The sequence below is a fragment of the Dioscorea cayenensis genome, chromosome 5 (assembly GCF_009730915.1).
Source record: "Dioscorea cayenensis subsp. rotundata cultivar TDr96_F1 chromosome 5, TDr96_F1_v2_PseudoChromosome.rev07_lg8_w22 25.fasta, whole genome shotgun sequence".
NCBI lineage: Eukaryota > Viridiplantae > Streptophyta > Magnoliopsida > Dioscoreales > Dioscoreaceae > Dioscorea > Dioscorea cayenensis.
This window is the reverse complement of record NC_052475.1, coordinates 14307142-14366491: the sequence shown is the minus strand read 5'-3', so window position 1 is coordinate 14366491 and position 59350 is coordinate 14307142. Positions and strand designations below refer to the sequence as shown.

Here is a 59350-nt window from a genome sequence, read left to right as displayed (position 1 = left end):
GTGACGAGTTGCACTGGGTGTGGGGGAGGACATGCTCCATCTGATTACCCGATTTCTATTTGTGGTACATCCTCAGTGGAATAGGTTGATTTTGTAGATAATGCAATGAGAGGGCAAGGAAATCCGTATAGCAATACCTACAATCCTGGGTGGAGGAGCCACCCAAACCTTTCTTGGAGTAATCAAGGGCAACAGAAGACTATGGCACCACCGGGTTTCCAACAATAACAACAAGCCCCGAACATGAAAAATAGAGTTTCAGGGTTGGAGAACCGAATGACTTATCTAGAGAAGGCTTTGACCAAGTTCATTTCATCATCGAATACAAGATTTCAATTGGTTGAAGCCACACTTTGCAACCACACCGCATCATTGCACAACTTGGAGAATCAAGTGGGCCAAATTGTGAAGTCACTTTCGAAAAAACGTCAAGGGAGTTTGCCTAGCAACATGGAGACAAATCCAAGGGAGCATGTGAAGGCGATCATTTTGAGAAGTGGTCGTGAAGTTGAGAGTAAGCTCCTTAGTGAGAAAACAATGTTGAGTCACCCGTGGTCGAGGAAGTTGAGGAGATAGCCAACAAGGAGAAGGAGGTGGCACCCCAACCTTACAAGCCAAGAATCCCTTACCCTTCAAGGTTGAAGAACTACCAAAATGATGATCAATACCTCGTTATGCAAAGTTTCTCAAATACCTCGTTATGCAAAGTTTCTCAAGGACCTCTTGACCAACAAGAGGAAGTTGGAATAGAGTGCATCTATGATCTTAGATGCCTCTTGTTTGGCAGTATTGTAAAAGAATATGCCGAAGAAGAAGAAAGGCCCCGGAAGCTTTATTATTCCATGCAACATTGGTAATTTGGGTGAAGAGAAGGCATTGGTGGATTCAGGGGCTAGCATCAACGTATTGCCGTATACTTTCTTCCAGAAGCTAGGCTTGGGGGAGCCTAGGCCCACTCCGATGGCACTTTAATTGGCGGACCGAACGGTTAAATATCCAAGGGGCATCATTGAAGACATACTTGTAAAAGTTGACAAGTACATATTTCCTGTGGACCTTATAGTGTTGGATGTTGATGAGGATGTCGTGGTTCCATTGATACTTGGTTGGCCATTCTTGCACACTTCTAAGACTCTTATTGATATGGACGATGGGGAGTTGACATTACGAGTTGGTGATGACAAGTTGACATACCGCCTCTCCGAAGCCATGCAATATTCTGTCGACTTTGATGATACATTGTATTTCTATGACACTACTAATGAGTTAATTGATGAATACATGTAGGAAATGATGTGTCCGAACCCATATGAGGGGTTGCTAGATCAAGAGGTGGAGAATGAACAAGTTTTGACACTTGGTCTAGAGGACAAGTTCCAACCTACCCAGGGGATCATGAAGAGAATGACCCAAAAGATTAAGCAAGCAAGGAGACGTCACAAGAAGCGCCCCAAGGCTAATGGGGATTTGCAGGTACGGAGTAAGGGTGACGAACCCTTGTGTGGTAACAAGCTAGATAACTCTCCCTTTACCTTGAAACAATTATGTGCATCATGCTTTCAGTTTGTAGGTAAGAGGGAAACCTACATCTATGAGCCCCCGTGAGGTAAGGTCAGGTAAGTTGAGCTTAGTGACATTAAACAAGCGTTTCTTGGGAGGCAACCCAAGTCTTTACTGATTTTCTAGGTTTTAGTTTAGTACTTGCATGAATAAGAACTTGAGTGTTGGTGTCTTGATTTTTTACATGCTATTGCTGTGTTTTTCTTTTGGATTATTAGTGTTTTAGTGTGCTTAATTGTGATTGGAATAGTTTCTTGGTCTTTTGAGCATGTTTTCCATGATTCTCTGGTCAGTTTTTCATAGTATAGGCAGGCTCTATGTGTGTATAAGTGTGCAAAAATTCTTTGCAGAGTCTAAAATTTTTTCTAAGTCATCCAAAGAAGACACACGGCCATGTAGAATTTCCACACGGGCGTGTGTTTCCGTTCAGAGCTCATCCGAAGAGGACACAGGGGCGTATGAATGGCCCTGTGAATGGCCTTGTGACGGTCACATGCCCGTGGGTGATTTCCACATGAGTGTGTGTTTCTCTGCAGAGTTCTCAAACTCTATCCTAAGAAGACACAGGGGCGTGTGTCTGCACCTGTGTATGACACTGTGAACTACACATGGGCGTGGCTAATTTCCACACTCCCATGTGAATCTCTGCAGAGTGTTCTCCTCTATCCCGAGAAGACACAGGGGCGTGTGAGTACCCCTGTGAGTATTCACATGCCCATGTGGAATTTTCACAGGGGCGTGTGGGATATTTAGTTAAATTTTCGGGTGGACAGAGAAGCCACAGGGGCGTGTAGGTGGCCTTGTGGGTCGGGTACAGGGCGTGGGGAATTTCTACATGCCCATCTAGATGTGTTCAGAGTCACTCAAAGGCTATCCTAAGAGCATATAGGGGTGTGTGTCTGCCACTGTGAGCTCTCATGTGAAGTCACACGAGTGTGGGTAATTTCCACATGCTCGTTTGAATGTATAGAACGCCAAGAGGCATGACTTTTCTTTAAAATCTACTTGCGCCTCCTCATTCTATAACTCCAAAACACTCAACCGATTGTTTCTCTTCACTTTCCCGACCGTTCACTATCAATATATAGAGGATTTAGGGTGCTTTCCGGCCGTATTCAAGGTTTTTCATCTCCATCTCGTCGGTACGCCCTCTTTCTCTTTCTCTTCACAAATCTTGATTTATTTTGCTTAAAACTGGTGAATGTTGCTATATTTCATGATTAGATGGTTGGTGCATGCTTTTAGAGTAATTTTAGAGTGAATTTGTGATGTATTTTTGGAATTTTGTAACTTGGTCGTGCGGCTTTCATGCCCTGTATATCCACACGTGCATGTGGAATTTAGATACGACCGTTTGGATTTTTCCAGCATTGAATTCTTGAGTTTATTTGATCGATTCTTTTTCAATTCTTGCAGATATAGCTCCCAGAACAAAGAAAGTAGCAGGCAAGCGTCCCCGAGAGTCTTCTCCCGAGGCGGAGCAGTTGGAATTTGCGATCCCCAAACACCAGGTTCGGTTTGAGTGTCTATCGAAACTCAAGTTTGGACAGTCACGTTTCTCAGACTTAAGTGCACTCAGAGAGATCCAGAAAGGAGATGAGGTGGCTGAGGAGGTTGATGAGCTCCTCTCAGTCGGTATCTGGAGCAGGTTACTGTCGATTCGAGAGCCAGTTATTCGGATGCTAACATTAGAGGTGCTCTCGTCATTAGAGTTTGATCGGTCATACAATTGTTTCTCAAGCATCGATACTATATAGTTCAGAGCATTTGGACAGTACTACAGCATAAGCGTCTCCCAGTTTTTGGTCCAGCTTGGATTGTATGATGATGCTTTCACTAATGCAGAGTAGTACGCATAGTTACTAGCGGACTATCCCGGTAGTTTGACTCCGCAGAGAGCTTATAGAACATTATGCAGACATGGGCAGTATGAGTCGGGAGTTTCCAAGGCAACATGCATGTCCCGGCCATGGTGGCAACATCGGAGTCCTGAAAAGACAAGAGTTATTGTATCTATACTCAATGGTGCAAAGAGAGCCGATTCACTTGGAACATATAGTGGCAGAGTATCTGAGACACCAGGGCCAGCACGCGAGAATAAGGGTGATCTTCTCAGGCCCATACATCACCTGACTCATCATGGGTATGGGACTTTTAGATGTGATCAAGGGGGCTGAGAAGATCATAGCACCATCTCCCATCGGCCTAGAGACTATGAGACTGATGGCCATGATCAGGAGATATAGAGATGGAGTATATGTAATGATCATACCCCCCCAGAGAGAGCCGAGGGTGAGGGAGATGCTGCAGAGGGGTCTCAGCCTGTGCTCGAGCCATAGCCTGAGCAGATGGAGACCGAGGCACCACCTGCAGCATAGGAGCCACCTCTAGTGCGTATGTTTTCTCCATCTCAAGCCCATGATCACTTTGAGAGGCTCGAGAGTGCTATAGGGGTGTTATGAACTGAGATTTCTAAGGTTCGCGTGACACAAGCCACGAACCACAATGAGGTGATGGCACGTCTTGATATCCTACTGCAGTTACTTGAGAGAGAAGTAACCTTGCCATTCATTATGAGATCCATAGCTCCACTGACTCCTCCTGCATCACCAGTACCACCATCACCAGTTCCAGCAGCGCTAGTTGATCCACCAGCGTCATCTTCTTCAGCAGCAGCAGTAGTAGCAAAGGTAGCAGAGCCTGACACCAACGCTTGATGCATCTTTCTTTTTACTTGTCTTTATGTTTTCCGTATTTTATTTTTGCATCTTATTTGGACTTGTACCACTCATAAAGCATTTTCCTTCTGAGTTTATCTTTTATTTTCAGTTGCTTCGAGTTGTATTTCATTTCTATATCTTTATAGACTCGATTTTATTTTTGTTGAGCTTCACTAAACTCCCTTGTGTATATGTGCAGATGGTCTTGTGAGTCTGGAAATTGAGGATTAGTCATTGTCATGATCAATGTGATATTCACATGGCCGTGTGTGCTCCATAACCCATTGGAACTCAACTCTCAATTAATATAGCTCCATCAAATGTACCATTAGCAGTTCAAGGGAGTATTGTTTCAATTGAACATCTTCACACATGTTTTTGATTATTATACTTTTCATTATGCTTGCATGCGTAGATTGAGGACAATGTACATCTTAAGTGTGTGTGTGTGTGTGTGTGTGTGTTTGTTGGGAGGGGGTTCAAATTACACATGTTTTATACTTATACTTTCATTTTTCATGCTCTTGCAGCCAATGGTGGTTCACCTTAGTTGCAATGCTTGTATTCTTAAGTTTAGGAAAAAGTTTAACATTGAATGTTCTCATGCTCTAGTTTTTAATTGAATTTTCAAGAATTTTTGCGCAATTGACACTTGTTGCACTACTCACTCATTAAACCTTGTGGAAACTCAAGTTCGACATTTAAGAGACTAGTTTAGTTGTTTCTTGTTATAATTTCTTTGAAAAAAATGGTTGAATGAAAAGAAAAAGAAAAAAATTATAGTTAGTTATGTTTGTTTTATTTGTGCATTGGGGGTGGAAAGAGCTACCACCTATGAAGTATGAAGATACTCTCATAAGTCGGATACTAGTTATGCCCTAATGAGAGAAAGAGCTATTTCGTGGGATCAATGAAAGCTACTACCCCAGTAGAAAGAGCTACCACCTCGAAAGTGTGAAAGCCACCTTAGCGGCCGCTTAGGAAAGGGTTACCTTAGAGGATGTGTGAACCTACTACCTTCTCTTTTCTTTTTGTACATAAATAAGTCCCTCTTACATAGAGCTTTAAGGAGTATATGTTGGGTTAACTTGAGTGAGTTTACACACACTTACACAATATCGGGTTGTTGTCCTTTTTTATTCAAGTTTCTAGCTAGAACATTGATTTTTCTTATTTGGTATTGAAATTTTTCCATACTTATAGAATGATTCCCTTGCATGCTTATGGTGAACCTAAGGCCAAGCACTTTCAATTTTCCTTCTTATATGCCTTAATGTTTTACTTTTGCTTTAGGACAAGCAAAAGCTTAAGTGTGGGGGACTTTGATAAGTGCTTGTATATTAGTAAAACGAATTATTCTTTTCTTACATTGAGCATTACTTTTCTCAGATTTTATCAGTTATGCATATGCATTTGTATTCTTTTATGCATGTAGGGTTGTGGAGACAATAGTGGAAGAAAGGAACAAAAGTAGATCGTGGATGCAAATTTTGATGAAGTCTTGGATTGAACAAACATGAAGACACAAGTTGTGCTCAAATACATATGAGTGTGTGGCAACCTCCATTGTGCTCGAGCGAACATACAAATTAGAGGGACACAAAGACAGTCACACTCATGTGTTCTGGCTTGTGTGATACTAGCAAAATCTTTGTCAAATGTGATTTTATTGAAGACGCAACGTGATCTACTGCATGGATGTGTGCCCATTCATGTAGCCTCGATGAAAAGTGCATAATCAGGAGATTTTGTCAAAGCACTGTAGCAGGTTACTATAGCAAAATTACAGTAGTAGTTACTGTTTATAGCTCATAGAAATTCAATTCTTGGAAATTCACACGGGCGTGTGGAAATTCCACACGCCCATGTGAATGCCTGATTCCAGCTTATTTAAGACACGACTTAAGTCGTTTTGAAATATCTTTTTTCCATCTTTTCCCCATCTTTGAGGTGCTCGCAGCTAGGGTTTGGAGAGCCTTTGGCTAGGTTTTTAGAGTGGTTCTACGGCTTTCAACACCGCGTTATTTTGGAAGATAGTTATTGGGGGAGCTTTCGTCGGCATCGATTCGGCGGGGTGTGCCCCAGGCTTGACGAGGGAACCTTTGGAGAAGATGTTCCACTTAGCACTTTACTCTATTATGGCCACAAAGAACTCTTAGAACACAGAGGTAGGATAAATCACATCGCAAGGGAAACGAGACATTCTGCTACCTCTCGACTCACCCTCTTAACCCTCTCAAATCTAGCTTTGTCTAACCCTCATGGCGTATCACTCATCCACAAAGATTACCAAAATGGATTCTCAACCCTAGTGTCACTCTAAGGGAAAATCACTTCAACAAGCATTTAAGATTGGAATTCAATTAGAACATCAATTAAAGAAAACATAATGAAAGGTCAATCAAACAAAATCATCATAGGGTTTACAAGTCCAAGCACCCACTACGGGTTTAGCTCTCCATGGAGAAAGATACAATCAATAATGAAATCCAAAGAAAATACATGCAATCCATAAGTAAAACCCCCTTGTAGTCTGTATCGATGGTCTTGTAGAGTAGTCTCATCTTCTCCAAAGGTTCTCTTGTCAAGCCTAGGGCACACCTCGCCGTATCGATACCCAACGAAAGCTCTCCTAATAACTATCTTTCTAAGGAAGACGGTGTTGAACGCCGGAGAGCCACTCCAAAAACTTTATCAAAGCCTCTCCAAACCCTAGCCGTGAGCGCCTCCAATGTTGGGGAAAAGATGGGAAAAAGATTGCCAAAAAGATTACAAGTCGCAGTTTAAATAGGGCTGAAATCGGGCATCCACACGGACGTGTGAAAATTCCACACGACCATGTGAATCTCCAGGAATCGAATTTTCAGCTCACTGTAAACAGTAATTTGCTGCAGTAATGTGCTACAATAAACTGCAACAGTACTTTACCAAAATGCTCCCGAATCCACACTTTTCATTGAGGCCACATGAATGGGCACACATCCATGCGGTAGATCACATTGCGTCTTTAATAAAATCACATTTGACGAAGATCTTGCTACTATTGTATAAGTCGGAATATATGAGCTTGACTGCCTTTGTGTCCCTCCAATTTGCATGTTCACTCGAGCACAATGGAGGTTGGCACACACTCATATGTCTTTGAGCACAACTTGTGTCTTCATATTTGTTCACTCCAAGATTTCATCAACAAATTACATCAACGATCTACTTTTGGTTTCTTTCTTTTACACTTGTCACCACAACCCTACATGCGCAAAAGGACACAAATACACATGCATAAGCGATAAAACTTGAGAAAAGCAATGCTCAATGTAAGAAAAAATTACTTCATATTACTATTACACAAGCACTTATCAAGGCTACTCCACAAAACCATCGATACGGACTACAAGAGAGTTTTACTTATGGATTGCATGCTTTTACATTCGATTTCACTATTGATTGTATCTTGTTTTATGGAGAGCTAAACCCTAGTGGGTGCTTGGACTTGTAAACCTTAGGATGATTTTGTTTCATTAACTTTTCATTATATTTTCTTAATTGATGTTTTTAATTGAGTTCCAACCTTGAATGCTTATTGAATTGATTTTCCCTTAGAGTGATACTAGGTTTGAGAATCTATCCTGGCAATCCTTGTGGATGAGTGACACACCATGCGGATTGGACAAAGCTAGGTTGGAGAGGGTCAAGAGGTAGCGGAACATCCCCTTTCCGTTCTGATGTGATTTATCCTACATTTATGTTCCAAGAGTTATTTGCGATCATGATAGAGTGAAGTGCTAAGAGACAAACTCCGCTAGGGCTTAGTTGTGCAAGCAACAGAGTGAAGCGTTGAAGTAATCCTTAGTGATGGGGCTTAATTGTGACTAGGGGTTTTTCACCTAGACCAAAGGGTTAGATCTATATTAGGGAATAAGGTTTATCACTTGGAGTCTATAGAGCTTCTTGCAACCCCACACAGTGTGAGGCGTCGAGAGTACTCCTTTCCCTAGGGCATAGTGTAGAGGTAGTCATGGTTGACCTTAGGTTTGGGACCATGTGTTATAGGATTTCCATGACTCATTAAACATCAGTTAGGAGACATAATGATTGGTCTTGCACTTGAAATAATAGTCCTAGGGAGAGCAATGTCTGGGTGCCCCACTTTATATCGATTGTCTCTCCTATTATTCTCTTGCATCTCTTTCTTATTTTCTTTTATTTCTATTTGCATTGATATTGTTCACACCACTCTTGAATCATCATCATCATAGTTAAATAACAATTCTTGTGTTTGTGATCACTATTCCCTGTGGATACGACTACCCACTCACCAGGGTACTTTATTACTTCGACAACCCATGTACTTATGGTACGCACACGCAAAGGGGTATGTTAGAATCCCTCTAGGGTTATGACTAAGTACTAAACATAGGATGATATGTTGTGATGGAGTTTAGGCCAAGAGACTCCTAAAGTAGGTAATCCCGAATCCCTCAGTAATTACCCGTAATCTCATATAAGTATTGGTTCAGAATCTCTTCTGACCTAATCTTCCTATGATTGCGTTAAGTATCGGGAAATCTCTAATTAGGATCAATGCTCAATACCTAGGTTTAACCCTAATAGTTGGAGGGGTGCAAAATACTTGAATCCCTCGGTGTATTGGTACATGTGTCCCTTTCAAGCTATGTGAGTCTAATATAAGGGTGCATCCAGCGCATCTAACTACAACCTAGAATTTGAACCATAGAGTTCTCATACAATCCAAAACATTAAAGAACACATAGCAAGAACCACAAACTACAAGATTCCATAAAAGAAATACAACATCTAACAATGCATCAACAAAGATGATCATCCAAATTACAACAAAGCAACCCTAGAGTTCATTATGTCCAAACCACAAATAAGTTAGTTCCTCATGAAAGAGGAACACTCATACAACTCCAAGGAACAAATAAACAAGAAAAGAAGCAAGAAATACTCTGTCTAGCTCTAGATCCCCTTGGATGGATGAAGATCTTGAAGGTTTGAAGAGATCTCCCCTCAAATGATGCTTTAATGCCTTGGATCTTCTCCCTATCTTCTCCTCCAATGTTTTCCTCCCTCGTGGTGAAGCTTTGAGTAGTAGATCGCCAAAAATCATCGCCAAGAAAGGTGGGGCGGTGGTCTAAGAAGAAGATAATTATAAAAAACATGCCCTAACCCCTCTTTAAAGGTCATATGGTTTCCTGTGAGAGCCTCGGGATTTTTGCCAAAATCTTGGTAAAGTGTTACAGTAAAATATTATAGTAAACTGGGTTATAGACATCTTCATAGCCATCAAGTTGCCTGTCAATAAAACCTGAGATTTTGTCGTTTCTCCAATTCCTCGTGCTACAGTACTTACTACAGTGACATGGCTCTAAAATGTTGTTTTTAGTGCCGGTTTCTTCCTGAATTGCGTTGTCGAGCTCACCTAGGCTTTTTTTATGCCTGTAACACAAATTAAACCAATTAAACCATATAAGGGCATTAATTTATGGAAATATGCATGAATAGTGCACAACATATATATATATATACATATATATATATATGTATATAATATACATTTTGGCATTTATTATAAACTCTAGGGTTTATGTTTTAAGATTGGTTGTTGGATTCATGTTATTTACTTATTTTCTTGGTTGTAATCTATTTTATTTGAATCCAATTGCGTATTTGAATGCTTGATTTCTATCTTGGCAAGACCCCTAGTTTTCATACTCGATATGCTTTGTGATGAGAAAAAATTCTCACCTAGCATAGATATGCACCAATTTGTGGGAATTATGAGTAAGCCTAGACATAGGGTACTTTGGAGACCCCATCTCCCTTAATTCTTTCAAGTGAATTAATGAGTTTCTCCATGCTCTTTGCAATCATGTGGAGTAGATTTTTAAGAGAAATTGCATTTGTATTCTATATTCAGATTAGGGGTAATTTCTCCTCATAACAGAGATTACCCGCTTAAGAGATTCACATTAGCTCACAGTAAGGTTTCATAGAGTGTTAATGCGATTGTGTGGATGACTGTATCAACTTTGCATCGATTCAGTTACTCTTCACCCTCTACCGAGGGGTTTAGTATAATCCAAAAAACCTCTCTGTTCAAATAGAATTGCATATTTAAACAACCTTTGTCTTGCTTTTTATCAAACCCTAGAAGGAAGCTATGCAAGGACATCGTCTCTTCCCTTGATTTCTCTCCTGTTTTATTTTCATATTTCTTGGTTTATTCTCTTTTATTCACACAAACATCACTCGATCAATTAGGCTAATTTTTAAAATTAGAGTTACTACTAGTATTCTCATTCTTTCCTATGGACCGACATCTTGTTTAACGCACACTATTATTATGCGATCATGTGTACACTTGTGTCCCTATCAATGTGTCTGAAAATCTCAATAGGATTTCATAATTTATAAATAAACATGCCACATTTGGAGAGTGAGTAATTTAGAAACATCAACTCATGTAAACACAAGTTTCAACATGAAACAATATTCTTTGTAAAGGATCAAAATCACTTGTATTCAACATTTAAATGCACATTTCAAGAAACATGGTTTTGCAAACACATGTAACGTACACTTACAAGCTATTAAACGAAATCATCTACGATCAAAATAACAGTTTCAAGAATCATAAATAATTTTGAAGGAAACCTTCAACAAGATAAAATATCATTTGAAGTAGATGAAAATCAAATATAGCAAAGTCATGCATGCCATTATAATCCATGTAACCAATAATCCCACTCACAAAATTGGCAAGCTACACTACTCCGGTGTTAATCCTCCACCTGTCCTTTACCCTTAGCTAATGCCTCGCCTCCTAAAACAAGCCAAGCAAATAATGGATCAAGACCAAAGAAATCTCAAAACAAGAATGAGTAAAAACTCCTCAAGATGAAATACATGCACCTAGGGTTTACTAAGCATTTGATGGGGACGCAAGTGTAGGTGTCAATCGCATAATAAAATGGTAGAAAGAGGGATGTCTGTCCATAGGGAAGATAGAGAATACTAGTCCTAATTCGAATTTTGAAAACTTACCTAACTAAAATAGTGAGTGTGTGAAAGTAAATAAAAGTAAAAGTAAAGAAATACGGAAGTAAAGGATTTGAGAAATCAAGATAAGAAGCGATGTTCGGGCATACCATCCATCTAGGGTTGTTAAGTGTTAGACATGGTTGCTTTGATATGCAATTCTAATAGAATTGAGAGATTTCCTAAATTATACAAAATTAATAAACAAATATCTATATATTGTCATAAGTCTTTGATGGGAACAATTTGGTGATACCTTCAAAATCCAATATTTGTTTATTCCTATTGAAATACAAAATTAATTATAAAATGATAATAAATTCCATATTTAATTAAAAAAATCAGCGTTTTAATTTACCCTGAAATCAACCTCTATTAAAATGTCTAAATTCAAATAAACCTTAAATCAAACAAAATATATAAGCTGTCACTTGGAATTAAATATTTATTGGCTATAGTATTTATATATATAGGGCCACTAACAAATTAAATCCCAGCTAACCTCTTGCAATCACCACTGATTGCCAACATGCATTTCAAGACTGGAAAAATAAATAAATAAATAATTTTTTACTCATCCATGGAGCACTAAATACGCCAACTAAGCAATATAGATGACATGCCGATACATTAGTTATGAAAATGCATGGACTTTTCCCATTAATTATAAAATATTCATTTGTCTGTGAAGTTAACCAATCCTTTGGTTGCCTTGACAGCCAGTCTTAATACAAAATAGTATTCATATTGCTACTGGATAAAATTTGTGTTCAATCGTTTATTAACGTCTATAAATGATAATTAGTATTTTAAATTTAATTAATTTTAAAGAGTGTTGATGAAAATATCGGGCAGAAAACTATTAATTTGATTTAAAAGCAATTTATATGTTTAATGATATTGAAAAATCATATTGTGTTGTCATACGCTCATAATTTATAATTTATAATTTATAAATGAAGGCCGTTAGATTTGAATCCAATGGTTGATATCATTTATTTTGCAAACACTGTTAAAACAATACTGTAAACAGTGTTAAATTGGGTGGACAGTACTTTTATAAATAGTGACATTACAAAAAATGGGATGAATAAATTGGGTGGACAATACTCTTATAAATAGTGACACTATAAAAATTAGGATGAACAGTATTTTCATCTCAATCATCCGATCTTCATCACAACGGTAATAAAATGGATCCGGCCCATTCACCATTATTTACACATCCCCTCTCCTATTCAGATTGACTATTTGTGGATACTAGCTCTACTTGTGCTCGCAGATGACAAATGGCTTTTATAAATTATATTACTTAGCAAGATTAGAAAAATGGAGCCAAAAAGGCAACAATCAATTTGAGTTCTCATCATCTATATATTTTGAATTTCCACCTTCTAAATAGTTTGAGTTCTTCCCTTTTGCATATTTTGAGTTCCCCCATTTTAAAATTTTTGAGTTAGGATTATACAATATAAAATAGAAAGGAATCCCTAAAAATCAATGTTTAGAGTAAAGATATTATACTTCCTCTTTGTCTTATTCACGATTGCATCTACATTTTTCTTCTTTGAGGTAAGCTTATTTTATATTTTGTTTATTATCTAACATTATTTTTTTTATTGAAAATTTGTTTTAAATAGGATTAGGGTATAAGTTTTTGGCTCCAGTTTATAGTTTTATTCTACGTAATATCAACTATAGGCTTGACTAGGATTCTTACTCATCTCTTTTTCTTAGAGGGCATATATTTATTAGATTTTTGTAGTTGTTATGGAAGGGCACTTTTGTTGAAGTTCTTGATTTTTGTTAATAGGTATGGCTTATTATGAGAGGATATCTTAATGGATTTGTCATAAGTAATTTCGTGCCTTATGAGACGAGGAGTGGTGGCCGAACAAAGAGATGAGGCAGATCAATATGGTGTGGTCCTGTGAGATAAGGTCGATCAAGGAGAGGAAGAAAAGCATAGGTTTTTTTCAGGTGGGGTTTGGAGAATTAATTAGTTTCATAATCGCATTTGGGTTTGGGTTTGGGTTAGGGTAAGATAGGGTTACTTTTGAATTTTTCCAATTTAACTGCCTCCTTTGCTGAATCTGTACAATTTGTCCCCTTTTTTTTTTCTTAAATTTTATTTGTATTTTGAAATGTTTTTCAATAGCTCTTTTAATTTGAATTTAATGATATATTTTTAAATGCTACTTACCTTTAAAAGTGCAAGATGGTTACCATCGAAAACATAGATCTTTAGAGAATTCTGATAATAAACAAGTTATTCCTCCTATAGTAGATGGATCTCAAGTTATAAAGATTCCTACTCAACAATCGAATATTGGTACACGATCGCCGATAGAGCTCTCATTGAGTGGTGAGAGTTCAATTTTTGGCTGAGGGCACATTTCTGAGAGTTGTGAATAGTAGTTATGTACGGGTGGTTCCAACGCCCATGTGAGCGCGGCCCTGTCCCCACTTATTCCACTGAGGTTTGTACACGTCCCTGGGGTCTCTAGTGGGTTCACCCCGCTCCTCTTCCAAAAAAAAAAAACAATCGAATATTATAGGTAGAACTTTAAATAATACACCTAGTCTGTTACTCAATGTATATGCCCCAATTGGAGATCTATCAAGTGCATTGACTAGTCATGTGAGTATAGAAACTCGTAAAATCTTGAACAGTTAATTTATATGTTATCATTATTATTATATTATCATAGAATGGCAGTACCAAATTAAAATCTTAATATCACATAAAGTAAATAATTATTTTTTTTTTCAGGTAACAAATGCATAATGGAGTGCTCCATGTCGAACTTTACCTTCTAGAGTAGTTTACAACATTTATAAAGTTTGTGATTGTGTTTTCTTTTCAGTTTTCAAATTTCTAATTTTATATATTGAAATTTAGAATTTTTTTTTATATTTTTGTTTATTTTTACATAATATGATTAATTTTTATTTGGGTATGTGATGATATTTTGTCATTAGAATTTGTGTCTTTTGTGATAAAATTATCATGAGATGCAATTTTCATATTTATAATAAGATTTGTTATATATTATGGCCATTAATGCAAAATTTTTAATTAGTTTAGCAATTAAATTATTAAATCGATAATATTATTTATGACAACAATGAACATATTAATGATAAAATTAATGTAATATATAATTTTTTTTTTATTTAGTTACAACATACATTATTATAGTAATAGATAATTTTCATATTATATTACCAAAAATATTAGAAGTAACTAATATTACTACTTTCAATGACAATTTAAATTTTCACTGAAACTACAATTTCTTATAGTGATTGGGCATAATGAACTGCTTTTTCATCACCTTCCCACTAACCTACCCATTGGTTCCTAGTTTTGGGAGGTGACTTAGGAGACAAGACTAGTGAACGCTCATTAATGGAATTAAATCAAGATTATTCTCCTAAAAAACCAAATTCCATAGTTGCCAGACTTACTCTAATAAACTCCATCCTAACCTCCATTGCAACTTTTTAGATGTCGGTTTTCAAACTTCCCACATGGTTTAGGAAATCCATAGGCCATATCAGAAGAGGTTTTCTTTGGAGGGGCATAGATATTGATAAGCCCAAATTTCAGTTAGTAAATTGGGAGCGACTGTATAGACTCTTAGAAAAAGGTGGTTTAAGAATACTTAACCTCGAGATCTTTAACAACACTCTCCTTGATAGTTGGTTGTGGAAGACCATATCAGAGCATTTTTATTGTGGAGCACAAACAATCCAATTAAATTATTTCCAGGGAAACCCCACTTGGATCCTACACCATATATCAAAAGCCTAAGGGAAAGTCCTTTTCAGGAAAGGTATCCAAAGTGCTGCCAATGCTTTCGGGAACTAGATTCAATCAAAGATAGGAGATGGCACTTCCACCCTCTCTTGGTATAACAAGTCATACTGCTTGAGCACCAAGAAATTCGTGGCTAGAATAGTTATCCCTCTCCTAATTCACCCTAGGATTTATAAAAGACCTCATTATGCTTTTCCTAGCACCAAACAATAGTGAGGAAGACCCCTTCTTGTTTGAGAGATGTAATCAACTCATATCCCTTAGCTAGCAAAAATATGATGATAAAATCTGCATCTTAACCTCTAACTTCAAATTTACTGTGAGATCCTTCTACAGTTTCCTTGTTAACGGGTCTTTGATGTTCAATTACACCCATCATGTTAAAAATTGACTGCTCTTAGAATATCAACCTTTTCAATTGGTTTTTCTGGAACAATAAAGTTCTTATCTTAAGAATTTTTCATCCAAGATATGCAATTCGCTACCTATAGCTACCTGTGTCCTTTGTCATACAGCCATTGAGACTGTGAATCATATCTTTATTCATTACCCTTTCGCAACTCCATCCAACATCACTTTACCTTGACCTTGGGCATCCTCAAATTCCTTAATCTCTAATCTCTAGAGGACCTTTAGGGTACTTGTATACGAAGACAAAATTCTTCATAGAGAGTCTCTTGGATACTAACAACTAAAAAGATTGTGTGGCATAACTGGCTTGCGAGAAATGAACTTATTTTCAAACTTAAAGTTTTATCTCCTACATTAGTTATAATGAATATTAATAACATGTTCACTTTTAAGGGTGTTTGCAACTCTGCAACTAAGAGTCAAAAGTTGGACCATTGCAGCCGAGGTGATAAAGAGAATCATTTAGTTCCCAAGGCCTTCCACGTGAGATGAGCACGACCCTGATGAGCAATGTCCATATTCGGTTGCTAGCATGCAGGCTCAAGCTCGTATTCTCATTCAGGAAAAAGATTCCCTCTGCGTCCGGGGTCATTTTTTGTCGTCTATTTGTTTCTTACTTCTTTTTTTTTTTCTTTTTTTTGGTTGACTATCTCCCCTGCCAATGGATGGTTTCTTTGTCTTCTTTGTATTTCTTTTTTTATTTCAATAAAATCTATCTGTTAAAAAAAACCCAATCTATTATTTGTTAAATTCAGGACCCCATAAAGAGACTTAGATCCTTAATTTTTAAAGAGAATGGGAGTGAAGTACCAATTCATGATTATGGTGTGGATAATTTTTATTTCCCTATATGCAAAATTCCTTCACATTCTAAATTAAATTCTAAAAAATTTTGTAAGACAGAGGGCCATCCTATTTTTGTAAATTTATAAAATGAAATCCATATCGGAAAAATTATTATAAATTCCTCAACTATGAATTCTTGAATTTCTCATTTTGAATGTAATAGCCGGCAGCTGCCCGTTACTATGATTAAGTGTTTGTTCCTGTGTCCCCCATGATTCTTGTTAGAGCAAAGCTATTCATCCCGAGAACATTACCCGAATTCAGCTCCCGAATGATGTGGATTTGCACGTGACTCCATGTGACCTCTTTATCTCTCCTCATCAGCAAGTAAAAATCTCCCACTTTAATTAATGTAAAATAAAAAAATAAAAGAGAAGAATAAGGGTTGGTCAAAGCTCATCTTCATCCCTTTTGTGCCTGGTCTTCATCTCCTCTTCATCTTCATCCTTTTCCTTCTCCTACTGATCTTCGTCCTCATCTTGCATCTCCCATATTGCCACATGACATGCTTCTCGGAAAAAGCTCCAGCCCAGGACCGTATCCACGGCCAGATGCCGCATCGTCTCCGGTGAAGATCCCCCTTCCGGTGGCCAGATGAAGAAGCTAAATAATGGCTATCTTATTTGTTGTGTATTGTTGTATGACTGCAGCATATGATATTGTCGTCTAAGATTGGTTTCATGTCTTTATATGATATCTTATTTGTGTATTGTTGTTTTAATATGGCACATTAAATCTGTTTGGTTGTTCAAGCTCTCACAATTCTTGTTGAAAATATGGAAGAATCAAGTAATCATGTTCTCTTTCATTTTATAATGGTAAAGTAATTTATATTTGAACCTTTTTATGTTCTTCTCTTTAAGAATTTTGTTATCCTATACATCTCTGCTCACTCAAAGTGAGATGTAAAATTGAGGTCTTTGTGGTTGTATTCATGTCTTAATTTTTTAGATTTAAATTATGTGTTTTTATCTCTATCCTGCTTCCAGATGGCCTTTGGTTGTTCTGCTAATTGTTTGTGAGTCATGACCTGATGAAAGTACTGATTAACAAAAGTAAAGATAATCATCCCAAACACATAATCATATATACACACACACACACACACAAAAAAAAGGTTTTGGTCCATCAAGAAGGTTAGAAATGGAGAAAGCTAGGCAACTGGAGGCCTTAAGACATGGTTCTGAGAAGTATCCATAGTTGCCAAAGGTATCTATTACCACATGCCCATGGGGTCTTATATGTTGGATATGGTATTGCCTTATTTGGGATACTAAAAACTGCAGGTTGAAATGAAACAATTGGATGAAGAGGAGGTGGTGCAATGTTCATGCATCTCAGTAGCTTCTCCATCATTTCATTTTTAGCTTTGAGCCTCATTTTCTCATCCCTCAGTTCCCCTTTCTTAGACTGTACAATATACAACAATGAGTGAAACAAGGAACTTTTCTTATGATGAAATGCATATAAGAAATTAATCCGCCAAAATTCAATAATAACCATGTTCAACTCAAGAGTATACTAAACACCAAATTAGGATTTTGTAGAGACATTAAATCATAATTCAACAAAGATCCATTTCATGACATTGATACACATAATAAATCACATTGAACACCATAAAAATACATGACCCACAAAACATCACATTGAACATCATAAAAAAACACCATTAAAAACATCACAAAAAACATCTTCCATTAAACATCCTCCTGGACATGCCATTAAACTTCCTCCTAGAGCTGCTTTAACAAACCGCATCACAAAAAAAATCCTCCTGGACCTGTTTTAACAAAGCTTTTGAAATTAGCAGGATAAGTAAAAACAATTATAACATACAAATAAAATCTCATGCTTTAATTAGAAATAAGAAAAATACCTTAACTACAAGTTCATTGGTTGTAACATGTGATCCTAATTCATTGTCGACATCCATGAATCGCCTCAAACCCTAATAGTTAGACAAGCAAAAACTATTAAAACAAGCAAATTATGAAACACACACACACACACACACACACACACACACACACACACACACAAACCATAATAGAACTTGAATGCCAATCAAGTTAATAAACTAAAGAAGAATTTGGGTTCACCTGAAATAGAATTTGATGCACTTGAGTTATTATAAATAGGCATACTGACTACATGTGGAAGAGAATTTGAATTCATCTAAGAAGAAGAAGAAGACATAATTCAAAATATGTAACATATTTTATGCAATAACATTAAATAACATAATAAATATAAATTAAATAACATAACATTACCACACTTTCTTGAGTATAAATTTCAACTTGTGTGTTGTCTAGAGTTTGTGGTTGACCCTTCATTTGAGTTTTCTAAAGCAATATCATTGGTTTTAGATTACACACATAATTATAAAAAAAATTAGTAATGTAAAATAGAAGCGCACCTTTTTTTTATTTCTAGTAATTATCTCTTCAACTTTTGACTTTTTCCTCTTTGATGGTGACCGACCCTTACTCCGCACCTTTAAAGGAGTTAGAAACTTTGTGGATGAAAATTTTGCTTGAGTGTGCTCATGATCTTCCTCCAATATCATTGGTGAAGGAAATTGATTTGAATGACTTTGCCAACCATATGCATTATCCATGAGCTCCTCTATTGCCTTTTCCACACATTTCATTAAGAAATTATATTTTTTTCATTAGATTCAACTCCAATTTCAGCAGCTTTTAGAGAAATGAGCACATAATTTATTGTATCGAACTTTTTTTGATCACTAGTTTGTGTGTCATCGTAACAATTCTTTACATAAGTATGACGGTGTTTAATATCCTTTCTCCAACGGTTCAAAATATAATGAGATGGGATCTCCTTCACATTCTTCTCGACAAGAACTTTGCAAATATGTCTACAAATAATACCTCTAAACTCAAATAAATGGCATGAGCATTTGATGTCAAATTCAATCTCATTGTGTTGGACATTAAACACCACTTGCTTTCTGAGTACTCCTTCCTTTCCTCTGAGAATGTCTGTCACTTGAAATGTGCATATTGCCCCATTTGAGTTGATAAATGCAAGATTGCAAAATATCATTCCTCTTAACTCATCTTGGAACATCTTAAAAATTTCGTTTGTGTATGCTTGTTGTAGTTGCTTCTCAAAATGGCAATCGGTTAGCGTTGGAAAATTGGAGTTAAAAGAAGAAAAATCAGCCTTATTTTCCTTCTCAATTTTACTTTTTAATGCATTATCATATTGCTCCACAAATTATTTTAGGGATGTTGTTGGACCGACATAGCCATCAAAGAAAGCATTTATGCTTTCACTCCTTTGAGTAGTGGACATTCCAGCCCAAAAAACTTCTTTAACATATATAGGAGCCCAACGATGACGACTTGTGTATAAAGAATGCAACCATCCATTTTTTTCAAGGTTATAGTCTTTGATCATCTTCAACCAATTGTCTTCAAATTCTTGAATATTCATTGACTCATAAACGATACTCTTCAAAATCTTCTTTATTGCTTTGTAATGAACTAGTCCACCAAGCTTCTCTGGAATTTTTTTCATAATATGCCAAAAGCAAAGACGATGATGAGAATTTGGGAAGACTGTCTTGACTGCAACTTGAATAGCCATGCACTGATCAGTAATTATAGCATTAGGAGTCTTGCCTGACATGCATTCCAACCAAGTTCTGAATAACCAAATGTAGGTTTCTGTATCTTCCTTTGACAGTAGACCGCATCCAAATAATACAGTTTGTCCATGATGATTTACCCCAACAAACGGAGCAAACGGCATATCATACTTATTTGTTAAGAGTATGTTGTGTCAAAAGATATGACATCACCAAAAGCTTCATAAGCTGCTATAGATCTTGCATCTGCCCAGAATACATTTCTTAGCCGGCCTTCCTCATCCATATCAATCAAATGGAAAAAATTTGGATTTCTCCTTTGCATGCGAGAAAAATAATTCCCAAGTGCTTCAGCATCTCCAACTCCAAGCCTGAATTGTCGTGCTCTTGCAATATAATTTTGACAATCTTTTTCTGTATATGTCAAATTTTCATAACCACCACTTTCAACTGCTAAGGAATGAAAATTCTTGCTCAAACCTATACTTGCTTGGTCATTTAGTTCAAGCCTCCTTTTGACATATGTATCCATTTTTTTGTTGTATTTTTGAAAACGAGATTTTTGTGGACTAAGTGCATGATTATGCTCAAAATGGACACGAGAGATCATAAAACGTCCATCATTATCAACAATAACATTAACCCTAGCTTGGCAGTTTGTTTTGGTAGATAGCCTAGGTTTAAAAGAATCTTTCACAATAGATGTTCTTTTGCCACCTCGTACACATGCAAGTGTGTAGTATTTTAATTTCCCGTCATCTCCTGATTTTGTAGTTCTTTTTGTAATACCAAACCCTTCTTGTTGTGCATACTTAACATAGAAATCATAGACTTCTTCTTCAGAATTGAAAACCATTCCCGCCTTTAGAGTAATTCTTTCACATGTTGAATCTTCCACAACCACCATTTTTTCTTTATCTTTGTTTAGTATTTCCAAACTAGAAAACCCAACTTCTATCTCATTTTGTCTCTTTTCAGAAGGCCCACTTTCTAATTCTGCCATCTGGTTTAATAGCATCAACTTGTATTAATTAAAATTATTTTAGATATAAAGAATGAATATAATATAATGTTGTATCATGAGAGAAAAACAAAAAGAAGATGATGAAACGAAGAATTTATTCTAGATAAATTGCAAGCATTTATGGAGCATTAGGTACATATTACACACACACACACAAACATACACAAAGATAAGCAAATTAAATTATGAAGGGATTAATTATATCACAGGTCTTAGAGTCTACTATAAAGATGGAGGATGTTGAAGAAGGGCTTACAAGGTCACGAAATAATTGTAGAAAAATTTTCCCTAACAGGATGTCCGATAAGGAGAACGCCATGAGTTCGTTACATTAAATTAATGAAAAAGTTTGTTTAATGATTACCAATATCAATCTTTCCATGCAAGGTGGCCATTTCTAGTGATGGAAAATTTTATCCAAAATTTTCACAGGTAGTTATTTTTGCTATGAATAGTTATCCCTACATTTGTGTTGACAGGATTTTAAATGAAGCTAGATATCATTCAAACATGATGTAAGAATAAACAACATTCAACCACATTTCCAAAGTAACCAAGGAACAGAGAGAATTCAAAGTCTTAGAAATAAATGACTGCACAAGGAGTAAATTGATTCTTCTACAAGAAAAGTAAACCTATATGCAGGAGATGATTTCTTTGAAGTCTAAATAAAATACAAGATCATGGACCAAGTAGGATATATCAAGATAAGAACGCGACCGATGCAATTAGAAAATCAACAGAGTTTCTCATTAGAACCATGGATTATGAAGCAGTGAAGAAGTACAAAGAGGAAATGAATAAGTACCAAAGGAAGCAAGAGAAGAAACGGAGAAGCCGATTGATGCTTGGAGGTGGGAACTGCCTGAATGAATCAGTACCGGAGACGACGCGGCATCTAGCCGTGGATACGATCCTGGGTCGGAGCTCTTCCGAGAAGCATGTCACGCGGCAATATGGGAGGTGCAAGACTAGGACGAAGATCAGTAGGAGAAGGAAAATGAGGATTGTGGCTTGGAGAAAGGTGAAAATAGGGTTAAGATGAAGAGGAGATGAAGACCCGTGCACAAAAAGGGATGAAGATGAGCTTTGACCAACCCTTATTCTTCTCTTTTTATTTTTTTATTTTTACATTAATTAAAGTGGGAGATTTTTCACTTGGCGATGAGGAGAGATAAAGAGGTCACATGGAGTCACGTGCAAATCCACATCATTCGGGAGCTGAATTCGAGTAATGTTCTCGGGATGAATAGCTTTGCTCAAGAAGAGCAAAGCTATTCATCCCGAGAACATTACCCGAATTCAGCTCCCGAAGATGAAGAGGAGATGAAGACCAGGCACAAAAGGGATGAAGATGAGCTTTGACCAACCCTTATTCTTCTCTTTTATTTTTTTATTTTACATTAATTAAAGTGGGAGATTTTTACTTGCTGATGAGGAGAGATAAAGAGGTTACATGGAGTCACGTGCAAATCCACATCATTTGGGAGCTGAATTCGGGTAATGTTCTGGGGATGAATAGCTTTGCTCTTCTTGCTGTAAAGGCACTTGTTGCTCCTTTGTCCTCTGGCGCCATTATTCAAGTAGAAAAACGAATGAAATTCGTATTGTTTGTAAGCCTATAAATTAATCGGTTGAACTGTGCATTTACTTTAAATAAATCAAAATAGAAGGGATAATGTTGCATAATATTTTAAGAATCTTGGGCACTTACGTTGCATTGGTCAATGAGATTATTAAAGGTTAATTTATGGTTAAAAGAAGTTCGTGCAATTACTGGATGGTTTAATTATTATTCATTTGAACAAAAGAATCATAATAATAATTATTATCCTATAGCATGTCTTGGCTACCACCAGTAGACCTACATAATAAAGCTTTTTCCATGGGACATTCACCCGCCAAAATGGCCTCGTTGTTAGTCAGTGAGTTGAATCGGGACTTGAGACCCAAACCAGTTGTGATGTTATAGTGAGGGACAAGATTCGGGTTACATGGAGCATTGACCAGATGTACTAGATGTCCACGTTAGCTTGTTTAATATTTGTTAAATATATTAAGTTGTTAAACTACGTATTTCTATAATTATGTTTTATTTCGTCCCCATACCTGTTTATTTTTTTACACACCGCGTGAAGCGCTGCTTGTTGTCATTTATAAAAATAGATAAATAAATAAATAAATATGTTATATTCGACAATATATTAGATTGGCCCGAGAACTACAAAAATAAAATTAATTATTGATGGAAAAAAAAACTCATCTCATCTAAAATATTACAAATATGTCTACAATTTTTAAAACGAAATTTTATCAACTTTTTCCTAATTTTGGAATTAAATTATTATTTTTTTTAAATTAAAGCCACTATTGTAGTAGCTTAGCCGATAAAATATTTAACTCCCATGTGAAGAGATCGATGATTAATTTAACTCTTTCTCAATTTATGATTATGATATAATAATAATAATAATAATAATAATATATGTGCATATGTTTTTGTTGACTTGTCCACATTGTTAAAAAAAAATCTATTGTTTTAAATTTTTTTCCCCTACTATTAATTTTTATTAAACAAAAAGTAGATTATTTTATAAAACCAAAAGAAATTGATTATAAATTTAGTTAAAATTTTCTTTTAAAACAAAAGATAAATAACGTTTGTTTACACGCGGATACAAGGAATGGACAAAAGATGGGAAGAACTGGTAAGTAAGGTTAAAAAAACACAAAAAGGAAGTTTTGTTAAAAAAAATTAAAAGAAAAGTTTTGATATATAATCTTTTAAATAAGCATCACTATCATAAAAATCTACACCCGTGGGCCCATACTCACTTGGGATTTGGCATAAAGCCGCACTACATAAGTAGTCTATGCATATGCATGTATTGTATCAGCATCTCTCGGCCGTCGCTGTCTCCGGCGCAGGGCTGTTTATGCTCGTTCATAACCATCTCTCAATGGCAACAAAGAAGAGAGTGGCTCTGGTTGCAGGTGTGACCGGACTCGTAGGCAGAGAGCTAGCAAAGTCTCTTCTCTCCCTAAAATCACAATGGGGCATAATCTATGGTGCTGCACGTCAATGGAAAACTGAAACTCTTGACCATTTCTCAGATCCTGCCTATTACTTTGTGGATTGTGATTTCTTGGACGAGGAGTACACACTGAGGAAGCTGTCACCACTCGCTGATCAAATCACCCACCTTTTCTGGGTAACCTGGGCCAGCCAATGTACATTAGAAACCGTAGACTGCTGCAATCTCAACCGTTCCATGCTGTCCAACGTACTAGATGCCCTGTTACTCTCCACCAACAACAGCTCACTCTCCCACGTTTCCCTCCAAACCGGCACCGCCCACTACGTGTCCCTACAAGTGCCCAAGTTTGGCTCTGAACGTGACCAGTACTATGATGAGAACAGCCCAAGGGTGGTGGTGGATGGTGGTGGGGAAGCACTCAACTTTTATTACACTCTGGAGGACTTGCTCAGGGAAAGGCTTGCGAGGAGGAGGATTGGCTGGTCAGTGCATCGCCCTGGGTTGCTGCTGGGAGTCTCTACCAGGTCTCATTTCAATTTCATTGGGACATTATGTGTGTATGGCAGCATCTGCCGCCACTTGGGTCTCCCTTTCACCTTTTATGGGGATCGTAAGTGTTGGGAACAGCCCTTCATGGATGTTTCTGACTCCAGGCTCGTCGCTGACCAACTCATCTGGTGGGCTTGCTTAACTCACTGTGGTCACTCTGATAACCAGGGTCAGGCCTTCAACGCAGTCAATGGAGCTACATACACTTGGAGCCAGATCTGGCCAGCTTTGTCTTACACCTTCTGTGGTGGTGATGACGGTGGCTTCTCTGAAGAGAAAACCTACATGGAGCTCATGGGTGATAAGGGGGATGTGTGGGGGGAGATGGTGCACAAGTACCAGCTTTGTCCAACCAGTATGGAAGAAATGGCTAACTGGATGCTACTGGATAGTGCATTCCGGTTCCCAGTTAACTTGCTGGTAACCAGGGAGAAGGCATACAGTTTAGGTTTCACAACTGTGCATGATGTTGACACTGCGGCTTCAATCCTCTATTGGGTAGATCGCATGAGGGAGGAGCGTCTCATACCTTACCTTGACTAGGAAGAATATATATGTTTGAAACATTCACTACAAGAATATATATGTTTGAAACATTTGAAGGGGTATATACTAAACTAAAGTTGTTTGCACTCTTTTTTGCCCGCTGATTTTAGACCATTATAGAACGAGTTGCTAGAAAAATGGATGGTTAATTAGGCCCCGGATCCAGCACGGGACACATCGACCGCATACTTGCAGGAGGATTCTACAAGGCTTGAAACTTCTTTGTGTTGTTGTATTACAGGTATACAGGTGATTTTTTTTAAGTATTAATTAGTTTGGGCTAGTGAAGTTCTCTATCATTTCCTAGCATATTATTTCTTCAAGCATGATCATTTTGCATGCTGACCCCTTATAGAGGCTCTTTGATGTCTAAGGATTTCAAGATTAAACATTTGTTATATCATTGCTAATGCCTTCTTAAAGGTAGGTTATGTTAACGGTTGTTATTGTTGTTGCCGGCATTTGGTTCGCAATAATAATATATTACTAAAGTAATGAGATTACCATAGTAATTAAGTTGGAATTGCTATATACACAGAAGTGTTATGGTAATATATGATACCCATATTTGATTGGAAACTCATATTACATAATAATCAACTTAGTAATATTTCAAATTTCCTAAAATACTCTTATATTTATATTTTTGAGCAAATTTCAATACCAAGTAAAATAAAATTTAGGATCAAAACAATTAAATTATAATACCAAAAATTAATTTTTGCATATTTTTTCTAAAATACCCTTATATATAAAATTTGGAGCAAATTTAATGGAAAAATAAAATAAAATTTTTACATGAAAAATAATTAGTTATAATAAAAAAAATTAAATTTTTGAAGTTGAAGATATGTCCAAAATAACATCATCTAAAATTATTATTATTTTAAAGTTGAAGATATGTCCAAAATATCATCATCTAAAATTATTATTATTATTATTATTATTATTATTATTATTATTATTATTATTATTATTATTATTATTATTATTATTATTATTATCCAACAAACAAAGTATGCAATCCTTTAAATTTTTTTAAAAAGGTGTATTATTCCAAAGAAAATTTATAGATTACCATCAACTTAATAATCCAACATAGGGCATATGTTTTGGTAGTAATGGGATTATCAAGTTTTTTGGTAATATTCCAAAATTGATAATCACATATTGCTATCAATATTACCACCATCAACACCAATCCAAACAAGATAATTTTTTCAAATTATCTCGTAACAGACGAATATGTGAAAACATTACTATGAACCAAAAGGCCCCTTAATGTTATTAGGAGTTATTAGTTGAATCATCTTAGCTTCGCTTGCCTAGGAAAGGTTCTAAACGTGTGTGTATGCGCATATGTATACGAGGTTGTTATTTGTCAAAGAATGAATGAAGACTTGTACAAGCCATACGGCCTAATCTGCAAAATTGAAGAGAAGCTTAATATTGTCGTATTTGGTACAAGACGTTGGTGTTCGAGCCGTACTTGACAAATTATAAGTAAATCCACAAATAAATTTTTGTATATTTTTTAACATAGAATTTTAAGAAAATTTCAAAAAAAAAAAAAATTTGTGCATTCACAAATTTTGAAAAAGGAACACATTATTTTTTAGGATATGTGAATTCCCGGGCTAACCAAGAAAAGAAAAAATTGTTAATGGTGTTAACTCTTCCTTATTTGGTGTGGGCAAAATTGTCAATTCATTAAAAAGTTATACCACATAGCATAAAAATATCTTTTTTCTATCAATTAATCCCTCTCAAAATTCCACTAAAAAAACTTATTTCAGACCTGAAATGTATAAATCAAGAGTGCTAGAGCTTAATGCAAGTGATAATCGTGGAATCAATGTTGTGCTGACAAAAATAAAGGATTTTGCTGTTGTTGCTGTTGGTTCAGGCCAGCGTCAAGGATATACCACCCCAACTTACCACAAGGCTTCTTCAATGTTATTTTAATTTTTAATTTTTAATTTTTAACTTTATGTTTTCCTTTGAACATAAGTAGTTGCCCATGCCTACCATACGAGATAATCATTCTAGATGAGGCTAACTCAATGACTGAAGATGCTCAAGTATGTGATACTCCTTATTTTGTTGACTGAAGATGCCAAGTGTGAAGCAGTCGGTCAACAACGATGACTGGTTATTTAGTTGTTCTTTGAACCGATATTATGTTTAATTTGGTGTTTGAATTTAAGTTGGACTATGTTATCAATTACTCTAAAACAGTTTGTAAAATGAGTTTGTGTTTTTTGACCAATTTTGTTGCATGTCTCACTAATGACAATGGTGTGTAACAAACCTTGGATACAAGTTTTAAAGACTATTGTTTGCAATTTAAATTATTGAATGGTATAATTGTTTCATGGTTGTAGGTTTAAGAACAGGTTTTGGTGGTTTTAATGTATTAATTGGATGGAAAAATATAAAAATGTTGGTAAGGAAACATTGTGCACCCTTTCCTTGTGTTTTTTAACAAACGCCAGCATATATCATATCAGATCATTAAAATTGTGCCGCCACAAACGCCGCGAAATGGCATCACGTCACCGGCGATTGTCACGGCGTTTTACGGTACAACAGTCAAGGAAGATTCAGGTTAGAGTGAGTTAATCAAATGACCTTTACCGGTGTTTTGTTAATACAAACGCCAGAGAATCGCTGGCATTTTACATAAAAACGCCACCCCTTTACCGACGATGACAACCTCGGCTGTGTTGGCGGCGTTTATAGGAAATGTCATACTTTATACAGGCGCCGTTTCAAAACACCAGTAAGAAGTAAAAAAACACCGGTAAAGGGTAAATATGGTGTAGTGTTATGAGCTTATCCAGACAATTGGTGCCTTGATTGTAACTTATTCACAAAACTCAATCCAGTCCCAATTCCTACAAATTAGAGAAAATGAAACTTTTTTGTCATATACAGTGTATAAACTCCCATAGTTTGCCTTCATTTTTAAACTTTACGTATTAGAAATTTTGAGATGTGCAGCTACGGGAAAGTGGCTAAAATAACAGTATGTGGAAAAAGACAAAAAGATATTACTAACCAACCAACACATGTTATTTGCCAAAAGGATGTTCTCACCTGAATAAAAGCTCACAAAGATGTTCACTGGCCAGTGTTCCCTTTTTTGTGGGAAACATCTGTCAAGCGTAAAGCTGCCTCATTCTGGAAAGTATAAGTAATCTTAGAGTGACTGACCAATAGTAATTCACTAAATCTTTTACCATCATTTCTTCCAATGTGCTCGTAACCAAATAAATGATCTTTCTATAATAAACAATTGATGGTCTCAATAGTAAGTTTAAGGAACCAAAATTGATATGTTGAAGGAATGGGAAACAGAAAATTCATGCAATTAAAGATAATATATCAGAAACAGAAGAATTTTTGTGAAGTTCTTTTGACTAGTCAGATAGTACCCAGAAGAGCTGCATTCAGACTGATTTTGTAGGCCCTCAAAAGTTTTATGTTTGCATTCAAGTAATTAAATGATGGCACTTATTTTGGAGCTCAACCAGAGATTTTAACAACTGAAGTCATAATTAACAAGATATTTGCAAATAGCATTATTGTATGATTGTTGGACCAAGTTTGATTTGTCTGGCATGCCTAATATCTACCACAACCAATCGGAGGTCATTTATGCTACATTAGCAACAATACATGTAACAAAGTCAACATATTTTCCTAAAATTCTTTAGGTCCTTTCTTCCTATCAGCTCTCATTTTGTTTTTTGATTTTCCACACTATTTATAAATCATCATAATATAATTTTAAATGTTGTTAAATATAAAGATCAACTTGAGCTCATGAGGATATCTCAATCATTTTCTGCAACTTTCTGATATATTAAAATGCTTTCTAAAATCAATAACAGAAAATCAAAGTACCAACTAGGAGAATTAACGACACATTATAAACTAATCAATGAATTACATTTGGAAAGGTAAAAGGCAGTGCTTCTAACCTGGAGCAAAAGAACTACATCGGAGATGATGTCACCCATTGGCAGAAGTTGCTTAACCACATCAGTACTGATGTTAAAGGGTACATTGGCAACAACCTGCACAGTGAAAGTCAGAAAAATAAATATGCTGTTGATGATCTTTATATTCATGTGCATGTGCAATGATAAAAATCATTCAATAATGCACCTTAATCGATGTTTGATGTCCTAAAAATAACAAGGTTTCCAATAGATTTATACAATATGAAAAAAAATGATAGGGAAGGAACAATGTAAGTTCACAAACTGTGAACAAAGCCTACCAACATAAGAAAATTGAGTTGAATGTGTGAATAGCTGCAGTTTATGTTAGAAAAAAACAAGATTAAAATCCAGAGTGATGCTGTTGAGAACCAACAGGAGGTCCAGAAGCCCAATGAGCCTAATCCAATCAAAGTTGTTCCTTTTGACCAGGTCCACAAACGTTTTACACAGGGGAAAAAGAAGAAACAAGATTAACTGTGCATTCACTAGTTGTTATTACAGAAAGCAACAGCATTCAAGTTACGTTGAAGTTTGCCCAAAAATAAAAATAATATAAGTATATAAATATAATATTTGGTTTAGGGAAACAGATTTTCATTCGTAGTTCAATAGGAGAATAATAAAATACCACCACAGCAATGGGTAAAAGTGTAACTGGCACATGCTTGCCAAGACAATATATGTCCAAAGGAATTGATACAAATATGATTCAAAGAGAACACAACGAAGATACACACTCAACAGCATTGCCACCCATATATCATCTCACCTTTGCATGCTTTAACTCATGCCCCGTGGAATTATTGCTCTCTATAAAGGAACTTAGTTGTGAACGGATGTGACATTTAGTAAAGTCTTCCTGCCAAACTCGCAGACATAAGTTGCATTTTTAGAGCAGGCTTTATTTTAGAATCTATACAAAGCAAAGGTTCATTCCAAGGACGAAATCTTTTCTTCTTTGATGAACCAACATTATTTCTGAATGTTCCTTCACCGAGTTTCATCTCAATCCGGCAAATCACGCAAATGAACTGATTGAACATATACTGCATTTGACAGTTTGCTATAGATAATCTGCAATTCAAACAGAAAACATCAATGAACTATATTCACATGCAAGCGAATATTCCCGAGTTTCATATGTACCTTTGAGGAAGAACTGCAGAGCCATCCTCAAATATTTCCTCAATGAGGTCAAGCTCGAATAATTCTCGATGATATTTAAATGATGAATCACATGACTTCTTGAAAAACACTGACTTGAATGTCACCATTCTCTGTTTCATAGATGGCGCAACAGGAGGGGCTAATTTCTCTGGCGGCAATATATCAACAACTTCCTGCATGGAAACATCTTCATTGAATCAAATTGGTGTCAAAACTAGTCAAAAAAAATATATATATAAATATATATATCTAAGATGAAGTACTTTGATGATTTGAGTAGCTGCTTTAACTGCAGGTAATCCACAAGAAATGTTCAGAACCATTTCCGTAGTTAATGAATCCCAATTCCCACACTCCATCACTTGAGATGATTATTCGACCTCCGGCATTACAAGCACATTATATATATGTATATATATATATATATTTATATTTTCTGAAACAAACTTGGTAGAATGGTTCTTAAATTGCAAACCTTGATTTGCTTTAAATGTGGAATAGGGACAATTACAGTGCTACCATTTAGATCTCTGATTGTTCTTGATGCAGATAAACCACCTAGCCAACAGCTAAAAGGGCCGACTTTAAAACCGATATATGATAAAATCATAGAAGACGGGAAACTAACATTATGATGTGAAAAGTTGGGAATTTTTTCATACCTCTGTACCACCAACAGTATGAAGACGGCTAACTTGAACTGCGCTTGCTATTAGACATTCCACTCTATCGAAATATAAATTTAGTGAACCAGAAAATTTTGTAACAAAATAACAGCAACTAAACATGTATTGCTTACTCTTTTATAATTAGGAAAAAATAGAAAAACTTCACTTAGAAAGGTGAAGCATATCTCATTCTGTTGTGGGTAGCCTAAACTGCATAGGCGGGACACTTCTGATACAAATTACCATGAAGTCAAAAGAGGGGCTGGGTCATGAATTAGAAAATAGAATATCATGGTAGAAACTAGACCACTGTGATTATGCCCTAGATGCAGGGGCTTACTCTGTACCATGGAGTATAAGTAAAGTAGCTACAGTCAGCTCAAAACTCCAGTGCTATCTCCATGACCATTCACTAATCTGCTAAGAACGGCGTGGATGTATCTGTGTGACGGACGAACAAGGCAAGAAGCCTTGGAAACCCCTGGCTCATACTGACTATCTCCACACAACATAGGGTATACACGCTGAGGGGTCACTCCGGGAGGATAATCAGTCGGTAGCTGAGTGTACTCCTCAGTGTGAATGAAATATCATCATACAATCCCAGCCTCACTAAAAACTGTGTCAAACTCATGCTGTGATACTGTCCGAAGGCGCGGAAACAAATTGTATCCTCTTGATTGAGACTAGAATAGGATTGATCAAACTCAAACGATGCAAGAACCTCCAACGAATGGTGCCAATGGGCGGATCCCTGATAGAAAGTAGTCTCTGCCAACCACCCACAGGGAGGAACTCATGAAGTTCCTGTGCTATATCATCGCCCAACTCAATTTCCTCTAATGCACATAAGTCAAGTACTCGGGACTGTCTGAATTTGAGCTTTGAAAGACGCTCAAATCTTACTTGATGCTCGGGTACTGCGAACTCCACCTGCTCTGGAGAGGTCTTGCGAGGACACTTCCTAGACAATCTCTTGGTTTGGGGAGCCATTCCAACAAAATACGAAAGGAAATGATCAAGTTTGAATTAAAAACAAATCTGCAGAAATCCACACCACCGTGTGGTTACGACCCATGCCCGTGTGGATTATCGGGTGGGGCAAAAATGCCATGGCCACACCCCATCTCTCTACAAAAACTCTCACAAACAACTTGCAACTTAAATAAAATCATGAACAAAAGATCAAACATGCAAACTCATCCCAAATAGATCCAATATAACAAAGAAATGAAATAATGGCAAAGGAAAAGGAGCATTGAAGGCTTACCGAAGAAGAAGAGATCTAAACCTTTGAATAACAACCAGAAAATAGCCCACAAACCTTTAAATAGAAGGAACAAAGGTCGGGAGAGGGAAGAGGCACAACCCTTTGGTGTGAAGAGATATGAAATGAAGGGATGCGAAATAAAATATTAAGAGGCACCTGGCTTTTTGAATTCTGAGCATCCACACGGGCGTGTGGATAAGTCCCACGCCTGTGGGTCTCCATAGGGGCATTCACAAGCCCCTCTAAATCCATGAATCATAACCTCGCCTCGAGAAAAATTCACATGAGCGTGGGTAATTTCCACAAGCCCATGGGTCCGACCTGGAGAATCACATGGGAGGCCACAAGGGTACTCACATGCCCCTGTTTATTCTCTGGATCCCCGAAAATTTTCTGAACACATCCACACAACCGTGTGGATTTTCCACACGCCGTCTGGGTTCACAGGGGAGGTCACAGGGGCATCCACACGCCCCTGTGCGCTCTCGGGATGAAAAAAATTCTCTGAACTCAAACACACTAATGTGTGGATTTACCACACGCCCGTGTGTTTTTCCAGGATTAGTTCAGAAATACAGATTCTGCAGAAAATAAATTCTGAAACAATATAATGAACAACATAAACTTTTATAATGCAAAATAGAACTAACCGTATCCCTGTGAACACTCATTCATACAACCTAACCTTTCCATTAGCATTAAACCACAATAAATTACCAAGGATCAATAAGAAAAACACAACAACATTGATTTTGAACATCGACACTATCGCAATTATTACTATAGAATATAAGCTAAGACCTAGAAAAACAAAGAAAACTTGGGTTGCCTCCCAAAAAGCGCTTGTTTTATGTCGCGAGCTTGACGTACCTGATGTTTACCTCAAGGTGGTTCATAAACCCAAGATGTCCTCTTACCTGCAACCTTAAAGCATGATGAACATAAATTTTTCAAGTTAGAGGTAGAGTGACAGAACTTGTTACCGAATGAGGGAGTATCACTCTTAGCTTGTATATTCTCATCCCTAGAAGTGTTGGAATGTTTCTTGTGGCGATGTCTCGACCTCTTTAGTTTGTTGAGCAATTGCTTCATAATCCCTGAGGTAGCTTTATAAACTTTTATCCACTAAAGCAAGTGATGAAATTTCTTCATTCTCGCCCTCCTGTTTTAGCCATCCTTCAAACAGATCCGGATATAGCATTTCCAGCATATAATCATCAATTAGCTCATCAGTGGTATCAAGAAAATACAAGGTGTCATCAAAATCTAGAGAATGTTGCATGGCTTCGGCGATGCGATAAGTCAACTTCTCATCCCCAATCCTCAGTGTCATTTCCCCACCGTCCATATCAATGAGAGCCTTGAAAGTGCGCAAGAATGTCCTCCCAAATATCAATGGGACCTCAACATCCTCGTCCACATCAAGTACCACAAAATCTATAGGGAATATATACTTGTCCACCTTGATAAGTACGTTTTTAACAATACCCCTCGGATGTCTAACTGAACGGTCAGCTAGCTGGAGTGTCATCCAAGTGGGTCTTTGTTTTCCCAACCCTAGCTTTTGGAAGAATGTGTAAGGCATTACATCTATGCTGGCCCCTGAATCCACCAGATGCCTTTTTTTCACCCAAATTATTAATGTTACATGGAATGATGAAGCTTCCGGGATCTTTTATCTTGTTCAGCATGTTCTTCTGCAGCACTGCTGAGCATGATGCATCTAAGACCACAACTGCACTCTCCTTCAATTTTCCTCTTGTTGGTCAAGAGGTTGTTCAAAAACTTCGCATACCGGGGCATTTATGACAACACCTTCATGAATGGGATGTTGATGTGCAACTACTTGAAAAGGACCAAAAATTTCTTGTACTGCTCATCATTCTCATCATTCTTCAGTCTTGATGGATAAGGAATTCTTGGTTTGTAAATGGGGGTGCCACCCTCTTGTCTTTATACTTTCTCTCAATTTCTTTCTCCTTGGGTGATTCATGAGCAACTTTCTCTACTGGAAGCTTATTCTCAAGTTCGCGACTACTCCTCAAAGTGATTGCTTTTAGCTATTCCCTCGAGTTGGTCTCAATGTTGCTAGGTAGACTCCCATGAGGTCTCTTTGGAAGTAACTTCATAATTTGCAGAGTGGTTGCGAAGTGTAGTTTCAACGGCTTAAAAGCGTGTGTCAAAGGTTTGGATGAACTTTATTAATGCTTTTTCTGAGTCTGTCATCCATATCTCTAGACCTGTAACTCTGTTGTCCGAATTTGGAGCTTGTGTTTACTGAAAACCCGATGGTGCTGTAGGTCTAGACTGCCCCTGATTTTTGCCAACCCAAATTGAATGTGTTCCTATAGGGGTTGCCTTGTCCTCTTACAACATTCTCTATGAAATCCAACTTCTCAACAGGTGTTGCACCTCCAATGGAGATTGACAATCAGATGAGATATGTCCATCTCCATACCCATCACAATTCATCATTGCTGCCACTCTTGGGGAAGCTAAAGTGTCTAACTTCTTGCTCAATGCTTCTACTTGAGCTGCTAAGGATGTGACTACATCAATCTCATAAAGACTGGCTACCTTCTTCTTGTCACGAGCACTCCACTGATAACTATTCATAGCCATTTCTTCTATGAGTTGCCGAGTGCCTTCTGGGATTTTACTTCCTAAGGTACCCTCTGCTGCAGCGTCTAGTAACTGTTTTGTGCTTGGATTCAACCCATTGTAGAAAGTTTGGACAATCATCCACTCGGGGAACCCATGTTGAGGACATTTCCGCAGGAGATCTTTGAACCTTTCCTATGTCTCAAAGAGAGACACCAATTCCACTTGTACAAAGGCATATATCTCATTCCTGAGCTTTGCAGATTTTCTAGGAGTGAAGTATTGAGCAAGAAAAGATTCCACCATCTCTTCTCATGTAGTAATCGACGATCGAGGTAATGAGTGCAACCATTGTTTTACTCTCCCCTTTAAGGAAAATGGAAAGGCCCTTAGCCGTATGCCATCATCTGTAACCCCATTAATCTTGACCATGTCACACACTTCTAAGAAATTCTCGATGTAGTTATTTGGATCCTCGTCGGTCAAACCATTGAATTGTGCTGGCTGCTGCACCATCTGGATATAACCTGGCTTGAGCTCAAAACTCTAAGCTGTAATCAGTGGCCTAATAATACTGGATTGCGTGCCAAGAATTGTGGGTCTTGTATAATCAGAGAGTGTCCTTTGTTGCTCATTCTACTCAGCCATATTATCAGATCTTCAACTTCTATCTCAGCTTGGTAGTTCTGTTCTTGTGGAGATTCCTATACCCGTCTACGAATTCTCCGCTCAATCTCTGGATTACTTTCAACTAATGTCGAAGGGTTTCTTCGAGTCATAACCTGGAGCTAAAATCAAGAAAAGAAAAACAAATCAGAACAATGGAAGAATAAGAAAGTGTGAAATAGACTAAATGATAAATAGCTAAAATAGTAAAATATAAATGTTTCTAAAACGTCTATTCCCTTACAATGGCACCAAAAACTTGGCACATCCTTGCGTGTGTACCGCAAGTGTACAGGTGTTGAAGTAATAAAGTACCCAAAGGTTGGGCAGTCGAATCCACAGGGAATAGACTCTAGAAACAAGTAGTATTGCTACTTAACTAAAAAGATGATCAATTGATGATTGTATTTAAGATGTTAATGAAATAAAAGAACAAGAAAATAAGATAAAGGTAAAGAGAAGGAAACAATCAATGATAAAGCAGGATACTTGAACAGTGCTCCCCTAGGACTATTATTTCAAGTTCAAGACTAATATTCTGTTTCGCTAATTAAGTTTCAAAGAGTCATGGAAATCTATAAGCACAAAGTCCAAAATCTAAGGTCAACTGTGACTAGTACTCTACGTATGCCATGGCGGAAAGGAATACTCTCAACATGTCACACTGCGGGGACTGCTTGGGGTTCTAGGGACTCCAAGTGATAAACCCTATTCCCAAATCTAGATCTAACCCTTTGGTCCAGGAGAAAGACCCCTAATTGAAATTAAGCCCAGTGAAGGAGATCTATCAACGCTTCACCTGTTTGTGATTGCAAAGAACTTATGGAATATGGAGGTAAGATAAATCACATCGGATGGGAAAAGGGACGCTCCGCTACCTCTCGACTCACCCTCTCAATCCTCTTCAATCTTGCTAAGTCTAATCCTAATGAAGCTATCACTCATTCAAAAGAATAGCCAGATGTATTCTCAACCCTAGTATCACTCTAAGGGAAAATCAAACCATAAGCATACAAGATTGAATTTCAATTAAGAACTCAATTAAATGAAACAAAATAAGAGTCGAAGAAATAAAATCATCTTAGGGTTTACAAGTTCAAGCACCCACTAGGGGTTTAGCTCTCTATGGAGCAATACATGATCAAAGAATAAATCAAATATGAAAGCAAACTATTCATAAAAATAATATCCTTGTTGTCCGTGATGATGGTCTCCAAGAGCCGCTTCTCCTTCTCCAAAGACTCCTCCGTCAAGCCTAGGGCACACCTCGCCAAAACCCCAATAACTCTCCTTCGAAGGAAATCAATGTTGATCCTGGCGGAAACGCCCCAAAACTTGGTGAAAACCTCCTCCAAACCCTAGCTGCGGTCTCTCCAAGAGATAGGAAAAAGACTTTTAAAATAACTCTTCGAGGCGGTATTTATAATGCTAAAATCGGGATTTCACACGCCCTTATGGATTTTCCACACGGGTGTGTGGACTCTCAGGTTTTCTGAATTTCGCGTTTTGTGAATACTAACTGTTATAGTACTAATGAACACTGCTCTGCTTCAGTAATTGCTACAGTACTACTGCATTGATCCCGAATTCCTTCTCTTCCATTGAGACCACATTGTTGGGCACACACCCATGCGGTAAGTCATGTCAAATGATGCTCTCAAAAACTCTGCATAAGCTGGAACACGAGTTTATAACTGCATTTGTGCCCTTTCAATTTGTTGATAAACTTGCACATTCTTGGAAGTTGGCACACATCCTTATGTGTTTGATCATGGCTTATGTCTTGACACTTGTTCCACACAAGAGAATCCTTAAAAACTGCATTCATGACCTATATTGGCTTCTTTTCTTCTTATACTGCCTCCACAACCCTGAATGTATAAAAGAACACAAAAACACATGAATGAGCCATAAAACCTGATAAAAGCAATGTTCATTATAAGTAAAACATGCTCAATAATATGCTAGCACAAGCACTTATCAGTTGTGATTATAAAACCAAGTTCGTAAGGTAAGATAAAATGATTCACACTCAAAAAGAAATCTTGAAGATATATAAATGGAAGTGAACAGCGGATTATAACTATTCAACATAAAGTTTGGTGAAACTTAAGTCTAAAAATAGTATTCCTTGACTCATAGTAATGAATTGGGAAAGATCATCAGTACTAGTTGAGCCAAGAGTAATTTTCCTCTTTAGTTTCTCTGACAGCTTGTGCACTGGTCACAACTGAAGAAGGCAGTTTGTAGGAAGAAATCAGAGAAATGACTTGACATAGAAAATGAAAAGCATTTGAATAAATTTAAGCATTTGCATACCTCAGATTGAGTGGCTCTACCAATAATAAAGACAAAAAATTCATTGACCCATCTTCCTGAGATCACTTGATGCATGCCTCAGTACTGAATCACTGAAAAGGCCCAGTGTGTCAGTTTTTATATATATACAAGATACCATCCAATAGAAAAGAAGAAGATTTTTATACTAATTTGGAATTTTGGCCATAGAATAGGCATGCAATTGCACACTATCCAACATATAAGATAATAGCAGTCGACTTGAAATATTCCAGTGGTGAATGAGCATCACTCAACAAGTTATTCAGAAAAATTCAATAACTTATGAGAACAAGACTAGCCATTCATGTCATACTTAGAATACCCATCATCAGAATTCCATGGACTAACCCAAGTAGCAGCAGTCCGCCTTGACCTCATGGAATGAGCTGACTGAGGTTGACCAGTCCAAAATGATGAACTCTGTGAGAATCCATGGATGGTAGGAACAGGGTCATTCATGCAAGCATACTCATGCTTCGGTAATTCATCTTTGCTAAGCTTCTGAATTAACTCCTGAACAAATACAATCAACAAAGTTAATCTTATAAAAATCACTATAACTGGGAGCTTTACATCTATTGGCAAAACATAGATAGCTAATTTCTCCAATGGTCATAAAGCGAATAATTCCTAGAATGCTTAAGTTTATTATAAGGCACATGGAATTAGTTTTTATCGTGCCCTTTAATTTAATATTACCGTCAATGATCTAATAGTTATACAGAAAAAACATCATGAAGTTCCAAAAGCTGGCATAAATGATAAGAATGAGAAGAAAACAACTCAAAACTAACCATCTGACCACAAAAGAAGAATCATCAGAATTTTCAAATGGTTTTAAGCATGCCATCTTCTTATCATGCAATTGAACCTAGAAAGAAGTCCAATTAGTACCTCTATCATGGTGTAAAACCGTGATAGTTGCCATGTTTCTTCCTCATCATTTCATTCTTTCCTAGCACCATGCCTTTTCTGGTACATAGACATGAAAATAGGAAAGTTGCCAGATGATAATATAAGGTATAAGAGAGCTACCTTATAGACATCAAATTTAAGAGAGGAAACCCCTCCTGATGTCTTCTTTGTGTCTGGTACTCCCAAGAATCTCATGTTATTCACCACATCCATTTTATCATGAGATAATCTTGTCAGCTAATAATAATGAAAACTTTACCGTGAATATAATCAAGATACTCCATAAACACAAGAAATAGCTAATGATCCAACAACTTGCTAAATGGCAATGAACATAAAAACCCATAACTAGCAAGGCAGTGGTTCTAACCGACACCCCGTGCTCCTACACACTAAAAATAAGCCATCCCTACTCCCAATCCCAGACCTATTCACAATAATAATTCCATTGCCCCCTCATGTAACCCATAGTCACATAACATACGACAAGGCAACCAACTTTATCACCAGAACTCATGCAATTTTACAAAGGGTTTTTTACTTGCCACCCCTCCCCCCAAGAGAAAAAGTGAAATTACTTCCCATCCTCGCTTTTTGGAAATACCCCGTAAACCATTGTTTTAAATTTGTTTCACTAGTCACCTCTTCTCCAGACCAAGAAGTGAGAATATACCAAGAATGTTCTTTAATTTTTTAATACAATTGCCTAATGTCATCAAGTAAAAGCCAATACATACCCTGTATCATGATCATATTTATCAAGACCAAACAAATAATGGAATTTTAAAGGGTATCAAGAGTAAATTATGGTTTAATCAAGCATGGCAAAACCATTTTTTATGTTATATTGATAATGACTGAAGAAAACAGAAAATAGTCAATGAAAAAAGAAAAACATAAGTAATTTTGATGCACACAACCTATTTGACGAAATGCCTGGCTCAAAGTCTAGTCTTATAATCCATGCCGGTGCCAGGCAACCAGCAATCACCAACAATGAACTAAGAAACAGTGAACTTGGGAACTTCAGATGACGAAATGGAAGGATGAACACCAACCTAACACACACGATCAGAGGGTCGAGCTACAGGGCCACTGTTATCATACTCAGCAAAGTAAGCCGTGCTCTCAGTGAAGCTCCCCGACCACGGCTCCCACCCGTCCTTGTTGATGCACCCATCCAAGTATGACTCCACCACGACGACACTCACGTACTTATGCCAGGGCCGACCGAAGTAAGTGGGTGTGCCATCGATGTCGTAGGCGCACTTGATGGTGCAGCTCTGGATTGAGATTCTAGTGTTTTGGTTGGGGTCACTACTGCCTTGGGTGGTGACTGAATTCTTTTGGCCGGAACCGGCATGGTGGGGTTAGATCAAATAGTTCTGGAAGACAGCGGCGGAGTTGCCAAAGATGAAGTTGACGGTGCCGTAGATGTTGTTGTCTCAGAAGAACTGGTGGTTGGAATAGGTGTGGATTGAAGAGCGCGAGAGTTGGATCTCGAGCTGAGACGAAGAGCGATAGAGAAGAAACCCTAATCAGGCGATGGGGAGCCTGGTTTGTGATACTCAGAGGAATGATCTAAATGCCTCGTCAATGATGAAGAGGGGAATGGAGATGGATCAGGGAAGGAGGAAAGAGTACGTGAGTGAGTGCTGGGGAAAGGGAGAGAGGGAGAGAGTGAGTGCTGGAGAAAGAGTGTGTGTGATTTATTTTTATTAATTAAAATCAGAGCTGATTTTGTTAAACTGGCTACATAGGTTGATATTAAAAAACATTACACGATTATAGAAGCGGTTCTTTAGAAACCCCTCTAAAAATGGGTTTCTAAAAATTAGAAATGTATTGTAATTAGATCCTAGAAGTTGAATATATATATATATATATATATATATGATTAAGCTTATCTAGGATCTCAACAATAGAATTCCCTGATCCCATCTAATCCCTCATAGAGTTTGTGTGATCATCGTACCTTTCCTTTGTGTCTATCCAAACTTACCTTATAGAAAGCAAAGGAACATGCCTTCTTTTTTTTTCTTGTTTGATTACTTGGTGGAGAGGTGCTAAGATTCAGAAATCCTCTGCTAGGAGTTCTACTAACAAAAGTAAGTACATGTAAGGGTTTTAGTTGTTATCACATTAAAGGTGTTCAATGTTTCCGTTAGTATCCAACACATTGAACTCATGCAAAATTAACTGTTGTTTTACCGGATTTAGGATTTGAGGGAAAGGGTTCCTTTTCATGATTCTTGTTTCTTTTTAGTTGGGAAATCTCTTAATTTGTTCAATGATGTTTTTCTTTTCATTTATTGCCTTTGCTATGAAATAATGTTGTGTGTTTTCTTTTTTCAACAACAATCTTCTAATCTACGAGTGCATATAAACTTTGTTTTAAAAAATTACTTTCTCGTGTAATAGTTTTTGTTTTCTAATGAAAGCAAATAACTGTTTGAAGGAAAGAAGTGAAAAGTTGTCACCCAAACATTGCTTGTTAATCTTTAAGTAAAGAAATATTTTCCTTTGGTTCCCATATTATTGTTTACAGGTGTTTCTGTAATGATTTTAGTTTCTTCTATGGACAAAGTTTAAGATGAACCTACAAAAATATTTTGCCCGATGTTTCTTGTTTTTGGGACAACATTCTACACGTAGTCATGTTTGCCCCTATATCTTCTAAACTGCAACTTTTGTAGATAAGTTGTGGGGTTTGTTATTGTTCATTTTGATGGAAATTAAACTTGTTTTTAGTTGTTCTTGGAGTTAGCAAGTCAAAGTTTGAAGCTTTTAATTTGTGTTGAGAAATGGAATAGGTAGTCTTGGAATAATCACATAGGTTTTAATGTTGTTTTAAAATATGAAAAGGTTGTGGGATGATAACGAGGTATATTAAATTAATAATTAATGAGGGAGTTAGAATGGAATGTGGAAAGTTATTGTATAGCTTATATATTGGCTAAGGGTTATGTGGTTTGTAACAAAATAAGAAGTAAAGAAGTTAAGAATATATAAAAGATATTTCTGCTTTTTCCTAGTTTTTTACTTTTAATTTCTTTGAGCTAGCGTTACACATTGATACAACTACACCTCCAACAAATGGTATCAGAGCCAAATAGATCCATGGCCTCAACCAACACCATAGTTCCAAAATTGACAAATGAGAATTATAACATCTAGTGTATTCAAATGAAGGCTCTTTTGGGTTCCTTAGATGTATAAGAACTCTTTGAAGATGGCTATAATAAACCATCAATAGCAAAGCAAGAGAACATGAGCAGAGAAGAAAATTAGAGGTTAAGAAATCGAGCAAAGAAACATGAGCATTGTTTACCATATACCAAGGTCTTTATTATGCCATGTTTAAGTTGATTGTTGCCACAAAGACATCAAAAGAAGTGTGGAAACTTCTTCATCAAGCATTTGGAAGAGTAAATAAAGTAGAGAAGATCCACCAAAAAACCTTGAGGACATTGTTGGAAGGATTGTATTAAGAGGCTTTTGAGTTTATATCAAAGTATTTTTCAAAGATTATTTCAATTGTTCAACAAATAAGGAGGAATGGTGAAGTTATAGATATTGTTCATGTAATAGAGAAGATTTTGAGATCCTTGGATACAAAGTTTGATTTTGTAGCTATTTGATAGGAGACACAAATATACGCTCCGATCAAGTAGTAAAGTGTGCTCAAGAGCAGGTTATCAATCCACAGGGAAAATAGAGAGTCCTAATACTAATCCTAACTTTAAAAACTAGCCTACCAAAAGTTGTGATGTGTGAACATGAAAAGAAGAACAAAAACTAAAATCAAGAATATGAAAATATAATCAGTCGAAAAAAGCAAGGGAAAATAGGATGCTAGGCCATAAAATCCCTCTAGGGTTTGATAAGCCTAGGACAAAGGTTGTTAGTTAGCAATCCTATTTGAATCAAAGAGAAATCCTAATGTATACTACCACCTCTTGCAAGGGTAATTATTAAATAATCCAGTACAGTGCTGATACAGATACCCCACTAATGAATTGCACTCTATGAAATCTCAATGTGAATTAACAAGAATTCAATAAGTAGACAACCCTTCTTGCAAAGTGATTGCCCCTAATCTCATACAGAATAGAAACACAATTTCTCCTAAAATCTATTCCCTATGATTGCAAAGAGCATGAAATTACTTGCTAATTTACTTGGGAGGATTATGGGAGGAGAACTATTAACTCCAAAGTACCCTATTTCTAGGCTTACCCATAATCCCCTCCAATCATGGCATGCCTATGCTAGGTGTGTCTTTCAACTCATCACACAAGAAAATCATACATGAAACTAGGATTTTAACCTCAATAGCATTCAAGACATTGATAACACGCAATTGAATTCAAATAATATAGATTGTAATTAGAAAATAATTAAAGAATAAAGATCAACAACCAATATAAAAATAGATCAAATCCTAGAGTTCATCTACCCCTAAGCATCTATAAAATTAGTTCTCCATTAATGGAGAACGATAATACAATTCATAAGGCGCAATAAGAATAAATGAAAGCATAGAAACCCCCTTCTCGATTGCACTGTTAAGATTGCCATGGAATCTTCCCAAGAACCTTCCAAAGATGACACATAGTGTAGTATTTCGGTCTTTTCTTGTGTGTTGACTCGATGCTTTAGTCAAATTTTTTTGTTTTTAGCTTGGTGAGACTTCGTGAACCCTTTGGAGAATGTAGCGGGAGTCCTAAATGTGTGCAGGCTGTATGGCCTCCTTACGGCCATGCACCCGGCCGTACACCTTGGGTTAGTGGATGTGCAGTCTCCTATACAGGCCGCACACCAGGCTGCACATCATGGGATGGTGGGTGTGTGGCCTCCTCTATGGGGTTGATGAGTGTACAATGTTCATGTATTTTATATCATTTTGTGCACTCATTCAGCATGTATTAAAACTATATTGTGGAATTCGATGCTAAATCTAGTGTGTTTTACATTCTCAACCTTAGGACAACACTTCAAGATGAGAGAGAGCCAAAGGAAGAATTCCAGACCTTAAATGAATCAGTTGGAGCTTTCTCGGCATCATTTGAAAAAGGATAAGGCAAACTAAGTCTCTTACGGGCAGCTTATGGTTAACCTTACAACCGTAAGTAGATTACAAAGAACCTTACCGGCAGTAAGGGAGGATTCAGAGCCAAATCAGAGAACCTTACGAGCAAGACTTATGCTCGTAAATACCATCCAGAGGAATTTACGACCACAGCATATGCCCGTAAGGGCAGTCGCAAGAAGCAATACAGTGAAGTTTACAATTCAGCACTTACGGCCATAAGCTAGACCACAACACAAGCAGAAGACATTGCGGACGTGACTTAAGGTCGTAAGTGGTCTCGTAAGGCTCATGACTATCTTCTCCAACTCTCTGAAGGCTATGTGCTTATGCTAGTAAGCAATTGGGTATAAATAGAACTAATGACGATTTTTAGGGCATTCTATTTTTTTTCTTTTGGACGATTCTTGGAGATGATGTTAGGGAAAAAATGAGATGAATATCCAGCACTCAAGGGGCAATTTTAAGGGAGATTTAGATTCACATTTAAGGTGATTGGAAGTCGTAGCCATCAAGCTCGCCTTAGCAATGTGCATGGAAGCTCATCGAGGGTTTCTTCAGTGATTCTTCATTGAAGCAATTGAGAAGGTGGTTTTCATGTCCTTCATGTTTCCTTCTACTCTTTGTATCTTGCATTCTTAGCCTCCATTAATGGAGGGTTAATTTGTAAATGTTTGGGCATAGTTAAACTCTAGGGTTTATTTTATTGCCATTGGTTGTTGGATCTTTGATGCTTTAATTATTTTCTTAATTGCAATCATCTCTATTTGAGTCTAATTACGTGTTCTTTATCGAATGATTACTACTGTGGCAAGAGCACCCCAAGTTTTCATACGTCTGATGTGCTTTGTGACGGAAAGAAATTTCCACCTAGTATAGACATGTCTGTAATTCGAGAGGATAGTGAGTGTGCCTCTGGTTAGGGTACTTTGGAGACTTTATCTCCTGCAATCCTTTAGAGTGAGTTAGGATAATCTCCGTACTCTTTGCAATCATGTGTAGTAGATTTTAGGAGAAATCACATCTCTACTTTTTATTCGGATTAGAGATAATCTCTCTCTACAGGGGAGATTATCTACTTAAGATATTGTCATTAGCTCATAGTAAGATTTCATGGAATGTTAATGCAATTGTGTGGATGTGTATATTACCTCTGCACCTATTCAGTTACTCTTCACCTAAGAAATCAAGATTTAGTATAATTCTAAAACCTTTCAATTCAAATAGGATTGCATATTTAAACAACCTTTGTCCTATGCTTTATAACCTTAGAGAGGTGTTATGCCCGGACATTGTTTCTCCCTGCTGTTTACAATGAATCCAAGATACTTAGAGACCTATTCATGCATGCAAAGTTTGGGAAAAATAAAGAAATTTGTGCCAATTGTAGCTTCTTATCTACCTACTATGATGCCTTGTTGCCTGCTTACATTAAATTTTAACTCATTGAAAACTTTACATGCATGCTAATAAGATAATTGAGACATCTTATTAAAAAAAAAAACTAATGAAGTTTGATCACATCAATAGAAGAGACATCTCCAATCAAACATGCATGTTAAAAGTGATTTTTCAAATCAAACGCACTTAAATTCTATGAATGATCTCAACATAATGATGTAATTACCTTTCTATATGGTTGCTCTTTTTGTTGTTGTTTTCTTATTAGTTTTGCAACTTAATTATTTCTACTTCTTTAGTCTTTCTTGTTAGTGCATCAATCTTTCTAAGAAGCATCTGCAAAGTATCATTATATCAACTGACCTCATGTTCAAAACTTAAAAAGAAATGGTGTATCTTTAAGAACTACCTCGATCTCATATTCTTAAGCAATCAACACTTCATCTTTCTCTTACTGTGATTTTCTCAGTTTGATAATCTTTTTTTGAAGTCTGTCAAAAAGGAAACCTGAAACCATATTGTCATGATCATCACATCCATTTTCTCAATGGTTGTTGTTTTGACCTGAAAATCAAAACATAAAATTAAAAAAACTCAAAATGCTACCTTAAAGAAAAACAGAGAGAGATAGAGAGATGACCTGAAAGACAAAGAGAAGAAGAAAGGGCATGGCAGTAGTTGAGAAATGAACTCTGAAAGCCATCAAGATGAAAGGAAAAGAGAAAGAGGTTGTTTTTCACAGCCTTTTGCCTGTATTTTCTCCATCTACAATCATCTTCGAGGATCTATATCACTATTACACAATTTTTAAGGAAAAAGTAGAAAATACCAAAAGTAAGATGTCTTAACAAGGATTTTTCCAACCTGTATTCCTGCCAGAAATTAGGGCCTCATCTTACCCAAGCACCATAAGAAGAAAAGATTGCAAATATAATTCTTACCAACATTTAAGCTAAATACCGATTTCACTTCTCACAAGAATAGAAAAGAAAAGAAGAATGAATGAAAAAAAATATCAAATGCGAACAGAAACTTTTAAAGCACAAAATGTGAAACCAAGTTTGTTTTGCCAAATGCATTGGCTGGCCTTAAGATATCAGAACAAAATTCATAAAAGTGCCATCAGACTTCTCATGTTAAGGCACTAATCATGACTAAACTTAACCATAACAACAAAGAACCTAACCAAGTTTTTTGATATGCGATAATATTGTCTCCTAAGGGTAACCTGCTAAAATTCAATTATAGTTATAGTTAACTAACCGCAAACTTCAACAAAACACCAACAAGAATTGGGTTTTCAAATTTAATTTTCCTTCAATCCAAATAGAAACAAATGAAAGACAGTATGAACAAGAAGAACCACGTGAAGATATAAACAATGGAACCAAGGGTCGATAAAGAACTCAAAGAATTGGAAGCAAGATCAAATCCCTCTTCTGTGGATCTAAAACTGAATTTATATGATGGATTAATAAAACAATGAACTAAATTTACACAAAACAGAGTATAATTTTATTCGAAGTACAAACAGTGAACTAGTATAATTTTATACTTCAAATTGAAAAATAGAGTATCAAGGACTTAGTTAACTTACCATCACATTTGACCTATATAGATTCATCTGAATTTTGTATGCAATTAGCCATGTGACTACCCTACGATAAACGTCTTCCAATAATTGGTGACCCCACATTTTCCTATTGCAAAGCAATTTCCATATCAAATATGAAGAATATACTAAATTCCTATAATTGTAACCATTAACACTAACCTAATCAACACAATTTTACCAAACAATAACTCTAAAAACATAAATTTAAATAAAACCTGATTAGTTGCTATGTTTTGATTTTGGCATGCCACTTGTTGGGTAAGAATTGACATTTGTTGCTAAAATCACTGTTCGTTTTCTTTCACTTGTTGCCTTAAGAGTTGCACAGTTTCCTTTAGCTCAATGAATTCAGCTTGTGTGTCCCAACTAGCTTCATTCCTCCTACTCGAGCTAGAAGATGATCCATACACTTGACTTGGGACAACTCCAAGTCCCATACCTCGAACATACCTTGGGTGTTCTTTCCCAAAAACACTATTAAATGCTTCATTTTCAATTGATCCTTGAGTTCGAGTAATTAGATCTTCCTGTAAAATAAAGTAATAGAGTTTTTCATAAAAACACATGTCATAAAATCATGAAACACATCATATGTATCAGTATTAAACTTACATGATTATGCCTTGCTTCTTCATTTACAAAAGACCCATCGGATGTTGTATGGCTTGCCTGAAATAATTCAGCTCTTGTAATAGACCAACGAAGTTGCTTTTCCTATCAAGAATTAAAGTTGTTTAAAATGTAAGTAATGTTGTGACATAATTAATAAACATTATTAAAACTACTCAAAAGAAGAAATTAATAGCCATCTCATTTTCCAGTCGGGAAATGGACTTTGAACCTAATGTGTGAGGCATTGTTTGGTGGGTCGATTTATAGTATTTGGTTCTGCTTTTGCGTGCAAAGTGTAATTTAAACATTAAAAGGGAAACAATAATACAACTATCAATTTTTTTTATTGGATATCACCTTTATGTCAGGCCGAGCTCTATAATCCATAAAAGCAACCCATTGCTCCAAAGAGTCACTGGAGATTTCCTTGCTATATTGCCTTCATGAGGCCCATCGGGATCACATTTCATCTAGTTATATAAGTTGTATCGATTGTCTCGCCATTTTTTGGCTAAGCTTTCGAAAATATATCGCTTATGTCCATCATCATTGACCTCCAATTTTGTCTACAAATAAATAAATACATTAATACAAAACTATCAAATGTAGCAAAAAATATAACCTATAACATGGTAATCATAAATAACACTAGATACCTTTATAATATTGTTCCATACTTGATCTTTATAGCACTCTGGAATCTTTTGCCACTTATCATATCCAATAGGAAAATTCTGACAATTGCTTGCAATGTGGCCTAGCAAATTGAGCAAGCATACCTCTCGATAATTCAACAGGTTGATTTCAGGAATTCCATTCCACAACAACTTTCTCTCCTGGTGGAAGAGAGTATTTGTCAATTGCTCGCATTTTTTGATGCTTCACTTCCCCATTGCCATCTTCCATTTACAGAAAATGAGACCACATATAGTATATGTAATTATTATTTATAGCATTTAAATACCTATAACTTTGATACCATGCAATATATAAATATCAAATAAATTATATATATACATGTATATAGATTAATCACCTCTAATTTTCACGTCCCATGTTCTTGTACTCCTTTTATAACCCTTAACAAGTTAAGGTTCATCTCTTTCAACTGCTGATTAATGCACAAAACCATCTTCTTGAACTTGTGCATTAATCTGAGGACCATCTTCTTCAACTTGTGCATTAATCTGTGGTGTTGGCATAAATGTAAATGGGCCTATAGAATGATTTTAGTCCTCTGTTGAATGACTTGTCGTGATGTATCTTTTTGTCCTCGGCATACTACAAATAACTAACATAATCAATTTATTAGTTTGATGAAAAATAAAATATAAGAATAAGTACATATACAAGCTAATAATTACCAATTAGTGTCAAATAATTATTTAAATATTGTTTTTCAGCTTCAAAATGTTATCCAATATTTGAGGATTGCAAATTATGAAGATCATACATCATCTCGACTCAAAGGTAAATGTATATCTTCATCAGGAAATAAGCTTTCTAGATTTTGTGACGGATAAGCTTCAATATTGGCCATGGTTTCTAAATCATCCTTGCCCATATCGTACAAATATCTAGGTTTCAGATGTATTGGTATGAACCACTCTTTTTCCTTTTGATCATCAACATAGAATACCATATGTGCCTCAGAAGCTTTAATGTACAACTCATCATCTTCAATCACCCCAGTATGTATAGGTCTTGCAAAAATAATTGAGGTAAAACCAAATGTATCAGTTTTTAAACCTCTAGAATGAGTTGTGTGGGCCCACTCACACTTGAAAAAAGTCATCGTAAACATTCCATTGTAATTAAGATCAATGATGTCAACTAATTTTCCATAATACGGCACACCTCGATACTGCATGTTAACATCGCTATTGCTAGAGTAACTCCTTGTTCCAAATGTGTCGGAAACACCACTATTCTGTGTGTTTAATCCTCTATCACATTCCAAAGTATGAAATTTGTATCCATTGACATCGAATGTCGTGTATCTTTTTGCTTGTTTAATTGGTCACTACACAAGAGCCATGAACAAACTCTTATCTATATCTGAGAGCACCTCACGTTCTCGATTGATCTAAAGGCAAATGTGCATTAATTTAGATAGATATGTCAATTAAAATTCAATGTATATATAGAGATAATACTTACTTAATTTGTAAACCATTGATTAAACTCTCTATGAACCATCTTATCTACCTCAATAGGATTTCTACTTTGGCTTCATAAATGTCGTCTTGTAACAGCCCAGAATTGTCTATCATGTTCAAAGTAGTATTTTAATAACAATGTCCACTTCACTAATTCACACATACACACAAGTAATAATACTCACTGAACATAAGAATCAATTGTAGGGCAATTTATTAGCACATGTCGATGCGCTTGTAGCTGCTTAATGGATGATAATGTAAACCTCGTAAAACCACCAACTGGTTTCCCAACATATGGAAATAATTCCTCAATTCGAGCATTTGGGTGTTGGGGAATGACAGATTCTTCATCAACTAGCCTGGGTCAATTCCATATTGTCTCAATATTATCTAGATATCACGAACAAAATGTAATAACTTCTTCTACTATATAACACTCTGTAATAGATCCCTTTGGACGTGCTTTGTTGTGCACATATGACTTTAAAAGTCCCAAGTGCCTAAGACATCATGTGATTCATAGTTATATAACACATATTTTTTGTTATTATTAATTATAAATAAAGTTATTAACAATTAGGTACCTTTCTATCGGATACATCCAACAGCAATATACTGGCCCTCCAAGTGAATATTTGATTCCTAGTAATTGAATGGTTTTATAAATCTAAATTTTAGTTCTCACATAAGACTAAATTAAATTTGGATGCTCTTATATATATATATATATATATACTTTGATTTATTGGGATTAGATCATCCCATTCTTTTGGAAAATTCATTGCCAAGTGAATATTTGATTCCTACTAATTGAATGTTTTATAAATCTAAATTTCAGTCCTTACATAAGACTAAATTAAAGTTTTTTTTCTTATATATATATATATATATATATATATATTATAGTGCTAATACTATACAGCTTTTCATTCTTACCTAGAGATTGCAAGAAGAACTAAGAACTTATTTTTTTGTTTCAAGAATTTGCAGGCAAACTAGTGAAATATTGTAACTTTTCAATCAAGAATCTAAAGATGTTATGTAACATAAAAACCCAAAATTCTGATTAAACATCAAAGTTATTAAATAAGCACTATAGTTTGGAAACATAAATGTTCATCTAATGTGATTTGAAAACTTTGACCAAGCTATATGTTAAACAAAAACACATTATATAATACCTAATCTAAAGTAACCTTATTGTTCCAATTGTTAAGACCATGGAAGGTACTTTCTTGCTTATTGTTTCAGTTAAATCCACACCATTCACCTACAACCACAACATAATCTTTATGCCTACTAATACCATTGTTCTAATGTTTACTCTAAGTCGATCAAAGCATCAAAGACACTAATCCATCTAATCAACACCACAAAACAAGCTTGTCTTTCAATAATGGTTAAATAAGTCATAGGATTATTTCAAATATCATGTTATGTCACAGATTGTTAACTATCATTAATGCAAAACCTATGAAGCTACTGAATAACCAGGGGCAGTGGTGACTTTTGGAGTAAAACATTCACTGATTTTTTTCAAGTATCATAATATATCATATATTGTTGTTTAGTATCATTCATATATTACAGAATCCCCAATCCGATTTAAAACTATCCATACAAATTATATAAAATAAAAAATCCTTACAAGCATCCAATATAACAACAAACATTCAAAGCGAGTATTGCATCGAGAAGGAGAATTCTTCAAAGAGATTGAGAAGAAACGAGCGACTAACTTAGGGATTGAGGTGCTTGCTCTATCGAAGGGGGGATGGATCTGGACAGGCAGATGATGAAGGCCAGGAGGTCCGATCCCCGGTCGATGTTAACTACCATAAAAAGAACAATTGAATAAAAATTTCCATAAAAAATTGACTAAAAGAACAATTGAATCAAATAAGGAGAACAATTTACCATGGAGATGAGAGAAAAGACGAGAAAGAATGAAACAAGAGGCTTCATACCACTATGTAGATGAGAGAAAAGCCGAGATCGATGGTTCATACAATGTATCGATGGCATCAAAATTGGTAGGAGCAAGGGATCGATGGAATCAATGGAACGATGGCAGAAATGGAGAGAAAAGGGAGAGGGGGTTCAGTGGAGGAAAACCTAACACATGGATAAAGAAAAAGAGAAGGTGCTCAATCAGTTGTTTAGATAATAGCCTTTACGGCTGTTTGGTACACAACTGCTACCAATTACACAGCCGTCTCAGCTGTTTACGTACAACTGCCACCAATATTACCCGAAAACCACCACCAAATGAAAGTTAGTACGGGTTGTTTATTGAACTACTGTATAAACTGCCACAATGTGTAACCATGGTGGTTGTTTTGATAAAACCACCGGAAATGAGTGAAGCGAAATCACTATTTTCTTGTAGTGAATTAATTTATCATTGCTCACATATTGTTCTCAAAAGCATTATATCAAACACTTTGCATGCATCTACCCAAATTCCATCTCGTGGACTCTAACATAACTCATGGATATGACCCTTTTACACACATTACTCTTCAAGCATTGTTCCTCAACCCAAATCAACATTTTATCATATTTAATACATAAGATCCATATTCTTCTTTTACATAATTCACAATAAATTTAACTCCCAAGGTCTTCAATTTTCGTGAACCAAAACTAACATCAAGTATGGTGTTTGCTATATAACACAAAATGAATCTTGGCAAGTAGAATAATAATGAGCCAAAATATATATACAAAACCTTGAATATCAAATAAAAATCATTACGTAAATTCATGGAGATCTCCCAATTAAACTTGTATGATACTCGAACAAGACAAAACAAGTAGAGTTCCAACATCATCATGCAAAATCATTTCAAAAGCAAACCAATATATCATACAAGAATTATAAGAGACCAATAAGGATTAGGTTAACCCACTCACCTGAAATCTCTTCCTTCCCCCTACTTCAAAGGATCTAGGAAGAAAAAAAAATAAGGAAAACCTAATATTTACTTACCTATAACAATCAAAAACTAAGGGTGGGAAAAGATCGTAGGGTAGGATTTGCAACTCATGAGTGTGAGATAGAGTTGGAGAAGACAAAAGGTTGAAGTTTTAAACAAACTCTCAGCCTGCTACAATAACAGCCGCTATAGGAACGGGTCACTACAATAATGAATTGCTGGAATAGTGAGCCAAAAAACTGGGTTATAACAGAACATGGATGAGAAAGCCGCTATTTATTAACTTTGCAACGGGAAATGAAACCCTTTTTTAGGTTTTACAAAATAGCAAACTAAGCAATAGAAAATCTGAACAAACCGTGCTGATATTTTATTAACCATAATCAACCAAACAAGATCCATCTCCAAATCACATGAACAAACTTGGGTAACTAATTTTAAATCAATCTCAACACTTCTAGTCATAAACAAGCAATGTGTTAATTAAGTTTTAGTTAAAGACCACGACAATGGGGATTCGAACAACAATGTTGTTGCCCAATGACACCCACTCGCTTACTGTTGTTGACTAGAGAACTGAAGTACATTAGTGGAAAGGCTCATGGTTGTGTTGGTTAGGTGCACAATCTTGGCAGTGTACACAGAGTTTACAATACCCACATTTGCCAATGTTCTCTTGACAATCTCATTCGGTGAGCTAGAGCTCAGAGTGACTAGGATAGATGGGTAGTTCAATTGTGATGTTTTGATCTTTTTCTCTTTGGTGCAGTCCACCTTCCGATCATTGTAGATCTACATAGTAGGAGAATCCAATCCAAGGCTACACATGTAGCTGATGTAATCACTGAAGTTCCTATCATAAACAAGACCTGGATACATGGCTTTCCTAGGGTTGAGATGTCCTGCCCCCTCTGGCGGAAATACCTGTAGGCTTACTATCTTTCAAATCTAAGATGGGTTGCCTAGATAAGTCCACATCATCAGATGATGTTATTATTGCTGACTGGATGGCTACAGGGGACCACATTGGATATTTCTTCTTGATCAAAGCCATGACTCCTGAGACATGAGGTGTAGCCATAGAAGTGTCGTTGTTGTACCTAGTATTAAATTAATCCACAAAAACAAAAATGGTCATGGTAAAATTAAGAAGAAGCAATTAATTAAGAAGTGCTTGATCATGTTCTCATACGTGAAATAATTGTTGTAGAGGCCGCCTAGAACTGTTGATGCTCCAAGTATTTTATATCTGGGGGCAATCACATATGGTTTCAAGATGCCTCTGTTCATTAGGCTAGGGATGAAAAATTACACACTTCTGGAGCTGGAAAACGTCCAAGAATTATCCCAATGTAAGTGATATTCGCAATTGGAATGGATTGGCCTCCGGGTGATTTATAGTAACCCAAGATCTTCTTAACATCTGTGGAGTCAACTTAACAAACTGGAAGGACATGTCCTTCGTCAGATGTGTACCCACCAGAGCCCAAAAGGATCATGGCAGAGGCCCCAACAGCGAGAACAACGCGTCCCTTGGCCACATTGCCCCTCGAACTAGTCCGACACAAGACTATCTTATTTTTCACATTGAAGCCATTCAAGGAGCCATTCTTGCAAACTAAAGTTTCGGGCTTGTTGTTATCGCCAGGATATATGAGGGTTCCTGTGATGGTTGCATTAAACGAAGTTTCTTGGTATTGAGTTGTTTCTCCAATGAACTCTAAGCCATTTCCGAGTCTCAGGCTAGCTCTATATCTTTTGTCGGTGGTGCTTGCTCCGACCACAGTAAGCCAAGGGGGAGCATTACGCAATGTTTCTTTGTCAAAGGAGTTGCCTGCTACGGCTGTAATGGAGATTCCTTTCTGTGTTGTCTTGTATCCACCTAGCACACCAGGATCTTCCTTAAAATTAGCGTTTGCCTTGTCCTTAAAACCTTGTGAGTAATTGATGATATTCACGCCATCTATAATGGACTGGTCAAAGGCCTTCAAATGATCACTTACTGCACTGGCTATCATGTAAATTGCAAGGTGAGCTCTGGGCGCTATCCCTGAGGCTGTATACTTGAAATTTCCTGAAAACATAGCATTTTTAACAAAATTCCCTGCTGTTATACTAGCAACATGGCTGCCATGTCCATTAGTGTCCACAGGGGGTTTAGTCATATTTTCCTGGCCACCTTCAAATGTCATGCTCCAATGATCTTCTTGTTGCAAATGGAGTTGCCGAAGGTGCATGTGCCATTCCATTTCACTGGCTTCGCTGCCATTTTTTCATCACTAAAAGAAGAATGGTTTCTTGGGATTATAGAATCTATCACTCCGATGACCATTCCTTCCCCCATGTTTGATTCGGTGTACTGATAAGTGCTTGAGTAGACATATTTTTATATATGTTTAACATGCATTGAGCATCATTTTTACTATGGTTTATGTCTCATATTGTGTATTTGGTGTTCTTTTATGCATATAGGTTGTGAATGCCTTGAAGAGTAAAAAGGAAGCAAAGACAGGCTATAAAGACACAATCTTGGGAATTCTTGTTCAATTCAAGGACCAAGACACGAGAGGAGTTCATAAATGTGGAGATGTGTGCCAACTTCCAAGAAGATTCAAGCTAATTCACTAGTTAGAAGGGCACAAAGGCAGCCACATCTTCATGTTCCTTTTCTTTGTGAATATTGCAAGACCTCTCAAAGATACGTCGATGAAGAAAAGTTTTATAGCCTACCACATGGACGTGTGCCAGAACATGTGGTCTCAAGAGAAGAGTGTTTGGACCGGGGTTTGTGAAAGGTACTGTAGTAATTTCACTGTAGCAGTATTGTAACAAAATTACTGTTCACGCGGCCGCGTGGAAAATCCACACGGGCGCGTGAGGGCACATGACAGGCGCGATCTAAGGCCTATAAATAGCCGTTTTGCCCTATTCTTTCTCATCTTTTGTGCGGCTCTTGAGGGGTGAGACGGCTAGGATTTGGAGAGGAGGTCTTTGCGGCTTTGGAGGCGCTTCATCACAAACTTTGATTGATTCCTCCTCCGTCATAGCATCAAGGAAGCCACCAGTGAACCTAGCTTCGGAGTGGGTCCTTCAAGACGTCGAAGCTCTCCATCAAGGCCATCAGTTCATATATAAGGGGGTTTATTTCTATGGTTTTAATGTACTTTCATTCATTGATGGTGTGTTTTGTATGTTGCTCCATGGAGAGCTAAAACCCTAGAGGGTATTTAGGCTTGTGAACCCTAGGATTATCATCTTTTGTGGATTTGTTTAGTGTTTCTATTTAATCCGAGTTTGATTAAGTTTTAATCTTGATTGTCTAATGCTTGCTTGCCTTATTGATCTTTTGGTTATTTGGTTTGCATGATTTGTTACCTTGGTGAGAGAGAGGTCTCCATTAGGGTTACAACCTCAAGATTGAAGAGGGTTGAGAGAGTGAGTCATGAGATAGAGAGCATTCCCTTTCCCTTCTGATTGGTGTATTCTATCTCCGTTCCCTAAGCTCATGCAACCATATTTAGTGTGAGGCGTGAGATTGAGAGATTTCTCCGCCGGGACCTTGTAGGGGGTTAGGATCCTTCGCCGGTAATTAGGGTTGGATCAATCTTTAGGAATCGGATACACCTCTTGGAATCCCTAGAGTGTTTTGCGGTCATATGTGGTGTGAGGTGTTGAGATTGAGCGATTTCTCCACCGGGACCTCGTAGGGGACTAGTATCGGTGATCGGCAGGCCGGATCCGATTATATTTGGATTTTCATGACTTAACTTACTCTTCATAGAAACACTTTGCTCATTCGGTACCTAACACCTGAATCCTAGGGGGAGCATTGCCCAAATACCCCACTTTTACTGATTGAGATCTCCATCCATTTCACCCTTGCATATTCGTCTCTAGTATTCATTTCTTCGCACATTAGATCACCACACCTTTCCATTTATCATTAGGCTAGAAAGCAGAGAAGAAGTTAGTACTAGTAGCCCTGTTCCCTGTGGATTCGACTACCCGACTCACCAGGTATTTTATTACTTCGACACCCGTGCACTTGCAGTTTACACGCATTTTCAGACGTATCATGTACCATAATCCATTTTTTGGAGTGCTCAACCGCAGAAATGGAGGGGTGTACATGGATGGTCATTAGCCCAACCTCCATATCAAGCTCAGTATGTAGGAAGCCATCCATGTCTCTCATGGCTTGCACTTCATGAGCTATTAGCTTTGCCGCGAATCCAATCACCACTTCTGAGTAGGAGTAGACTAGCCGTGGCTCACCTGAGTCGAGCGTGGTGTTTGGGAGGAAGGATTTGTGCAGCTCTCCAGCTCTTCTCCTCCCAAGAGCAATGGCCTGTTGTTCCTCTTGGGCTTAGCCAAATGAATGATGTATGTATGAATCTCAGTGTGGTTGTTATCATCAGCTACAGATGGAAGCCTAATATTGCTTGTTGTAAGACAAATTGAAAGAGGATTCTTCAACAACGAGGAAAAAAGCAAGAAAAATAGGACAGAACTAATCTTGAAAAGATTCATAGTGGATCTAGTTTACAAAGCTCTAAATTGCTCCTGTGAGTTCTCACTTGCTCTATTTATGGTGCCAAATTGTGAGTATAAAATTGCCAGTGGGTAGTAGAAGTAGGGCTAGTGAAAATAATTATCCAAATACCACATGTGCTCAAATCACAAGGATAAAAAGATACTTTAAAGAAATACTAAATTAAAGCATCCGAGGAGAATTAAAAATTACTGAAAGAAACCATACATCTGTCTTTCTAATTTCCATCCCTCATATTTAATCTAAACACAGAGAAGATATAGCAGAACTTACTTCTAAAACAACATGCAATCCAGTTTACATGCATGGTGGTCCTGGTGGGTGGCAGAGAATTAAAATAAACATCTCATCCCAGAAAACTTCTTATAAAATATAAATAAATAACAACAAGCAAAAAAACAAATTGCATGAGGCCCTATTAGAAAAATTCTATCTATAAAAAATGTAAAAATGTTGGGTATTTACATTATTATTGGAAAAATACAAGAGCTTCAATAATAACAAGGATTGAAAATTAGCTTTACAAGAATGAAAGTATCCAAAGCGGATTAAAAATCACTAATAAACAAGAACCTGAGTTATTGCTCTAGAAAAATTCTATCCATAAAAAATGTCAAATTGTTGCGCATTTACATTATTATTGGAGCAATACAAGAGCTTCAATAATAACAAGGATTGAAAATTAGCTTCACAAGAATGCAAGTATCCAAAGCGGATTAAAAATCACTAACAAACAAGAACTTGAATTATTGCTTCTCAACAAATTAGTTTCGTGTGGGTATATGAGATGTGCACGTGGCCTTCATTTAGGCGGCATTTGGTTGGACACAATTCTAAATGCAGTGAATTTCTAATTACAATATAACTGAAAATACTTAGTATTAAAATACTATGCAATCAAATCTTGTGTTTAGTTGGATGTAATTAAAAGTACGGTATTATAAGATTTTATATCTGTTTGAAAAGATTTATAAATCTGGAATTGTAAAACACGTGTTTGGTTTGATATATTTTGGGGGTATGGTTACTCATGATACGATTAATTACCACCATACTTTATTATATATAAAATTGTTATGATATACTAATTATTAAATATTTATTAATTATTAATTTTAGTATTTATTCTTTTCAAATTATTATTACATCTTCAACAATATTTTTTTTATCATTGTAATTTATTATTAACTATATTATTGTTTATAATTAAATTATTTTATATTTATTAATTTGTTATAACAACAATAAATGACCATTTATATTGTTATTTATTATTATTATGATTAACTTATTATGATAGTTATTAAATTATTCTAATAAAAAATGTTTTCGGAAATATAGTTTGTTATTAATCCTACTAAATTTTTTTATTATTAGTTTATTCTAATAACTTATGGTCTGGATGCAACGCTAGGGTGAGTCTTTGGCTTCTAATCCCGCAATCGTGAACGCTCTCCGGCCGGCGGCAGTAGGGTTTCATACCATTGTCACTATGACACACATCGTGATAGCAGCACCACTACCGAGGCCTGGACAGATCACAATTAGAGTCCAGATCCTCAGATCTAAAGGTGTGGTGGCTCTGTTTTTCGCCGCCTTCACCACCGTGCTCTGTCAAATACTCTATTCCACCACTTGGATGGGCTTGTAGGACATGATGAAGAAAAGATGGTCCTACGACGGTGGGCTCTCCTGCTCTACAGCAAGATTGCCGTTGGGCACATCGCTGGCAAGGCCAGCACCGGCGTTGGTAACCCTACTAACGTCACGATGGTATGGACGTAAGCCGACGGAAGGCCCCCAGCCATGCAGCGCCTAAACTACAAGCGTCGTGGATGTGATCGGGCAGATGGTGAGAGAGGAAGAGGTAACGAGCCTCTACGGAGTCATCGCTGACGGTGAATCAGGCGATGATCTTGACCGCGCAGCAATTGACGATGTACGATCAAGCAAAGGAGATAATCCTCTGACACCGTGGACCAGGTGCCAATAAACTAGGCATGCACGTTGTGGCTAGCTTCACTACAGGTCTAGTGGCGGCAATGGCGTCGAACCTGGTCAATGTGGTAAAGATGAGGGTAAAGTTGAAATCATGAATTCCTCATGTGTTCATCATGTGATGGATTTCAGTGACAACAAAAG

The 59350-nt window shown here is 36.7% G+C and overlaps 4 protein-coding genes and 1 non-coding gene across 7 annotated transcripts; 3 read left to right on the top strand and 2 right to left on the bottom strand.

Moving 5' to 3' along the window:
• Window positions 1–20219: 20219 nt before the first annotated feature.
• On the bottom strand, window positions 20220–21044 carry LOC120260015 (protein FAR-RED IMPAIRED RESPONSE 1-like). Its single transcript, XM_039267462.1, has one exon. It carries the CDS (start codon window positions 21042–21044, stop codon window positions 20220–20222), a length of 825 nt encoding a protein of 274 aa, XP_039123396.1.
• A 781-nt stretch (window positions 21045–21825) lies between these two features.
• Window positions 21826–25195, top strand: LOC120260014 (3-oxo-Delta(4,5)-steroid 5-beta-reductase). Its single transcript, XM_039267461.1, has 2 exons — window positions 21826–22089; window positions 23963–25195. Exons 1-2 carry the CDS (start codon window positions 21826–21828, stop codon window positions 25193–25195), a joined length of 1497 nt encoding a protein of 498 aa, XP_039123395.1.
• Window positions 25196–27001: 1806 nt separating this feature from the next.
• Window positions 27002–27810, top strand: LOC120260013 (replication factor C subunit 2-like). Its single transcript, XM_039267460.1, has 3 exons — window positions 27002–27153; window positions 27213–27279; window positions 27694–27810. Exons 1-3 carry the CDS (start codon window positions 27002–27004, stop codon window positions 27808–27810), a joined length of 336 nt encoding a protein of 111 aa, XP_039123394.1.
• Window positions 27811–35065: 7255 nt separating this feature from the next.
• Window positions 35066–35172, top strand: LOC120262707. Its single transcript, XR_005536963.1, has one exon. It is a non-coding gene; the product is annotated as a small nucleolar RNA R71 (small nucleolar RNA).
• Window positions 35173–36814: 1642 nt separating this feature from the next.
• LOC120260846 (SNARE-interacting protein KEULE-like) lies at window positions 36815–38899 on the bottom strand. Of its 3 annotated transcripts, XR_005536507.1 has the most exons (4): window positions 38815–38899; window positions 37900–38433; window positions 37750–37810; window positions 36815–37451 (listed from the first exon to the last, which is right to left on the bottom strand). XR_005536507.1 is itself a non-coding variant. In XM_039268421.1 (3 exons), exons 1-3 carry the CDS (start codon window positions 38821–38823, stop codon window positions 37940–37942), a joined length of 261 nt encoding a protein of 86 aa, XP_039124355.1. In that variant the 5' UTR covers window positions 38824–38899; the 3' UTR covers window positions 37534–37939. The 3 variants fall into 3 exon arrangements, 1 of the variants encoding a protein (XP_039124355.1); XR_005536508.1 differs by lacking the exon at window positions 36815–37451 and having other exon boundaries at window positions 37534–37991; window positions 38269–38433; XM_039268421.1 differs by lacking the exon at window positions 36815–37451 and having other exon boundaries at window positions 37534–37991; window positions 38234–38433.
• Between the last annotated feature and the right edge of the window lie 20451 nt (window positions 38900–59350).

Excerpts from the sequence above, each read along its gene's own strand:
- LOC120260015 (XM_039267462.1), bottom strand. The coding sequence starts at position 21,044 with ATGGCAGAATTAGAAAGTGGGCCTTCTGAAAAGAGACAAAATGAGATA.
- LOC120260014 (XM_039267461.1), top strand. The coding sequence starts at position 21,826 with ATGGATTATGAAGCAGTGAAGAAGTACAAAGAGGAAATGAATAAGTAC. Across the intron at positions 22,090-23,962 it reads GGATTGTGGCTTGGAGAAAG|CATCTCTCGGCCGTCGCTGT; the intron begins GTGAAAATAGGG and ends GTATTGTATCAG.
- LOC120260013 (XM_039267460.1), top strand. The coding sequence starts at position 27,002 with ATGTATAAATCAAGAGTGCTAGAGCTTAATGCAAGTGATAATCGTGGA. Across the intron at positions 27,154-27,212 it reads TACCACAAGGCTTCTTCAAT|TTGCCCATGCCTACCATACG; the intron begins GTTATTTTAATT and ends GAACATAAGTAG. Across the intron at positions 27,280-27,693 it reads CAATGACTGAAGATGCTCAA|CATATATCATATCAGATCAT; the intron begins GTATGTGATACT and ends AACAAACGCCAG.
- LOC120260846 (XM_039268421.1), bottom strand. Across the intron at positions 37,992-38,233 it reads TCTGATGATGGGTATTCTAA|TGATTCAGTACTGAGGCATG; the intron begins GTATGACATGAA and ends GGGCCTTTTCAG.